General features: G+C 43.8%; 7 protein-coding genes across 10 annotated transcripts; 3 read left to right on the top strand and 4 right to left on the bottom strand.

Annotated features, from left to right (window-relative positions):
• Positions 1-11,336: 11,336 nt before the first annotated feature.
• Positions 11,337-13,029, top strand: LOC133962084 (nanos homolog 1-like). The gene has a single exon (XM_062397524.1). The coding sequence runs from the start codon at positions 11,436-11,438 to the stop codon at positions 12,120-12,122; it is 687 nt and encodes a 228-aa protein (XP_062253508.1). The 5' UTR covers positions 11,337-11,435; the 3' UTR covers positions 12,123-13,029.
• A 2,673-nt stretch (positions 13,030-15,702) lies between these two features.
• neff2 (neuronal intermediate filament family member 2) lies at positions 15,703-17,785 on the top strand. The gene is made up of 3 exons (XM_062397780.1): positions 15,703-16,832; positions 17,194-17,318; positions 17,600-17,785. The coding sequence occupies exons 1-3, from the start codon at positions 15,831-15,833 to the stop codon at positions 17,658-17,660; spliced, it is 1,188 nt and encodes a 395-aa protein (XP_062253764.1). The 5' UTR covers positions 15,703-15,830; the 3' UTR covers positions 17,661-17,785.
• A 2,425-nt stretch (positions 17,786-20,210) lies between these two features.
• On the top strand, positions 20,211-22,503 carry mrps26 (mitochondrial ribosomal protein S26). The gene is made up of 4 exons (XM_062397782.1): positions 20,211-20,583; positions 21,482-21,628; positions 21,730-21,853; positions 21,940-22,503. Exons 1-4 carry the CDS (start codon positions 20,363-20,365, stop codon positions 22,069-22,071), a joined length of 624 nt encoding a protein of 207 aa, XP_062253766.1. The 5' UTR covers positions 20,211-20,362; the 3' UTR covers positions 22,072-22,503.
• Positions 22,504-23,944: 1,441 nt separating this feature from the next.
• loxl3b (lysyl oxidase-like 3b) lies at positions 23,945-42,144 on the bottom strand. 2 transcript variants are annotated; one of them, XM_062396965.1, is made up of 15 exons: positions 41,947-42,144; positions 38,270-38,614; positions 37,525-37,688; positions 36,126-36,343; positions 32,002-32,209; positions 31,681-31,861; positions 29,373-29,527; positions 28,606-28,776; positions 27,841-27,996; positions 27,021-27,180; positions 26,315-26,558; positions 26,097-26,212; positions 25,775-25,911; positions 25,294-25,405; positions 23,945-25,196 (listed from the first exon to the last, which is right to left on the bottom strand). In XM_062396965.1, exons 2-15 carry the CDS (start codon positions 38,604-38,606, stop codon positions 25,123-25,125), a joined length of 2,433 nt encoding a protein of 810 aa, XP_062252949.1. In that variant the 5' UTR covers positions 38,607-38,614; positions 41,947-42,144; the 3' UTR covers positions 23,945-25,122. The 2 variants fall into 2 exon arrangements, with proteins under 2 accessions (XP_062252949.1, XP_062252947.1); XM_062396963.1 differs by lacking the exon at positions 27,841-27,996.
• An 813-nt stretch (positions 42,145-42,957) lies between these two features.
• Positions 42,958-48,617, bottom strand: pank2 (pantothenate kinase 2). 3 transcript variants are annotated; one of them, XM_062396966.1, is made up of 7 exons: positions 48,265-48,617; positions 47,424-47,776; positions 46,745-46,998; positions 45,391-45,567; positions 45,060-45,183; positions 44,503-44,628; positions 42,958-44,398 (listed from the first exon to the last, which is right to left on the bottom strand). In XM_062396966.1, exons 1-7 carry the CDS (start codon positions 48,476-48,478, stop codon positions 44,348-44,350), a joined length of 1,299 nt encoding a protein of 432 aa, XP_062252950.1. In that variant the 5' UTR covers positions 48,479-48,617; the 3' UTR covers positions 42,958-44,347. The 3 variants fall into 3 exon arrangements, with proteins under 3 accessions (XP_062252950.1, XP_062252951.1, XP_062252952.1); XM_062396967.1 differs by having other exon boundaries at positions 45,424-45,567; XM_062396968.1 differs by lacking the exon at positions 48,265-48,617 and having other exon boundaries at positions 46,745-46,877; positions 47,424-47,774.
• A 188-nt stretch (positions 48,618-48,805) lies between these two features.
• On the bottom strand, positions 48,806-56,169 carry mavs (mitochondrial antiviral signaling protein). The gene is made up of 5 exons (XM_062397512.1): positions 56,104-56,169; positions 53,953-54,075; positions 53,325-53,499; positions 52,180-53,045; positions 48,806-51,258 (listed from the first exon to the last, which is right to left on the bottom strand). Exons 2-5 carry the CDS (start codon positions 54,073-54,075, stop codon positions 50,545-50,547), a joined length of 1,878 nt encoding a protein of 625 aa, XP_062253496.1. The 5' UTR covers positions 56,104-56,169; the 3' UTR covers positions 48,806-50,544.
• Positions 56,170-63,278: 7,109 nt separating this feature from the next.
• On the bottom strand, positions 63,279-65,492 carry LOC133962204 (G-protein coupled receptor 151). The gene has a single exon (XM_062397696.1). The coding sequence runs from the start codon at positions 65,178-65,180 to the stop codon at positions 64,044-64,046; it is 1,137 nt and encodes a 378-aa protein (XP_062253680.1). The 5' UTR covers positions 65,181-65,492; the 3' UTR covers positions 63,279-64,043.
• Between the last annotated feature and the right edge of the window lie 4,212 nt (positions 65,493-69,704).

Genomic DNA, 69,704 nt, shown 5'->3' with positions numbered 1-69,704 from the left:
TCCCCCAAAGAGGAGAGAGTCAGGTGACCGGCGTGATGCTCCTTTGTCCTCAGAGGTTCAGGACGCTCGTCTCCGGAGGACACCGGGGATAATCACATGCTAATGTAACCGCGGGGCCAAATAATCAGGTTAATCACCCGAATGTGGAAATCAGTTCGCAGGAAGAAAACCTATCCATCCATCCTGCTCCGCTGCCATGAATATCACAACCCCCCCCCCCCCCCCCCCCCCCACACACACACACACACACACATCCCTGGTCCTGCTGCCAGTCAAACCCGACTGCAGCGTGTTGAATGAATTTGATTTCTGACAAGAAGAAGCGCCTCGGAGATCTAAATCAGCCCAACCCGTGACCTTGACCTTGGGAGATGCATCTCATTCATCCTGTTTCCGAGCTGTCAGGTGGAGGACACACACCGGGACGGGTCACATTACAGCGGGACACACTGAGGCAATGGAAATCCATTTCTTTTGGGCCCAGCGCCTCGCACACGAGTCGATCATCATTAACGTGCAAACACATAATTCGGAGCTGGAAAATAAAGCTTTGGAGTGAATGACAACTCAATACGGCTGATTTGCCATTTGGAAAATGCAGCATTGATTACAGCCGCTCACATTTTTCATCATAAACGGTCCAGACAAGCTTCCTTACACTGTAATTACAAGGCAACTTACAGCTGTGGCACTGAACAAATCACTTGTTTTTTCATTATTTTGAAACGCTAGCCCATGGTGTCATATTTTCCTTGTGGTGGCAAATTAAAACAAGTGGAGATTGTTTGTTTTTATTGCTGTTTGTCTGTTTGTTAGCAGAATTACACAGAAACCTCTGAACCAATGGTATTGAAACTTGGTGCAGGGCTGAGATAGAGGCCAATACATTTAATAGTGGATTTGATTCAGGGACTAAGAATATGAAATGATTGATTGATATTCCTATATATTTAGATATTTACATATTTACATATTTATATATGTATATTTTTCTGCTGTTTTTATAATATATATACAGTTTATATTTTTTTTGTACTATCCACTCCAGCAGGTCAAGATCACTTTACTACTGGACACTGACACAATCACATCATTGCATCCCATTCCTGTATCTGTAAACATGCTCTCCGTATGTGATGTATGTGATTTATGTGATTTACATATGTATGTCAGTGATGTGTTAAGTGTACAAGCTACTGGATGATCTGAATTTCCCACGGAATTAATAAAGTATCCATCTATCTATCTATGTATCTATCTAGAACATTTATCTAGATCTGATCTATGTGTTTATTCAATGGGGTGACACACTCTCTGAGTATCCCTCTAGTTTTTTCAGTTTATTTTGTAGATTTATAAATATATTTCATTATATTTCAAAGCATCTGTGGGGGATTCATCCTCTGGGAACCATGATCGTGCCATCCAGCCAATAGCTGCTGAGATCAGATCTGGACCAAAGCGGTGAAGCCACAGACTGACCGACAGACATCGGGATCCACGGAAGAATGTTGTAATGACCCGACAACAGATGACACAGAAAACAGAAAATAACTACATGTGACCTGCAACACAGGGTTCAGCCATTAGCTGAAAGCAGAGAGGACGCCATATGGACAACAGTGTTCCTGTTACCCAAGATACATCACTTCAACAGGATCTGGAGCGCTGCTGCCAGACTCTGATTCAAAGACACCAAACCTGCTTTTTAAACTTGTCTTTATCCTGGAAGAATACTGAGCACGTTCTCCAGAGACTTGAAATCCTCTTTGTGAGAAGCTCTTGGAGCAAATCATTTTTTTAAGGCCTATAAGGATCGGATTTCTTCAAAAGGGGGTTGATGTTCTGACGTTGTCGTATTTGTATTTTTGCTAAACATTTAAATAGGGTTACTGACTCTGAGAATCTAGTAATATATTTATTATTTATATAATATAAAATATCCCTCTATAGGGATCCACAGCTCATCAAGGGAACCAACATAGAACCAGATTTTTGCAATTTAAACGGAAATAAAAACCACACAGGTGAAAACAAACACACACACACACACAGATGAGGGTGAATCCAGCCTGTGACAGTTGAGCATGATAATGTGGACTCCCCTGATGATGTGTGTGTGTGGGTTTGGGTGTGTGTGTGTGTGTGTTTGTGTGTGTGTGTGTATGTGTGTGTGTGAAACCAGACTCCACTTTTGGCCCACAGTAATAAGATCGGCCTGTTTGGGCCTGTGAAGCTGAGCCTCACTCAGGGTGGCCCATCTGGCCGTCACCCAGGTTGTAGCGCCAGCCACCAGCTCCACGGTGCAGGGACCCATCTGTGGTCCTGTGTGGCATCGACCACTACACTGCCAGGCCTGTCCCACTGTGCACATGGGGTCCACTGGTCTGTGTGTGTTCTGCAGATGGGGCCGTGGGTCAACTCACGGCGGCTGAATCTCTATTGAGGTGTGACTTTGTGTGGATGTGTTGGACAAACACATGTGTAGCTTCGTTGTGTAGTGTCACCGTGTAGTGTCACCGCTCTCTATGTTGAGGTCTTGGTCGTTTTGATGATATGAGCTGGTCCATACTGTAACAAATAGGGATTTGGCCAACCTGGTTATGTGGTCTTTAATAAAGACTTTAGTCCGACTAATATTAGACTAAATTGTCTTTATATTTAGTTTATCCCAAAACTACAAAGTAAAACAAAGAGGAGGAGAAAAAAGGGGGAAATACAACAATTCATCAAATGGCAAAAAAATAAATAAAAAATTGTCCTTTGTCTTCCAATATACTTCTACAGCTGAGGGTGAATCCTGATCTGTCAGATTCTGTCTCAACAGAAAAAACCAACTTGCACAAGAACAGAATCGTGTTTTAACGGTGAACATATCGTAGAAGACACAAACCCAGATGTGTTTTTATCTGTCCCGCGCAGAGTCGAGATTCTGTGTAATCCAGTTGCAGGAAACTGAACTGCAGATGGGAGATTGTTGACATGACAGCAGCTGCACAGCTGAGAGATCACAGGAGACGGCCGAGCATGAGCTAATATGAGAAGTGTCACATCTGCCTCCGAGAGCCGAGAGCAGATTAACAGAAGACGAGAGCAGGAGTGTGATTGTTGAGGAAAAGGAGTTTGGAACATTTACAGCACATCAGAAGGTGAGCTGAGGTTTGACGATGAGAAGACGTCACAGAGCAGATTTCCACGTGAACAGCAGCTTTATTGAAACTATCAGAATGTAGAGCGAAACCAAAGATGGACGACGTGTCTCCACTTCCTCCCATCGTCCAGAAATGAAGCCAAAATATCCCGGATATGTCGAATGCTTTCATTTTGGGCCGATGACATCATTCAGAGTCTGTGCAGTAACCATCAAACACTTCACCGAGTCACAGAAACCATCTCTAACATGTACTTTGACAAGTTTTCTGTTTTGATGATTTGATTTTGTCCCATCTGCTAAAAGTGAGGAAGCGGGGTTTATGACCTTTACAGCAGCCAGCCACCAGAGGGCGTTTGAGATGCGCTGGCTTCACTTTTTGGGACCATTCTTCTGTACAGTGTATATCTGTGGCCTGGTTCAGGGGCTGCGTCTTTTGAGTTCAGGTCTGATGCTTAAACGCCTCTGAAGGATCCACCCTGTTGGACCCTGTGGTTCTCGGGGGACACATTTGTAAGCCTGGTTTCACCCCCCCCCCCCATCCCATCAATGTGGAGATGCTTTCTTGGGTCAGGTGTGAAGTGTCCACTTGTGATCAGATCACTGGTGACGCATGATAAATCCAGGTTGAATCAGGGCCTGAGAAAGTCAGCCAGCAGCTTTTCAAACTTTACGAATGATTGTTAACTGTAGCTGCCATTTGTTTTCAATATTTTGAGCAGTGGTTTCTTTTTTATCAAGGTTTTCGTGTGTCACTAATCTTTCACTTATTATTAAATCTGCCGCCCACCTGACCTACGGCACTGGGCCAATAGGACACCACAGGGTCCATGCCAGTCTCCACTGGCAAAAAGTTGAAGACAGGATAGCTGCTGCACTTCTTTTATCAACATGGCGCCTCTTGCAGTCTAAAACACCAGCAGATCAGTATAGGCAACTAAATGAAAATGTAGCCTCACATAACTATGCCACTAGACGAGCAATAGAAGGAAGGTTTAAACTCACATGAACAAATACCAAGTATCTTAAATTTTCTGTGGGATACAGAGCCATGAAGTCATGGAACCTACTACCAACAGAAATTACTAATATGAAAACGTAAATATATGTTCAAAAAGCAAATAATGAAACACTTGGGTATTGCATAGTTGTGACACTAGATGGTGAGGTACTGTACTTAAATGAGTAGTATTCTCTTACATGGTTTGCAGTTTTCGCTTCCATGGAGTTGTATATATCATTACAAATGTAATATTGCACAACCACTGAACTTATTTTTGATGTGATATTATATGATCAAAATTTTTATGTATATTAGTTTTTGATATCCATAATGTAACATATACTTATAATATAACGTATGTTTTAAATGTTTGATATCAGTATGTATGTCTTAAATGTGGACCCCACTAAAAGTAGCTCTGTCTTAGGGGAGAGCTAACGGGGATCCCTCTAAATAAACCACAATAAACAACAGGGGGGACAGTTGACCATTAGTTGGATGGTTACTTTTACCTTCAACATTCAACACTTCATTGCTCTATGTTACAAACCATAAAGAGCCATACCACTCCATTCATTTCAGCCACAAGAGCAATTAGAGCTCTGGCATTGCTAGCGTTATTGTGTTGCTCCTGCCCTCACGTAAACACACACATCGTATTGTTTTAACAGAGCTTACTGCTGCTGGGCTGCGATGCTACACGTCGACTTCAAACGCCGCCCAGTGCACTCGCCTGGCTGCCCAGTTTGAAAGCTGGACGTGGCGTCATGGGACAATGGCGGATCTCAGAAGCATTGTGGTAATCTGGCCCAATGGAATTTTCCCTGCATCATTAAAAAGGGATTGGTGTGTTCTCTGCGTTCATGGGAAGTGCCGTTAGTTAACCCAACAAAGGTCCAGTGGCTGCAGACCCCCAGAGATGAAGGGCATCGCAGGGGCTCAGCGAATCCACTTTTAATCCTCTCGGCCCCATTGTGCCGATACACTTTAAGCCCTTTGACCACTTCCCGCTCTAATCTCTGCAGATTTGGGCGAGTTAACAAGTTTCCTGATCTGTGGGCCCACAGCTTCCCTCGATATCCTTCTCCTGGTCGGCTCCCAGTGCTGCGGAGACGGGTTCAGACGCAGCAACTGGTTTCAGCCGAGGGGTTTGAGTCCGTTAACAAACAGAGGTAATACCTGTTATTCATAATGACATATTTAAACCAGCACTTAACAGAGTGGAAGGGATTTAATCTAGAGCTCTAACAAGAAGGGTGATTCTTCAATCCAAGATTTAAAGAAAGTGTCCGCGTCTTTTAAAAAATCGCTTTAGAAACACGAATACATAAAAACATATCTTTTCCACCAATATTAAGATGTTGCCCTTCTTTGCGTGATGGGTAACTTTTGATGAGATTAAAGTCGAGTTTAAATCTCAAAATTTGAGAGGCTGAAACTAGAGAATATTCGGCATTAAAATCTTTCAGAAGTCATGTTAATATATTAATTAATTTCTTTGACGGGTTACAAATAATGGTATCAGGTCATGGTTTGAATTAGCAACCAGTGAAATGATTTTAAAAGTGGATCTGAGCTTAAAATGAAAAATATTAAACCTTTTTAATATATTCCTGTTCAAGCTCACATATCCGTTTCATTCCCTCCACTTCCACCATGACGAGAGGTTGTGTGTGTGTGTCTGTGTGTCTGTGTGAGTGTGTGTGTGGACTTTTGGGCGCTTCCAGAGAGCTGGTGGTCGTGACAAAGCACTTGACGGGGCCGAAAGCCACTCCTTCATTTCAGCTTGACCTTGGTTTGTTTAGGGCTCCTCGTTGCAGCCGGTGACACTGACACGTGTCTGGAGGCTGGGTGGACATCAGGAGCTGGGGTCCGGGGGCAGCAGAGGATGTGTGTGTGTGTGCGTCTCTCTGTGTGTGTGTGTGTGTGTTTGTGTGCAGATGGACGGACCGTTGGGGATGCAGCCTCATATTCCCAGGAGAGGAGGCAGAGGTCAGGGATCAAAGGCTCAACTGACTCCCCACCCAGCTCTGTGTCTGGGGAGGAGCAGAGATCCAGCCTCTGCCCAGTCCGACCCCATTATGCAGCTGAAGAAATTAATGCAGCAGCGGGAATGGCAGGGGTCTCTGTGTGTGTGTGTGTGTGTATATGTGTGTCTGTGTGTGTGTGTGTGTACTTTCTACAGTTTCGAGGGACAATTTTGCTTAAGAACTATCATATTGGGACATTTTGACGTTGTGAGGACATTTTCTCTTGTTCCTCACAACGTTAAAGAACAATTTTTAAGGAGCACTTCTACATTGAGGTCACCATTAGTTAGGGTCAGTTGTAATTGTGAAGTTTAGAGTGAGGGGCTAGGAAATGCACTGTGTCAAGTGTCCTCACGACGAGAGAAGACAACACAACAGTGTGTGTCTGCGAGTGTGTATGTTTGCATGGAGGTGTTGTGTGTTTGTTTCTCTTGTGCCAGGCTGTTGCAGGTTGCACAATGTAGCAGTGCAGCTGGCACGTGGAACACACACACACACACACACACACACACACACACACACCAGAGAGTCGGGGAAGGTCTTTTAATTAAGGGATTTGTTAATTTTCTATTCAACTTGACAGTGATGAATGGGGGAGCGGCCTGGGACGCCTCTGGCTCCGATCACCAAACTCCGACAGACGAATCCACACGTGAAGAATTTGGAAACAGAATATCTGAATTTAATGAAGCTGGAGAAAATAGACCCAGCCCCTCTGCCGCAGTGTATGTGTGTGTGTGTGTGTGTGTGGGGGGGGGATAGAACTGAGACGTAAACACAGTTAAACAACGGCCCAATGTTTATTGGCTGGAGCGACTCTCAAGACTCTTAACTCTCCTTCTGCCCAGTTCTCTCTTATCATGGAGTCTCTGTAAGAACCTTTATGAAACATCAGCTGAATCCCTATAAGGTCAACCACAGGTTTTATTCCTTTGTGTTACAACTACAGGAATAAATCACGTAGTGACTCTGTCTCCTGCAAATTACCTTCCTACTAATTTGCAACAGGATAATCAACTGAAAGACATGTTTTTGCCACCGTCACCTGAATTGCGTTTACATTTAATAATCTTTATAATTTATGTCTAAGTCTGAATTTATACAGATATAAATCTATTTATAAGAAACTGTTAATTCAACCATTCGGGTTTTTCAGTTTTTTTTTTTTACATGCTTTGCTCATCGACTGTAACTAAAGTGAACCTGAATCCTCTTCATAGCCCCCTGGTGGCTGGCTGCAGTAATGGTCCTAAACCCTGCCTCCTCCATGTTAGTGGATGGGAGTTTGTCATGAAGTTGCACCATAGTCGTCTGTCTGGATGTTGGGAGTTCACCCAAAGATCATTGCTCTTTCAAAATGTATTAACCTGAATAATTTCTATTCCTCGACCAGGGGCCGGTTACAGACAACTGAGCGCGCTTGTCGATTTTGAATTATTAATATAACTAATAAATAAAGCCTTTAAATGTGCTTGAGAAATATGAATGTGTCAGGTTCCCTCTTATTAAACCATCATCATATGTTGTTAGCGTGTTGGTGAAGCTACAGTTGGCGTCTGTGCTTCTGCACATGTATGAAACCGACGTCCTCATGATCTTAAACAATCATTAACTTTGAGATTTAAATTAAAACTCTGTCTCTTTGTCTTTGACTGATTCATTTTTCTCTTTTGCGCTTAGTTTCCTTTATTAACTTTAGGCTGATGTGTCACTGTAACCACACTGAAACTCTTTCACGTGTTCGGTGTTTGTCTAATTATCATATTTGTGGTGTTTTTAAAAAGCTCTTTTCCTATTTGACTTGGTTTCTGAGTTTTAACGGTGAGTCTACTCCTGTTTTTATTGTGTAAAATCAGCCTCTGCCTTTATTTCAATGCCGGGAGCCTGAATCCACCGCCTCTAATGTAAAAGTGACTGTGTTTCATATTCACTATCAATACTTTCTTTGTTGCTGCCGGACACGTTTTGCATTGGGAGCCATACAGGCGCCCTGAAGCAACAGAGCCACATGTCCTATCGCCCCTTGTGCAATTTATCTATTGTGATGTGGCAGCCATTCATCTTTTAAATGCTCTCTCATGATTCCCTTTGTGCATGCAGAACTGGAGGTGACCTTGAAAACAGACCATGTGCTGTATTCTGATGATAATTTATTCTCACATGGAAGAAACTGTCTCGCTAACATGATTTTTCTTCAAGCTTTACGCCGTCTACACATGCGGGGGAAACTTTTTCTATTTTTCCTAGAAGAAGCAAATTTATTCTAGTTGTCAGGATTTATAGGGACATGCAAATTTTGGGACGCATCAGGCATCTTTTCTTTTGAATTTTAACATGATTTAAAGTCAAGTTGTGACAGATCTCTCACTTCACAATTTAAAGAGACTGTCTGCAAACGAACGACCGAGGAACCAACACGTTTCTCATAAAGCTGTGATACACTGGCGTGAATACAAACCTGAATCCAGAGGACAAAACCATGGATTCTGGGGATTTTTATATAAAATTCCCTGTAGCGCTGAATCACAGGCTCATTTTCAGACACTTGTTTAATATGTGGTCGACAGATATTGATTCATTTCATCAATGAAAACCAACACAATGGCAGCAAACTGGAGTTTCGCTCCAGTTTTTTAAAGAAGATAACAATTCTCTCAACTTTTACTGTCTTTTAATACTGGAGGTGAAAATATAGAAGCATAGCCAGTGTCTTTTTCTGGGGAGCCTGTCTTTCTAGGATTTGACTGACATACACAAACACACACACACACACAGGAACAAATACAGGAACACATGTGGCACACTCTGTTTTAATGCATATTAATGACGTTAAACGGCCGCTGTAGACAATGGAGCAGAGGAGGCTGGTGGTGAGCACAAAGCCCTGGGCTCAGGGGAAGCAGAACAGGTGCAGGGAGGACACGGCCGCTCCATGTGGAACCGCTCACTATAGGTTCATCAGTGCAGGAAGCATCGCTTTAAGTGCTCAGGCGCACCGTGCTGATTCTGTGTTTGTGCCAAAAGCTCGTTGTTATTGTGTAAAAAATGTGTTACCGTCAGCCAAACAAAGACAAAAGGCTTTTTACTTCTTTCTATGTCTGTGAATCTAGTTTCTGTAGATCGGAGCTGGGTCCTTTGTCTTGTCAGAAAATTCAACGTGTTGGGTCGACTAACAACTCGTTTGTTTATTGGTCACTGTGCCGATTGTAGCTTCGAACAATCCGAGACAGATTCTGAGCTCTAAGTGTCAATTGTAAGATTGTTTTTCTTTTTGTCCTAAAATAGAAACTTCCAGGATGTAAGAAATCATTTGTCACGCAAAAGCTAAATTAGATTCACATATCAACGACATGTTCACTGAGAAAGTCTTTTGTTGCCAAACAAACTCCTCTCCATACATGGCCGTGAGTATCTGCCCTGTGGGACTCCACGTTGAAGAGTTGTGGCAAAAAACCTTCAATCCTCACTTGGTTTTATTCTGAGACAGACATGAACATATACAAATCGAGCCTCTAGGACTCTTTTGTAAGTTTCCTCCGAATCTGGGGTAATAGGCAAATGTTTCCCAACCTCGAGCCGCGTCTGAATCAAAGCTGCGTCTCCTGCGATCCTTTGTCAGAGGTTACCACCAGTTCAACAACGTGACTCTGCTCTCAGATTGTGATGTTCGGATGACGTTTGCTGCAGATGTCTGGGTTCACAATGAAAAAGCAAAGATTGAAAGAAAGTCTGAGTAGCAAAAATAGTTTTGAGAATCGCACACAAAACTGGAGAGCTGCACAAGAACCATGAGAACACAGCGTTGTTATTAATATTCAGCTGTGAAAACAGTTTTATAATGTCCTCAAATCAGAGAGATAACCCAGATGAGGTCATTCAGGGTCATTTGAGCGGATCCCTGGACCAATAGTTGGCCCCAAACCAAACATCTAGGGTCACATGGGAAAAAAGCATGAACAATGGTGGAGACAAGAACTTCAACTTTAGGGCCACTTGAATTTACAGGAAGACAGGAACAATAAAAACAACATAAACTACATAGATGTGAACAGGACTCAGAACGTCACAGATTTGGGTTTTTCAAACTATAATAAAAAATACTATGTAAAATGTAAAAATATCGTAATAACCTGTTTTTCAGGAGGTAGAAACTGGAAGTCAAAGTCAAGGTGGTGGGAACAGACCTCACAACCTGTTTGCTGAGGTTTCTCCTGCTGGACCCAAACGGTTTACTGCTGATGTTCGCTGTTTTGGACCAAAAAAGCCAAAGTGTCTTCGCTCTGCTGACTGTTCTTTTTTTTTTTGTCCTTTGAAAGTCGTCCAACTTTGGACAGCATCACAGGAGTCTCACTTTAAACTGCTGCTGGAGGCAAACGCAGCATCTGGAAGCAAACAGCCACTCGGTGTCCAGACACTAAAACCTTTTCACACTTAATGCAAACTGAACTGTTGTTTTCTATCGAGAAGCAAAAAACACACTTTAGATTTAAACTGAAAAACCAAACCAAGAAAAAAAGGACAGAATAAAGAAAGAAATTATCATTGTAAGCAAAAATGTTTTTAACTGTTCTTTCTCAGACTTGTGATCTTCTACCTATTTTAATAATTTTATAGTTTTTTTTATCTTCTTTTACCTATTACCCCCCAAATACCTGCTATAATACATTGTGTATATATGTGTGTATATATATATATATATATATGTATATATATATATATTAATGTATTATGAACAGAGATTTTGAGTCTTGATATTTTCTAAATTTTTCATAATCTGGAATTTCCCAATTTGAAATCAATCAGGTCCATCCACCCATAAATGTATCCATCCATCCATACCATTATTATTTCTGTATTTATTGAAGTGTGATCTTCAAGGTGTTTTTAATAGTTTCTTACAGTGTGCCCTCCACACACAGCAGCTTGTTCCTGTTCTTCTAAAGCTGCTGCATTAGTAGAGTGTATCATTATCATTCCATTCCGGGAGGAGGAGGTTTCCCGGGCTGCTCCAGCTGCTCCCGGATCGGCTCTGCAGACCCTCCTGTGGGGCCGGAGAGATAATCAACTTGAACCAAACCACGCCTCCCTGCTTATTCCGGGGGAACTTACCCGCGCCTACATGTTGCCTGCTCCTCACACTGGAGCCAGCGAGAGAAGAGCGCACACTCCCTGCCCAGGTTGCCTCCCCACTTAGGAGCACATCGTCCCGAGCAGCTCTTCTCCTCTGCGGACGTTCGACCCTCTCGACAGGATGGATTTCTTGGATCACAGCTTCCTGGACGCGCGCTCTCCCTGTGATTACACTTTTAATTTCTGGAACGACTACCTCGGCCTGTCCACACTTGTGGCCCAGACTAAGATCAACAGTCCTGCCTTCAGCCCGAACTCCATCACCGAGTCTCTGAAGGCCACCCTTGGTCTGGAGGACGACGACTCCCCGGTTTGCTCGTGCGTAATTGCGCACGGCAGGGACAGCGACGCGCACTCGGACTGCTGCTGCTGCTGCGCGGCTCCGGGCTCCCCGCCGATCTCCATCTACGACCTGAAGGAGCGCATCTCTCTCCTCGGGCCGTACGAGCACCTCGCCGGGGACAGGGACAGAGACTCACCCCCCTACAGGGGAAGCTTCGCCGGCCTCGACCTGCTCTCCATGGAGCGGCGGCGCAAGCAGACTCCTCCGAGGGGGAAGCCGGAGCCGAAGGTGTGCGTCTTCTGTCGGAATAACGGCGCGCCGGAGGAGGTGTACGGCACCCACATCCTGAAGACGGCGGACGGCAGAGTGCTGTGCCCGATCCTCCGCGCGTACACCTGCCCCCTCTGCAGCGCCAACGGGGACAACGCGCACACCATCAAGTACTGCCCGCTGTCCAAGGAGCAGCCGGGCCAGCGAGTGGCGAGGGGCGGCAGGGTCGTGGGGAAACGGCTGAAAAGCTTCTGAACCAGGAGCTGGATGAAGTTTTAGAAGTTGCACAGTTTGAAATCACCAGTATGTGTGTGTGTGTGTCTGCGTGTGTGCGTGTGTCTGTGTGTGTGTGAGGCAGAAACTTTGCCCCCATTTCAATGCACAAGACAAGTCTGGAGAGAGATTTAAAGAGATTTTTATTGTTTGTGTTCCAGCTTCATTTGTCATGTTTTCATCCATCTGGTGACTTCATGGGCGCGTAGTTTACACATGGACGCATTGTGCGCAATACCCCCCCCCCCCTTCCTCTAAAGACCTGGTGATGAGAAATGAACCAAAGTACAGATCGACCTGTGAATGGCACCTTGATGCTGTAGCCAGAAGCTGCTGCGTTCCGATGCAAACCGCCCTGTGCGTTTTAAAGAACACATGGAAGTGCAGCAGCTGAGATGAATGTCCCACAGCTCACTGGGGCCTGCAGGTGGAAAGAGGCTGAGATGCATCACACAGTTCTCTAGCACATCTTTCTCTCTTAAGATAAACGTTTTCTACCAAAGGAATCCACTTTTGTATTTAGCTAAAGGTCATTTTCTGTGTGTTTTATAAGTTGGATGTCTTATATTCTTTAGCCTACGTGTGGTTGTTAGTATTTCGCAGATTTGAACTGAATGTAAACGACAGTGTGGGAGGTAAATCTGACCTGCAGTTCACCGTGATGCTCTTCAACCAGCTCCAGGCTCGACTGCATGTCACAAGTTCCACAACACGGAAGTTGCATCGATTGGTTTTTATCTCTGTGCATCTGAAATTCTTGTAAATGTTTAAAAAAAACAAAACTGTTTTAGCAATAAGACGCCTGACATTCCAAAGTCTTTATCTGTCAATAAAAATGTTTTATGTTCTTATTTTTACCTTATGTAGCACTGGCAAATATATTCACTGTAAATAATACACTTACAATAATACTTCTGAATAAACATGTAATTTGCATTTTTCTTCAAGTTGCCTGCGTGAGTGTTCCACAGATTTAAATGTTGACTCTTTGACTGTTTGATCAAAGCATTTTAACTTCACTCCAAAAACATACCTGCGATGCAACCACGCCACCTAGTGCTCAACACCGTCCACGACCCCCTTTACCATAAGGTATTATAAAGATTTACTTCACTGCAGTGTTTCCATTTTCTTCTCCTCTATAAGGAGAGGAATTGGCAATTTGCATTTGAAAATATAAAAAATATAATTTGCACCAGAGGAGGGATTGTGCAATATGCTGTTAATATAGCTCAATATTCAAATCATCCAGATGTGTTGAACCAGGCAGATGTGACACAGCTTTCCTTCTCAATGGCAGAAGCTCGAAGTCCCTGCACGATTGAACGTCTGTAATTTAGTTAGATTTTTAATACATGTTTATGTTAAGTCTCAAGTTCAAGTTTTATTGTCATACATCAGTTTGCACAGGATCGACAGTATGATGACAGGTGTGTGATGAGATGGACAGGTCGGCTCAGCTGTGCAATTAGAGCAATAATTCAATTTAGATAAGTCAAAGTAAAAAGAGCTTCATATAAAAAAAGTACATGTGATGATGGAAGTGTAAAACCTTGAAGTGAAGAATGCTGACCAAACAGACCATGATCTCAGAGTTTTTTGTGTCTGGGTGAGTTTTTCCTTTGAATGTAAAGAAATCAATGGGTTTTATTGACCTCTATTGGCAGCTGGTGAGAACTGCAACGACTGACTCCAGACCCTCCTCTTCAGATGGAGCAGTGGTTTTCTTACACAAGTGTCTGTAATTCTACCTGTGTGTACTTTTACCACTTCTGCTTTTTATGAAATCCTGTCTGTCTGTCTGTCTGTCTGTCTGTCTGTCTGTTCAGACTGTCTGTCTGTCTGTCTGTCTGTTCAGACTGTCTATCTGTCTGTCTATCTGTCTGTTCAGACTGTCTGTCTGTCGGTATGTCTGTCTGTCTCTCTCTCTGTCTGTCGCTCTGTCTGTCTGTCTGTCTTTCTGTCTGTTCAGACTGTCTGTCGGTCTGTCTGTCTGTCTGTCTGTTCAGACTGTCTGTCGGTCTGTCTGTCTGTCTGTCTGTTCAGACTGTCTGTCTGTCTTTTCAGTCTGTCTGTCTATCTGTCTGTCTGTCTGTTCAGACTGTCTGTCTGTCTTTTCAGTCTGTCTGTCTGTCTATCTGTCTGTCTATCTGTCTGTTCAGACTGTCTGTCTGTCGGTATGTCTGTCTGTCTCTCTCTCTGTCTGTCGCTCTGTCTGTCTGTCTGTCTTTCTGTCTGTTCAGACTGTCTGTCGGTCTGTCTGTCTGTCTGTCTGTTCAGACAGTCTGTCTGTCTGTCTGTCTGTCTGTTCAGACACACTAGCTGTCTGTCTGTCTGTCTGTCTGTCTGTCTGTCTGTTCAGACTGTCTGTCTGTCTGTCTGTCTGTCTGTCTGTCTGTCTGTCTGTCTGTCTGTTCAGACTGTCTGTCTGTCTGTCTGTCTGTCTGTCTGTTCAGACACACTAGCTGTCTGTGTGTCTGTCTGTCTGAACTCCAGATGATGTCATCGGCACAAAATGGCAGCGTTGGTATCTGGGATATTTTGGCTTCATTTTTGGATGTTGAGAGGAAGAGCAGAAACATCGTCCATCTTTATTTCCAGTTGATCGTGTTGAACAGTGACGCTGGGTGGAATCAGACGTGGTGTGCGTCCTCGAGCAGGAGCCGTTCCCTGAGCGGCCTCCTGGTCGAGGACCTGACGTCTCTGTGGATTTACAGAGACCCTCTGTGGTTTCTGTGTGTCAGCAGATACACAGCACACACTCCTCCTCGGCAGCGGCGTCTCCCCCCCACACTGTCAGCGTCAGGACGGCTCAAGAGCATCAGTGACTCATCAGTTTGGAGTAAAAATAGATCTAATAGATAGAGAGAAGAAGAGCATAATGTAAGACGCAGCAAACATAACTAACATCTATTAGGGAAAAACATTGAAGTGCATTCAGATTCAAATATGCTGTTTTTATTAAGAAAAACAAAAGTCCTCTGTGTCAGCTGGTTGGACTATGTGTTAATGTGGGATCTCTCATATCATTCAGATAAAGTAAAGGGCATCGACCGGCCACATCAATCTATTTAATTACCACACAACCTATGTAGTAATTCATTTTTAGTTTTTCGGAGCATTAAACCTTTAAGTGCCTCTCTGCTCAGGTCTCTGCCTCCCTCACTCTCCTCATGTGCACTATGCATTGATTCTGTCTGAGAGGACTGTGGCGAAGAATTCATTTTCATCAGGTGGTTTTCTCACTCGATGCAATTGGGTGTATTCATTGATGTGTCCGAGCAGTGACGGCATTAGATAGAGTGAAATGTGGATCCAGAAACACACAGTAACTGAATGATGCAAGAGAAATCCTGCTCTACCACACGGACTCTGCCTGCGCTGGATGAGAGTGAGTCTGAAAACCAACCTCCTCTGTCCTCACTGCAGCACTTTGCTATTGGCTCGGCGGATGCTGACAGCAGTGATGTCTCCCTGTGGTGGAGGGAGGCGGGCGGGGGGGTGCAGCCTCACTGTATATAAGCCCAGGATATGCAGCATCACTGAGCTGGTGCAGTGCAAATCGCTCGCTCACCCTCACTGATGGTGTGCAGAACAAGGGGGACATAAAAAAAAAAAAACCTTCCGAAACTTAAAACATCCACATTCTTTTCTTAAACAAACTAAAAAAACCACAACTAAAAATTCATCATGAGCTACGACTCCTACTCCTCCTACCGCCGCCCCTGGGACAGCTACAGAAGCGCCCGAACCACCAAGTCCTCCACGTCCTCCTCCTTCTACTCCTCCAGAGCTCCTCCGTCCGGGAAGAGGACCGTGAGGCTGGGCTCCGCTTCGCAGCCAGATGTGTCAGAGAGGATGAACCTGGCTCAGGCCAGCTCGCTCAACACAGAGCTGCTGGGTCTGCGCTCCCAGGAGAGGGAGCAGCTGGGGGACCTGAACGACCGCTTCGCCACCTACATCGAGAAGGTGAGGCACCTGGAGCAGCAGAACCGGGCCCTGCTGGCCGAGCTGGCCGGGCTGAGGAGGTGTCAGAACGACCCGTCCCGTCTGCAGGGGCTCTACGATGGGGAGGTGCGGAGTTTGAGGACCACGATAGACTCGGAGAACGGTGAGAAGATGCAGATGGAGGCGGAGAGGGACTACCTGCATGACGTGTATGAGCAGATGAAGGAGCGCTTTGAGGAGGAGGCGAGGCGGCGTATGGATGCTGAGGAGGCCCTGCAGACGGCCAAAGAGGAGGCGAGCAGGGCCATGCTCACCAACTGTGACACCGAGGCCACCGTGGTGTCTCTGTGTGATGAGATGGTGTTCCTGAAGAAGGTCTATGCAGAGGAGCAGGCAGCGCTGCAGGCCCAGCTGCAGATGGCTAACATCAGCGTGGACGTGGAGGTGTCCCGACCTGACCTGTCCACCGCCCTGCGAGACATCCGGACGCAGTACGAGCGGCTGGCGAACAAGAACATGCAGGCCGCCGAGGACTGGTACAAGAGCAAGTTTGCGAGCGTGGCAGAGATGGCCAGCAAGAACAACGAGGCCGTGCACGCCATCCGGGAGGAGACCATGGAGTACCGGAGACTCCTTCAGACCCGCTCCTCGGAGATAGAGTCGCTCCGGAACGTCATCGAATCCTTAAACAAACAGATGGAGGAGCTGGAGGAGACGCAGGCCAACGAGGTGTCCAAGTACCAGGTGAATGAGGGGAAGACGTGTTCTGACTGAGAAGTCTTCTGCTCCTCATGCTCACTCTCAGAGCCTCGGATAGAAGCACAGAGGAAAGTGGAAGGAACGACAGAGAGAGAAAACAGAGGAACTCTCGAAATAGATTTAGCTTCTTTTGCTTCAAGATGACATGTAAACGTCTTCCTGCGGCAGGTTCACCCCCCCCCCCCTTCACTGGCACTCTTTTCACAGCAGTGGAGAAAATCAGAAAGGCAACCAACAGGAGAGAGAAAAGACAGAAACAGACATTCAAACAAACCTACTGAGGAGTTGTAGTTTTATATTCGTGTGTGTAGCTTCCCACTGAATTTCTATCTTTTTGCATTCTCAGGTGAGGATAAGTGAGCTGGAGCAGGACATCACCGAGGCCAAGCAGGAGATGGGGCGCTACCTGAGGGACTATCAGGACCTGCTCAACGTGAAGATGGCGCTCGACATCGAAATAGCAGCGTACAGGTATGACATCACAGGACCGATTAAGTATTTCTCATCTTAAATTGTTTCGGGACACAATTTATTTCACAATAATTAAAGTTAACGAAAAAGTTGGCTTCTAGCAGTTGTCAGTGCACGTGCATGTGCTTTGGGGGCGTGGCCTTGACAAGAGGGCCGATGGGAAGGGGCGGGGTTTATCGGCTTGCCGGGATTACCAACCCTCGCTTTAATGTGATCGCTCTCTGTTTTAAAAGCCCAAACTTCAGTGGTGCAAATATGTGAAATCTGTTTTTCCTTTTCAGGAAACTTCTGGAGGGGGAAGAGATTCGCCTGGCCTACCCCTCCCACCACGCTCTAAACTAAATCCTAAATGCCACCAGCCTGGCATCAACCTGAATTCTTCATTCCCCTTCTTCTCTGCCCTGCCCATCACCCTCCTCCCTTGCTCATTTGTCTTGTGTTCATCCTTCTCTCACCCCCCCCCCCCCCCCCAAAATAGTTATTTCCTCACCAACCCAACAGCTCATCCTTCTCAAGACAGACGCGCCCTTGTGCTGAACAAGAGGTCCCACCAGAAGTCCCCCTTCTTCTACACACGTTCTGACACCGCACATCAAGACGGACGGCAAACTGTAAACTGCAGAGTGGCTGCGCTGCGTTGGTAACGTCGGACGGCAGCGTTGATCTGGCTGAGTCCCCCCCCCCCCCATCACACACGTTAAGATCCAAGCAGCAGAGTTAACGATTTGACCCCATTGACCCCTCGCTGTGCAAACACTTGACCAATTGTTTGTGAAGGAGGAAGAAAACTCCCCTTATCTCTGGATGCTTGGGTTTTAACTGTGTTTGAAGTGATGAAAGAATCCTGCTCAACCAGTCGATCATGCTTAGTCCTGCACCACTGGTTCGAAGTCATAGTCAGGGAACCAGTAACCTTAAAAAATTATTTTCACTTAATCTATTTTTGCTTTTTTGCGATTCTTCCTCTGCATTTACATTCACACAAACACTGCAAGCTTCGGTGAGTTTTTAAAATCTGGTTATCTCGATTTCTAGTTTCTTTTAACCCGTCTTCTCTTGCCCAGTCGTCCGGATGTGTAAATGCTTTGGAAGACTAAACAGTTACTGGTTTCTCCTTATAATCATGCAGTGTGTCTCTCAGCCTATCTGCATTAGCTTTTTTCGTTTTTCTTCTGTAAGCTAAGGCAAAGCAACGAAACTAAAAGAGAACTGCGGGAGCTCCTTGTTGTGTGTCTGCTGATCTGAGACCTGACGGTGCTTTAACATCTGTGACACCAAACAAACCCTGCAGCATTAAGCTCGATGTTCCTGTAACAGTTTGCAACAAGCTGAATAAACTCGTAACTGACCTGCAATCTGCTTGTAGACTTGTCATTTGAAACGTCTCGGGATATTCACTAGACATTATTTGTATTACAACTGATATTTAGAAATGCATATGTGCTAATCTGAGATAAGACACAGGCATCAGCTGCAGCCTCATTTTAGATTTGATGAATAAATATTAACTGTGTGTGCACTGCTAAGTTAAAAAAAAAAGTGTGTTTGACCAAAGCAGATCAGGACGTTACAGTTTAATTTTAACACTAATGATCTCACAGCCTAATTAATCAGCCCAGGTGTATTTTCTGCAAACCTATCAGTCCAACTCCAGGTGTAATTATGAGGCTCTTTTTGCCACATCATTCAAATTAGCAGTATATTTTATTATTTAATCACCAGTATGAAAAGTTAGAGGGATGTGTCACTGGAATATAGGAATTATCTGCATAATAACAAATAGCAACAGTAAATATTTAGATGTTTTTTTAGACTGATTTGTTTTTCCCTCGTAAACCTCAATAATAAACGTAAGTCTCATTTTACTTGCTTGAACGTCTCCTTACCCACAGTTCTCAATGTCACAGTAACAACCCACAGCAGCACTGCACCATTTCCCATCATTCCCTGGTTCTGGCGAGTGGGCTGCAGCTGTAATGTGGAGGTAGGATCATCAGTCACCGGGCTGACACCAGGCGTCCCACTCGAATGAAGGTGCATGGAATTCTTCCTCTGTGCGACAGGACACCAGAGTTTATCTGAAGCTGATTAAACAGGACTTCAGGAGTCGAGTCAAATCTGTTTACAGCCAAATCCATGTCTCACTACTGCAAGACACAAAGAAGACATTTTATAATAAAAAACTGGGTTAGGGTTAATGTGTCGCTGAGATCCACCGGAGTACTTTCATGGTTTTCTGCCTGTTTGAGGTCATTTTGAGTAATTTTGTGGTTGTTGTTTCATTGCAGTCATTTTTGAATCGATGCAGGATCTTCTCTTGTGGCCGTTTTGTGTTTTAACAGTCTCTTTCAAAATCTTACTACGATCATTTAAGGTGTTCTTGTTGTCATTGTGCACATGGGTCATTTACACCGTGTTTTAAACCTAAAGGTCGGCTGTTAACCTCCGGCCTGGAGACACATTCATGCACAAGCATCACACCTGTATGCTCTCGCCCAAGGGTCACGTGACGATAACAGCGAATCTCGGATGAAAACAGGACTAGTGATGTTACAGGAACTAGTCGTGCTATGGCGTGAACGTGGCTCCAGCGGAGGATCTCAGAGGATCTGCTTTCGGACACTCGGCCGACACCACCGAAGCAGAATGGAGGCATTTCATGTTTTTTTCTGTGGTTTTCTTTAGAGTTTGAAGAAGTGGTCACCCTTTACTTCAATTGTTCTGTATTTGGCTCCAACGCTGTTTACCCCTGAAACTCCTAAAATGTTTTGTGGATTCAAAAAACGTCACATAATGACTGAATTTTCATGTTTTGGGTGAACTATTCCTTTAAACCCACGTTGTGATACACCGCCTCACCTGCAGGGGGCAGTAACCTGGAGACAACGCCTCCCTTCGCTGATCACTTCCTCCGGGCAGAGGTGAACAACATGGCCGCCTCTACACAGTACCTAACATTTCTGTGTCAATGTTAAAACGTTTCAAATCAACCGGAGACGATTAGCGCGATTTACTAACCCGCTCCCGCTCATCGCTGCGTCACCATGTTCCCGGTTCTCGGCGGCAGGACCGTCCAGGTGAGCCGGCTCCTCGCGCCCAGGGGAGCCGTGCTCGTGGCGGCCGTCCGCGGCCGAAAGTCCCGCAACGACCCGGTGGCCAAGTCCAAAGTGGGCCGCGTGAAGGTGCCTCCGCCGGTGGACCCGCTGGAGATGGTGGTGATGAAGGAGCGGTTCTCCGAGTACCAGCTGATCATGAGGGCGCTGCGGTGAGTGACCGACCCGCGGACACGGAGTCTGCAACTAATTCACTTCAGTCATTAGGCTTTTAACATGTTTTAACCTTTTTAGTTTGAATCACCCCCTTGTTGGTTTGTGATGGACTCTACTGTGACCCTGGGTGTCTGTGAAGGCCCCTGTTACATGGAGTCTACTTTTATAACTTTTATTATTAGGTCAATGTCATCCTAAGAATAACATCTACACCACAACTCCATCGTCTTCAGCTTATTTACTTTATTTTGTGTCCTTGCTGTTATCTTAGAATACACGTGTGCTCGTGTTCTGTCTTATTCCCAAAAAATGGTGACTTTGCAGGTGTTTTGAGTTCTGTGCAGTTACTTTGCTTAATTGTGGCGTCAATTTAAATCTATTGATATTTATTTAAAGTAATATATGGCTTGTTTTATTATATCTCTTTGTTGTTTTGCGTATCTCCGGTGTTTTGCGTCTGTTTTGGTGTTTTTGCGTCTCCATTGTTTTGCATCTCTTTGTGATAATTCATTGTAAATCTTGTGGTTTGTGTTTGTAGTGATTGAACTGAGCCACGTTCTAACAAGAATTATTCATGTAAAATTACATGTTAGTAGGAATCTCTTTATGTCATAATGTTATGTACTTCCGACACAGTATACTATTTCAATCTTATTTTATTGTATAGTGTGTAATTACTTGAGCATTGTTAGAAGAGAGCCTGAGATTCAAGCATTTCACTGCCAGCGACTGCTTAATGTTATTGTTGTGCATTTGACAAATACAAAAATCTTGAATCTTAAAATCTTGAATCTTGAAGTAACTTTAGGCCAAATTATTTCACTATTGTGACTCTCTTGTAAAAACCCACCAGATAACATGGTGTTGTGGTAAATTGTCCTCTGTGTTCGTCAGTCTGGAGTTTAAGGAGGAGATGCTGCGAAAGAAGTACGAGGAGGAGACGGGCTCTCGGGCGGAGGAGAGGGCGAGGCAGGAGGCGGAGGAGCATGGCGCCCTCATGGCCTGGAACAACCAGGAGAACCTCCGGTTGCTCAACATCAGGTGAGATATGAGATGATAAAGAATATAAACCCAGTTTAAACTCATGGAGCTATTCTCCAAAAACAATGTGGATCCTTCAGCTCGTCGTCTGTATCTTCCAGAGTCTTGAGGATCCAGAAGGAAAAGGAGGAAGCTGAGCTGAAGAAGTTCGAAGCTGCCGTGAAGCAGGAACAGGAGCACCAAGAATTCGTCAAAGCAAAGGAGAGGGAGGTTCTGCAGTTGCAGGTAAAACGTCTTTTAGATCTGCTTTGCTTTTTTGTCTGTCCAAACCTCAGGGGACCTTGCGATCTCACACTTTCATTGTTTTACAGGAGGATGCAAAGAACTTCATCAACTTGGAGAACTTGGATCAGCGAATCGAAGAAGCTCTGGATAATCCAAAGAACTACAACTTTGCCGTTGACAAAGCAGGCCGAGTTGTTAAACAGACGGTGCTGCAGTGAAGCAACAGACCAACCTGTCTCAGAAGAAAACGACAGACGGACGCCTGCTCTGACTAATTTTCAGTCTACTCCACCTGGAAGTGAATTTTTTCGAGACAAGAGGACTGTAAAAATCAAACAGTCGGGCTGAGAAAGCTGTTGGACCTGTTAACTCAGTATTGCAGAATCTTTCATCAGCAGGTATCTGCATTAGATTGTGATTTAAAGTAGTTATGTTTGACGGACAGGTGTCACGTCATCAGAAAAGTAGAGGTTGAAGTCAATTTAGCTTCTGACAGAAGGAGACGATCACTTCAACCTCACTGCCTTTACTTTCCACACGTCTGTTTTATAACCTTTATCTGAGTCGTGTACCTTCACCGGAACATGTTTGTTTCATCATTACTGTCTGTTCATGATATATAATGTATACATAAAGTAAATTCATGTCTATTGGGGTTTCCACTCAATGTTTTTTATCAGTACAGGATAAAGATTAATCCCTTGTCTCTTCTCCTCATCTGAAAGTCATTAAGAACTTCTGACGTCACAATCCCTTCCTCTATTGTTGCACTTTGAGCCGCCGGCCTCTAGGTGGCGCCCTGTGCGTCTCTCCGTGTGGTGTTGACAGTGGGAGGGGCATTAAGCAGCTCATGTGGGTCAACGTGCTGCTGCAGCGGTGTAATCCTCCTGTGAGGCTCCAGGTTGATGAGATGATGGTGCTCAGCGGTGAAGAGGCTGAAATAACCTGCAGCAGCTTCAGTGAGAAGAGGGCAGGGATCAGCGCGGCGGTAAACAAGGAGCCGCCGGCTTCACCATGCAACTCGCACATCCTCACACTGAACTGTGAAGAGTCAGATGAAGAGTTTGTGAAAGTTTAACCCCCCCCCCCCCCCCCACTGACTGACGGAGGGAGGAAGGAATAACACAAAACACTGATTTGTTCTTGTTTGAACAACGTTCTGTGAATCTCCTTTAAACTCCTTTAACAAACTTTCCTCTTCATCACTTTAATACATGTTAACTGGTGGTGTAGAGAAGAGATGAAGCAATTAGTCCATTAACTGAGTCCTTTTGACACTGTTCTATAATTAATTAATTTCTATAAGGAAGAATCACTTATTTTAAGGTTTTCTTAGAAAATAGGTATTTTATTGGTTTTAAATAGATATTTGAGATGTGTTTTTCATTATTTGCTGATACTTGGTGAGGAATTCATATTAAAATAAATAATATATACATATAAAAGAATGCATTTAGTTTTATGAATGCTGTAAAGTGGCGTTGGTGACCCAAAAACCACTAATGAAATTAAAAATGTATTTAATTGTTATAATAAGGCTAAACGAATCAGGGTGATACAGAAAAATTCTAATTACTTAAAAGCCGAAGCGTAGTTGTTTGTGTACAGACTGGTGCTTGACAACACTGCTGCTCTACACGGACGTGACCTGCTGACAAGCCGTGCACACGGTTAATGTGATTGCTGACCGGGGTTAATGGGATTGTTCGGCCGTGGCACTGACGAGTGGGATTAGAGATGGATTGAGATGAACTCCCAGCTCAGAACTGGCAGCAGCTCTCACTGGTTCTTCCAGTATTTAACTGTTCTTATTATTTCAGTCATTACTGTGACGTCTTCAGGATGAACTGTAAATCGTTTAGTTTCTCCACCAGACGTTTGAATGAATTCCCAAAGAAAGTGAGTTTAAATTCACTTGTAGCCTCAGTAAGATGAATCGTTTTAGAACATAGGACTCGATGGAGAATATAATTTCAATTTTAGGATATATTAAATATATATTAGGCCAAAAAAGGATCAATATTGGGCTTTAATAGAAAATCATATTCTTGCCAATACTTACAACAAATAAGTCTCTGAGCCACAGAACCGTTATTGTTCCTCTCCTTTTTATTCGGGTGTGATTACATCAACAAACAAACAGAAACTCTTCGGAGGGGAACTTGTTTTGTGTTCAGTAACGTCTCGACTCTAAACGACTACGATTATTTGTTTATTTGTTTATTTAGAAGGATTATAAAATACACACGGACTAATAAACCTGTTCCAAAGCAAACTGACAATAACGAACAAGCACCTCGATATTGGTAATAAATACATTCATAAAATAACAGGTTTGACATGATTTCTTCATGTTAATGATCCAGGTCAAAGTTGCAGGTTTTAGGTGAAAGAAAGTTCTTCACCATTTCCCATTATCCCCAGTGAGTCGGTTCCTAGTCGTGCCTCAGATCTTTGCTTCACATCGGGCGTTAGCCTTGGCGGAGGTTTGTGCTCTCTGAGGGCCCTTCTAGGTGCTTAGAGGAGGTTCTGTTTATACACCTGTATGTTTGTTTGTTGGTCTGCAGGATTACACAAAAACTACACAACTGATTTCCATGAAATGTTTTGGAGGGGTAAGGCAGGACCCAGGAGGGAACCCTTCTAATTATGGCTTTGATCGGGGACAAAAGGGCAAATCCAGGAATTCATCATCACCTTCTTCAATATTTTGAGTCCTTTTATAGGATTTTCTCAGGAGGTAATTCATGGATTATTGTGAGAATAATCCGACGTGTTCTGGGGACTGATATCTATGAGTGTTCGGTGTTAGTAAAGATCTGGATTCGATGGATTTAAACCTGGTTTCATGATGGGAAACTCCACAGAGTCCCATTCCAGTTTCCTTTAAACACAATGAAATGATCACACTTCAGCTGAATCTGAACCCGCTCGTTCTGAGTCAAATAAATCTGGTTATTAAAAAAATATGACAAAAATACAACCTCATTCATAAAACATTCAAAAGACGGACTTTACAACTGGCCGTGTGAAATCTGACTCCATCTCGTTTGCTCACATTAGACTGAGAAAAGAAAAAAGTCCACCTCAACATTAGCACTTGAACATTCAAGTATAAAAACACATTCACAAGAGGAAAATACTGCAAATACTGCATATTACAAATATTCTGAGACATACGAGACACCTGAAAATGAAGAATCTGTGTCTTTTGTTTTGGGGCTGGTGAGGTGTGACTTTATTTATTTATCCTCATATTGTGGTTGTTTTTAAGAGATCTGGTTATTCAGCTGTCCCGGGTATTTGTCGAACCTCCTCTCGGCCTCTTCGCTGAACGCGTCGCCTGCACAGAACAAAAACCACGAATCAGCCGAAGCCACGTTTTTATTACCTTAGCATCCGACCGTGTTTTGTGTGTTTGTGTGTTTGTGACTGTTTACCAATGTGGCAGTTGTGGAGCCAGATGCGTTGGCCGTCGTATTTGCAGTTGCATTTCATGGCGTTGTTGGTGAAGTCGCTCTCGGCCACTTCTTGATCCGGGTTGATCACAACCTGAGCAGGTTAGGAGAAAAGTGTATTTGACGTGTTTTACACAGACACAGAGAAGGAGGGATTTATGACCTATACATCATCCAACCACCAGGGGACAACATATATATTTGGCTTCACTTCACAGTCATGGTGTCATCCACTTTTTTATCAAAGTCTATGGGAAGAACTAATTCCCCTATGAAGCAAGTTTTATAAAATCTGTAGAGACTTAATTAAAAGATGTCACTTGAGTCAAGGGGCATTGTGGGAAATGTAGGCTCCAGGTTTTGATATAGAAGAAGAATTCGAGGAATTAAAAAGACGATATCTCTGATTCTGCTGCATTTCTGTGACCAGTGGTCGCTGCACTCTGACCCCCCCCGCGCTCACCTGCAGGATGTAGTTTCCAGGTTTGACGTCTGTGATGTCGATCCACTGGCAGTCGATGTCGTGTCGGTACAAATCCCAGCAGCCCACAGTGATGCCCTGATCGCCAAAGTTAGCGCACTCGTATCTTTTAGAAACACCTGAGATAAAAAATATCCTTCATCAATATTGAAGACATTTTAAAGATGATGCTATTTTTCTGTGTTTTTTCTGTACACCTGCTAAATCTTTAAAGTTAACATCAAATTGAAGCTGTTGTGTTGTTTTAAAGATGTAAGTCCTCTGAAGGCAGCAGGCAGATGAGACTCTGAAGCATCTCACTCACTGTCCTGACAGTCCGTGTCCTCCAGACAGAAGCTGGCTTTGTGTCCCTCGGCCACTTTGGTCCCGTTGGAGTTCAGCAGATCGTAGTGGGTGAAAATGTTCATGCTGTGGTAGTGCCTGTGAATCACAGAGAGAAAATGGAAACAAGTTCATTTAAGTCGAAACCCTCCTCCAGAGATGGTTCCAGCAGCTTATCTTCTTGACCGATGAGGACCCTACCCGTGGCAGGCGTGCCAGATCCACGAGTGGCGCCCGGCCTTGGGCTTGAAGTCGGCCCGGCCGATGTTGTGGATCTGGGAGGAGAAGCGGAGCAGCCGCCGGTGTCCGTACGGCCAGTTGGCCTTGGCTGCAGACTTCGACAGGCAGTCCTCCTCGGCGGCGCAGTAGAGCATGTGCAGGGGCCGGTCCTCGATGTAGACCGACTGCTGGACCACGGGGGCGTTCAGGACCAGGTCAGAGGCCGCTGGACACAGGGGGGGCGATAGTGTCAGGGTTTCTGCAGAACTTTAGAGGAACTCAACTATAACTTTGTTTGGATTTCAGGTTGTTGGGGATTTTATTTTATATTTACTTTGCTCGTAAAAGTCAATAATTTGTCTTTAAGGAATTCAAAAATGTCAACAATGAAAATTACAAACTTTTAATTAAGGTATTTGACTTGATGCTTGTGTCTCCTACATTGTCCTACGCTTCAGGGATATGCGGCTGTAAAGACTGTAAAATAATAAATAATAAATGCACACAAACTGAACTGTTTAATTATTTTCTCACATAAGGCTGCATGGTCTCTAAAGCTTCAAGATGTTCTCTATAAAAAAATACATAAAATAATACATCTTATTGTTGTTGTGCTGTAAAATCACATGTTTCATAAAAAATAAAATAAAGAAATAAAGAGTGTTGTTGTTTTGTGTCTTTAACTCACTCTCCGAGCAGATGACCCCGGCTGCGAACTTGGCGGCTGCTTTCTGGCAGCTGACGGTTTTGTGATGCTGACACTGACTCAGCGACATCTCGCTCCCCGAGCACTTCACGCCGCTCATCAGCATGTCCGTCACGTTACTGCTGTCCCAGTACCAGGTCTCCTTTGATCGGGTTCAACCACGAGAAGCAGAGACCAGTCATTCACAAACTGAGGTCACTTTAAAACAAACTTGTGTTGCTTTGGACTTTTGTAATATTATTTCACATTAAGGATTTTGTTGTCTGAAATGTTAAATATCCTCTTTGGCTCCATAAATTGTGTTTAAAAACGAGGGTGCGTCTCAGAGGCTTTTTCAATCCTGTAAAGAATTTCCATATTTCTGTGAAGAACTAAAAGATTGTATATTTTGTGTCTATCAAATATCATGTCAATCGTTTTACATGTGGAGGTAAATGTGGAAGTTGTGTTGCATGTGCTTCATTGTTTAAATTCTCTTAAAGATGGAAATAGTTTGGAATCATTTTTATGATTTTCACAGCCATGTGAGGTCAAAAGGTTAAATAACAACTTTTTCCAAAATTGCACATTAAATCCATAAGATATTTTGATTATTTCAAATAAGCTTTATATTTTCTTACTTGATCAAGTTGCAAAAGATAATTTTGTAAGAGTGATTGACAAAGATTCTGCTTAATTTCTTAATTTTCGTCAGTCGCCATGAATTCCTTTTTAAACTGCATAATGCATCTACAGAGATTTAACCCGTGAACATCATATTTCTCATCGTGGAACACATCTCTACATCTCTGGTCCTACTTACGGTGATGGCATGCATGGAGTAGCCGAGCCCTAGCTGCCTGCAAACCACCATGGCTTCCCTCGTGGTCCAGCCTGTGCTGCACACTGTGCCCCACCTGGACCCAACCTGAACCTCCACCCGGCCCTCATAACTGCTGCGGCCGCCCACTATCCGGACCTGCAGAGACGTCCTGCTGGGAGTCAGTGGGGGGGGGGGGCACACTTCCTGTCCCGCCTCTGAACTGTCTGAGCTAAACACCGGCTGCGTGCACACTCGGGTCCTCGCCCAGCGGAGAGCACGTCGTTAAAGCAGCGGTTGGGTTAAAGGTTTACAGGCGAGGGCAAAGTGAGCTCAGCTCCCGGATGAGGTCACCGCTCGGTTTTAGTGGCGAGTGGCTTTGAGCGGGATTAGAAACTTCATGTGTGGCTGCTGGGCCCACGTGGGACAAACCAGAACTGGGTTCGGTTCTTTCATTCAGGGAAAGAAGCGTCTGCTCCATATGGAAACTATGATGCACTGTCACATGTTGCATGAATGTTCCAGGTATGTTCTGGACATGCACAACACCAATCAGCCTTATAGCTAAGTTTATGGGATGAATTTGAATTATTTTACCAGCCTCTATATACAAATATGTGAGAAATGGGTGATAAGTTTGAACATGCAGCTCATTGATTGACAGGAAGTGGTTTTCTGTAATGGACTGATGGGATCCACTGGTTGTCAATGACAGTATATCATCATATTTGCATATGTCAAGTTGCCCTGGTGCTGTTAGAGACCTACTTGCAGGCCCTGGTTAGCGTAGCCCAGGCCCAGCTGCCTGCACGCCACCGAGGCCTCCCTGGTGCTCCAGCTCTCTCCGCAGATCAGACCCCAGCTCCGCGTCCCGTTGGAGTCCGAGCTCAGGACCTCCACACGGCCCTCGTAGCGGGTCCGTCCCCCCGTGAGCCGGATCTGTGGTTGGCCAAGGAGTGTTAGGAACCACAGAGCGGGGGGGATACACAAGAGCTGGGCTCTGTGTGTATCCACAGGAGACATGGACCAGTATAATCTGGCTCAAAACAAACTGTGCAACCAGATTATGCTTGTGAAGGGAATTCACTGTCAGAAAAAAGTGAATGTTTGCAGAAAAATTCAAGGACTGTTTGAATTTTTCAAACAATACATTTTGGTTTCACCCGGTTTCAAGCAATTCCACGAATCCAATATGTACAAATGTTAAACTTGAAACTTAAGAACGAGAAGAAAATGAGCTTTCAGTTTTTTGTGACAGCAGTGAACAGGTAATCGTTAAAATGTGAGATTTCTGTGATTAGCTCTAAATCTCATGTTAGGAAAAACATGGTTTAGATAAGAAAAGGTTAAAATGATGATACAGCACAATAAAACAATATCAAATGAGATATTATTCAAGTTCTTTCTGCTACAGTTAACTTATTCAGCACAATTTTATCAAATGTAATATAAAAACTGTATAATAATTGTTTAAAAAATGTAAATAACATTGTTTAAGTGACAGTTTTCGATGTGTGTGAAGGTTCAGCCCTGACCGAGTTCTCCAGGCCCATGTAGGGGATGTTGCAGCGCACGCCGGCGTCCTCCATGTGTTTGCAGTCGTCGGATGAGATGTTTTTAAAGGGGCAGTTCCAGATGGACTTCTCCTGGCCGAGGCACTTCACCTCATTCATGTAGATCGGACCAATCCCTGGACAGATGTACGGTTGAAGACAGTTAATCCAATGTCCCAGTTGAAATCTCCCCTGATTGAACTTGGCTTTTACACTTTCTGTAAAGTGACTCTTGAAACCAACACCCGGCTTTAAGTTGAGGTGTGTTACCTCTAACTTTTCCTCTGGAAACTCCCTGAACGCACCATGAGCTGATTGTTTGATGTAATTTTCTATGAAAGGAATTCCTTCAGCGACGCATGTTTCCGACTCCTGTGACGTTCAGGAACATTTCTTGAACTAAATCATCCAGGTAGTGGTTTGACATCCCTGTGAGACACGGAGCTGGTCTGCTGCTGACTCAAAGACATTCTGTGACCAGGGACAGATTCTCAGCCAACTTCCTCTGAGGTGGAAATCCTAATGTACACACACGCACACGCACACACACACACACACATACACACAAGCAGACAGCCCCACCCTGCTGCTCTTCAAAAGACTTGCTTGTTTCTGCACTGGTGGAATCTGAGGATGGTTAAATACCTGAATACCAATTACACCTCCATGTTCTTGAATCACTGAGACACGCACACACTCACACACATACACACACACACACACACACACACACATACACACACCCTAATTCTTATAATAACATTTTCATCAAGATCCTTTTAAATATTTCCTGTGAAATCAGTGAAAATGTAGAAAAACACCTCAAATCTGGATCCAGATCTGGATATAGATTTACTGGTTTCTTCCTTCCACCAGCTTTCTTTACAATCTATCCAGTTTCTTTCTTTTCTTATTAACAAACAAACAAACCAGCTTCCGAGGTCATGAATATGAAAAAGTGTGAGTTTAGAGTAGAAGTGACGATTTGAGCCGAGGGGTGTGTCTGATGAATTACAGCTGAAATCACCCTTTACGTTGTTTATGATGTTAAAGACAGATGGGAGTCGATGGATTCTCTTGCCTGGCACGTGGGAGTCTCTGAGTCTCATAGTAAAGAGCCGTTAAGTGAATGAACTGCAGCAGAGTGACGCCCTGAATGAATGGAAATGACAGACTGAGATTTTTGTGTTGGTGGAGTAACTGTGTTGTTTCCAGTCCCGCAGCCAAAACAGCCTGAAAACCAAAAACCCATCTGCAAATATCTCACAATAATCGGCCTTTAGAACTTTTCCCTGAGTCCTGGCTCACGTTTGCAGTTTGGGGGTCAGAAAGAAAAAAAACCTCTTCTCACAGTTTTCTGTCTTTCATTCACAGCATTCCTCCGCTTATTGAAAAAGCTCCTAATGAGGAAAATATGTCGGAATGTGGAGTTGTTGAGGATCAGAGAGAGATCGGTTCCCTGGGGAGGAGAAGAGACGACCTGAGAGATGACCTGAGAGACCCAGAGGTGACGACTGAGGACCTCTGTGAAGACACGTATACAGTCGTCCCTCAACTCAAACAGCCTCAGGGGAAATATAGATAAATGCAACTTTTGTGCGGATGCAGTAATAAGGACTTTGCTTGAGATAAGATTGAAATATTTCCTGAGTTTAACTCTTATGATTTCACAAGGGTCAGAACGCACATTGCACTAAATGTATATTTTGGTTCAGTCATCTAATCCATAGATATAAAGATGGACTTCACGTTTCCCCCCTTTCTCCAGTTGTACAAAATCCCAGACATGATCTTGATCTTCATTTTAAACCAGAGTCTTGTAAAGTGGAGCCAGGGCATCAAGGTCCCGCCCATACATGTGCTCGACCAATCGTGGATCAGTCTCACCTGTCGATCATGATGTTTCATGCTGTTTTTATAACATCAAATATCGAATTAAAACCAAACTTGCTCGAAAAATTCACACTTGAACAAACACACGAGTGATAAGAACGACAAAAAAGACGGAAACCATCTTAGAGAAACTTTTTAAGTTTACTTTTGAGTTCGGTCTAAGTCCTCTCCACTACCATGGAGGAGTGGGGTTTATGACCTGTACTGCTGCCAGCCACAAGGGGGCAGTCAAGATGATTTGGCTTCACTTTTGGGGGCCATGTCGTCCAAAATGAGAATCGTCTTAAAAAACCTAACAGTACTTTATACAGACTGACTTGTATTATGTAATGTCTCTTGATTATCGTAATTTTATCATTCAACTACAGATCAAGTGGTTGCTAGTTGTATTCCTGACCTTGTCCCATGCGGGCTCCGGTCAGAGCCTCCTTGGCGCTCCCGAAGCCGAGCTCCCTGCACACCACGCTCGCCGACAGCAGGTTCCAGCGGTCGTCGCACACGCTCCCCCACTCGCTGTCCTTCAACACCTCCACGCGGCCCTCGCCCAGCCGGGCTCCTCCCTTCAGCCTCACGTTGCTCTGCAAAACCAAACGCACGTAAAAATAAGAAGTTTTGTGCTGCTGTGCTCAACGTGGAATGATCTCGTGTTTTGATTATTTACAATCAGGGTTCAACCTAAAGGGCAAAGGGTTAAAGTTAAAAAGAAAAACGACTTTACCGAAAGTTTAAGTTTCTTTTTCAAGTTTGTGTTTTGCGTGAACAGCGGCCCCGGCATGCAGCTGACGACCGCCGCCATGCCGCCGGCGCAGGGAGACGTGGCGTTGGGCTTGCTGAACTCCAGGGGGCAGGCTGCCAGGTGGACCTCAGTGCCCGTGCACGCCACCGAGTGGAGGTGGAAGTGGTTCTTCTGACGCTCCAGATACAACCTGCAGGGAGAAGACACAACTGTGATACTGAGTGAATGAATGAATCCCTTAGTTATGTTCAAGTCCGTGAAATTTGAAGGCCTCACAATGTACTCACAAGAAACACAAACATATTTTAAAATGAATGAACACGTGAACGAATTAATGAAACCAAAGATACACACTCCTCTTGGTCTACAAAGAAAAACAGACTTGCATCCCAAACAAAGGCCATACCAACACGCACACAAACACACACACACACACACACACACACACACACACACACACACACACACACACAGTTAAGTATTAGCTACATACAAACTATCCCAGATGCTAAATTATAAAACCCCATTCTTTTTCCTGGAAACCAAAAAGTAAAAACTTGTCCAGTAAAATAAGACATCAAAAGAAATAGATTTGACTCGGGAACCCGATTCAGTTAATGTTATTTTGTGGATAATAAATGTATTTTCTTTCTTGCTTAGAGTTAGATGAGAGCATCTCTAATATAAATTAACATTTCTATCACATTACTTCAGTCAGGGATATTGTTAAACTAACTTTTATGCAGAAGATGTTAGTTTCGGGCAGCAGGGTAACTTCTGCTTCTTTTCAGTCGTTAAGCTAACTTCATACGAACTTCACAGAACTTACTCTGCACAGGGAAAGTAATAAAATCTAAGTTTTCCCTGAATTTCATAGAGAAATTGAGACTCGACTCTGAACATTCTACCAGCTCCTGCAGCCACATGTGCTCGGCAGGTGTCGCCACCGGAGGGGATGGATGCGGTTTTTGATAATTAGACATTTTTACTGCTGCTAATCCGTTTGTCGTCAGTTTGATTGTGTGTTGTCTGTGAGCAGCGTGTGTTTGGGTTCCGTTCACACAGCTTGAATCCACTGGTTTCACCTCAGTTTACCTTTTGCCAGGGCTGCTCTGTTTAGACTTAGGGTTAGCTTTAGCTGTGGGTGTCTGCCTGCAAGGTAAACACGGGTTAGACGGCACAGTCGGGGGGGGGGGGGGCAGGCCACACACAGAATCTGAGCAACAAAGGTCACATGATGCACAGTTTAAAACCTGAGGTCACGCTGTTCGTAAGGATGCGTCTCCTTCAACTTGGTCGTTGTTAAATGAAATAGTTGTTTTTAGTTAAAGTTGCACGTTTGTTGAAAGTGACACATCCTTTTTAAACACACGAGTAAAAAATCACATTATTAAAAACTTTGACATTCAATGTTTCTATTGTACAAAGACATAAACACTGCGTGGCCGGAGGTATGTGGACACACTCGTCTAAATACTCAGATTGTTTACAAAGATGGACGACATGACAACTCCCCAGAAGTGAAGCCAAATCCTCTTGATTGCCCCCTGGTGGGTGGGTGCAGTATCCTCATCTCCTCCATGTTATTAGATGGGACAAGTATGTTCAGGTGTTCATGTTTCTGAGGACTTGTTTCATGAGGAGGTTGTCGTGGAGGAACTTGTCCCTCACGTCCAAACCTTCAGGATGAATTGAAAAATGGGTCAAATGAGATTAAGTGTCCACAAACCTTCAACCATAAAGTGTGTGACAGGTTAGAAAGTGACACGTGACATGTTTGTTAGTGGAAACTGGTTTCTGCTTTTTGTTTGTTCTTCAACTTCATGAGCACAAGGCCAAAATAAGAATCCTAGTTTTTTCCTTAATCAAAAACTTAAAATACTAATTCACTCTGGTCCATATCTGAATCAGTTAGAATATGCAAATGATCATTATCTTGTTTTAATACATCAGAATGCAGATTTTCATTGTGGTTCACACACAGAAACCAAGCTAGTGGTTGAGCACTGAATGAATTTATTCAGATTCCTGCTTCATTATTGATGTGCCGTGATAAACATCAAAACTCTAAAACGTGTAAAGGATCCACTTCCTGACACTTTCAGTCCAGGTGGGAAGCTCCACCCGCCTGGCACTCTGAGGCGGCCAAAACAAACACTGTGAATTATTTTTACCGACACAGGTCTTGTTCTTGTTGAGGTTTACGAGGCCAACGACTCTTTCAGTTGAAGAACCCAGGATTAAAAGTAACCTGCAGAAAGCGAACAATGCTTAGGAATGGGAATCCAGATGTTGTGTTAGAGTAAAAGTCTTTGACATGGTGCAGATTGAAAACCACTCATCCCTTCAAACTAATTTGTCTTTGGTAATTTATATATTTTGTATTATTTCAAATGGTCTGTGCAGTAGATCTGGGAGCTGGAGGTGAGAGTTTGTACAATCTGAACCACGGCACAGAAGAAATTCGAAAGACAAACCAGACATGAACAGAAATTGAACCCTCAACACAAGACGACCTTCGGTTACAGCAGGATCGAATCAAATCATACGACTCATTCACATGCTGCACACTGTGGTAACACAATATCAGAGAGAGGGGGAGGAGTCCACTACAGAGACGCGGGAGCTAAACGGTTATTTTCTACTCGGACAGGAAACCCACTGTCAGAGGACGCTGGGTTCTCCCGTGACTCAGTACCTTCCACCGGCCGAGACATTAACCTTTGACCTGGAGGCCTTCTCAGCTGCCTGCTTTTTCAGAAGTCTGCAACAGTGAGACAGCCAAATTCCATCATACAGGAGAGAGACTGCATGCAAACACACACACACACACACACAAAAGCACACACTTATACTGGCTGCACACACACATGCACACACACTCACTTCTTTAAGCGGTGGAGGGTCAGTGGTGAATAACATTTTTGACATTCCACAGGTTTTCAGTAGATTCTGTGTCAGACTCTATGTCACTGCCGTATGATCACAATTACACAACTATTCCAGCTATTCTGAACATTTTCAATATGTTGAGAAAATGTGTTTCCTCTCATATTTTTGCAAATTTTTGGGCTGGAACTAATCTTTATTTTTACTTTTCATCTTTGAGAATTTGCTTCTGGTTTTTTCGAGTGACAAATATTTTAACTTGTTTTTTTAGTAAATTTTTTATACTATTTTTGTAACATTAAACAAATCAAATGATAAATGATTCATCAATCATATAAAGGGCAGCTTAAAATCTGAAAACCGAGGTCTTGTCTTCAAATATCGTTCATTTTACAACCAAAAATCCAAAATGATAAAAAAGAGTAGAGAAGAGTAACCCTCAAATTTGAAAAGTTGGAACCAGCTTAATATTTAACTTTATTTCACCAATGAAAAATGTTTGAGTGCCTCTTTACGAACAGAGCCCTGCAGAGTACAAACCATAAACACGTTCATACTGCTCCTTCTCTGCAGGAGGTTGATAATCACTCCTCAAATTCACAAACAGAAGCACAGAACATACAAATATTTGACCCGACCGGGACTCAAACAATAAATCTTTACTTTCTCCCCGTCGATCCAAAGTGAAAACAAAAACAGAGCAGAGGCTCGTCCAAACATTTCGACTTCCTGTGTGCTCTGCTGTAGAGCTGCAGCTCCGGCAGACAGAGGAGAGAGAGACCACACACACCATCACTGTCGTGTCCACTGGGAACATCAGGTCCAACAGAGTTCACTCTCTGTGGTTCGGTCAAATTGTTTCTTTTCAGACGAGAACGACAACTGAGTCTCTAACATCTCAGCCTGAGTGGACAAGAAAATGGCTCCTGCTTTCCTCAGAGGCCTATTATTGATTATTGTTGTGAGTAAAAAACTTTCTAAAACTTTAAAAAGCTGAAATAGTGAAAAAAGAAGGATCTATAGTTCAGGAATTTCCTCTTTCACAAAGCCGCTGTGTGTGGTGTTACTTGAGTGTTCCACTAGAGGGCGCACCATAGAGCTCATGCATTCTTTAAATACAACACACGGCGACAGTGAGTAACACACGAAACACAAGTTTGCTGTGAACCTTCTGCTCAGTTGTCACCTCAACCTCACAATTCCACGGACTCACTCACTTGTAGAAGTTCTTGTTGACCTTCCTCTCGTGGGGGAATCCCAGCATGCCGCAGACCACCCGGGTGTTTTTGATCGTCCATCCCAGGTCACAGATCTGGGCCCAGCCGTCTTTGTGTTTCACCTCCACCACACCCTCTGTGGTCGGCACCTTCTTTTTGGCCGTGGCGACGACGGGCCGGAGTCGAACCTCCTCCACTTTGTTCTCGTCCACCTGGCTCTGTGGGGGGGGGACACTTATTATGAATAAGATAATTTAAGATAATCATTACATTTTCCATTCAATTTTATTTGTTCATCGCCAAATCATAATAAACATCATCTCAAGATCTCATATCGAGGTAAATGGATTGAGAACTATAATTCCTATAATTCCAATTCCAAATCATTATTTACAGAAAGTCATCTGTTTGTTTTTCTTGACGAACACACAAACACACTCTCAAACGTGCACATTTCTTAACACAACACCTCTGAATGAGAGGAACAGACACAGTGAGTCATTTCAGGTCCAACCCTCAGAACACTGACTCACTCTCATTGTGATTTATTAAGGAGAAGAAGACAAAGAGTCCTGGCTGCACAGATCGAAGTCTGGATCCACATCTGGGCCAGAAAGTCTCTAGTCTCTTATGAACCTTTCTTACATCACATGCTGCTACACAGCACTGACACATCATCCAGTCATTCGTCTGGGCAGACGACTCTCCAGTCCGACCTTGTTCACCTCGTCAAAGCGGGGGAGTCATAAATCTGAGAAGGCCTCTGAGTTCAGGACGAGTCATTAAAGCAATTTACAGGAAGAGAAAAGATATGATGAAGGGACACAGGATTAAACTGGGAAACTGTTTATTCTATTTCTAACTGCCTTTAAGATTTGCCTCATTAAAGAGATCAGTTTGCTAAATTATTCTGATTCCCATGTGTACGAGTTCTCTGGTTGTGAGTCAGATTTACACAATCTCTCTCTCACAGTCAATCCTGAGGACTTTCTGCTGAGTTTACTCTCAGGTTGGATGGAGGCTATCGGCAGAAAGTCCGGAGCCTCTCCCTGTCTGACACACACTCTGGAGAAGGTGTCAGGAGGTTCTCCGGAGTTCAGTGCACGTCAGACGGATGCTGCTCTGCTCCCTGTGCCTGTTGAGAGGCAGATGCTTGGAAGAGGTTCAGCCACATGGTGCAGAGCAGAGTTTATGAGCTCCACGTGTGAGGCAGCTTCACATGGAGCCTTTAAAATGTTTAAATGTCATCCATGTGGGTTGAAACCCGCAGGCGTCTACAGACCGTGGAGCAGCGAGACCGTTAACGTGAGAAGTTAATTGGTTTCTAACTGTGTTTTAATGAACTCTACACACAAAAAATAAAACAAAAACTCTCGTTAAATTTATTTCAGTGACTTACGTCGATGACATTCGAGTCCAGGAAGCCGGGAATCCTCTCGTCCTTGCACACGATCCCGGCGTCCTCGTCGTGGGTGCAGTCGCTGTTGCCCCAGCCGCGAGACTTGCAGTGCTCGATGCTCTTCTCCCCCCCGCTGCACTGCACGTTGTCCAGCCAGATTTTCCCTGTACAGGCAGCAGACTGTCAGGCCTGTGGAAAAGTCCTCAGGACACTCGGCTGCTTGTTACTCTGCTGCAGCGGAATTCTGAGTCTGAATGAGGTGAGGTTTGGATTCATGCTTAACAGGCACGAGGGTTTCTAGATTTAAAGTTATAGCGGGATATTTATGATGTTATTTAGGTTTTGAAGGAGAGTTTAAATCTCTCGAATACACTGAAACTTCTTAAGCCTATTCTAAACTTTATAAAGAATAGTTCTCATTAATGTGTTGCACCAGCAGGTTCCTGTCCAGTTCATCCCAGGTGGACAGGGTTCAGGTCTGGACGCTGTGCTGCTTGTCCATCATGTTTTTATCGTTATCTTCCTGAAACACGAATCCTCTGTCTCCCTCTGTCACCCCCCCCCCCCCCCCCCGTCTGATTCTGACCTATGCTCAAATCAGGGTCACTGTGGTAATAATACATCATGTGGAGCATAAATCTCAATAGGAACTGGTTCTGTTCATAAACGTTTGTCTTTTATCGTCTATCCTCTGAATCCCTGAGTGAATATTCACGTCTCAGGAAGCGTCTGTGTGGATTTGTACCTTGGCCCTTGCCGTACTTGGCGCTGTGTGTCCATCCGGTGGCGGACACGAAGCCCAGCTGGCGGCAGAGCACGTTGGCGTTGGTTATGGAGAAGTCGTCGTCACAGATGGATCCCCACTCCCCCTTGTAGAAGAGCTCCACGCGGCCCTCGTTGTGTTTTCGGGGGTACCCAGTGAGTCGGACCTTCAGCCGCTCTGTCTGAGGCGGGGGGGTCCGAGATGGGGTCGCCGCCGTCGTGGTTGCGGTAGACGGCGTCGTCTGGGTCACGCAGCTCGGTAACATCAGCCCCAACAGGAGGACGAGTGCAAACTGGTGTCCCCGTCTGGACTTCTCCATGACTTCAGCTGGAGAAAAGACAGAAGACCAGTCTGAGGTCACAGCTTCAAATGAAGAGCCTGGACCCATCACATTTTATGAGAGGTCAATATCTGTGTTTTTAATTTGCACAGGAAGAATAAACTTTACAGAATATATTGCAGAACTAAAGTCAGCTCATTGGACTTCCTGTTAAAAACTTCTTGTGGAGATGAACTGGTGATATGGATCTTTAGAGTCATTTAAAGCAACGAGGGAATTCTTTCTCTTTTATTATCAAAACACGTCGCTCGACATTTAAACTTTATTCTCTCCACTTTATTAATAAATCTGACCTCAAGTTTGACCTCAATCATTAATATTGAAACATGTTTTCAACATTAATGATCATTCTAAGATTTGACATTTGACTAAATCTCAACATTCAGGATTTATTTGAAACTTTTTTTGCTTTTCATTTTGACATTTTGACTCAATTCTATATTCCCAGACCCGACACATCATTGTTATCATTTATATTCATCATTCCTAAAAACAAACCTCTGATTTATTGTGGATTAGAAAAATGTGATGTTGTTCCTGTGGATGTGGATTCTGACCACAGACAGAACATTACTCACGATGTACAGAGGATCATCATACTTCAAACTGATTCATTTTCTCAGAGAGGAGCTGAGAACAAGCTGACGGACGGAGGGAGGATTCATGTGAGAGGAGAGTCGCTTCAGCACTTTGAATCAAACCATCTGCTCAGTGTTTACTCGACTCTGAAGAAGAACAGGGATTCAAACGACCGTGTTTCTATTGATGAGATCAACAGCAGCTTGTCTGCAGCTTCCTGTTTGTCACCATCCTTCATATTTCAATACAACGAGCTGCCTCTTCTCTCGGAAACCTTCCCGTACGACTCGAGGAAACCAACATAGGCCTGCTATTGATAACCTGACAGCGACACTCCTTAGCTTTCAGCCAGGTGGGGGGGAGGTGTCCCTCCAGAGACACACATACAGTAGTGTGAAGTGTGTTTGTGCAGGAACCACAAGCTGCAGGCAGCTTTTCCAAATCATGTCAGAGACTGAGTCCAGTGAATGGACGGCCCCACACGTTCCCACTGCTCAGTCTGAGGGGAGGAGCCTCCACGTCTGACCTGAGGCCACGTGGTCCCACACACGTCTTTTATTTCTTATACTTTACAAGATTAAGTAATCACATTAACGTAGTGAACATCTGCTGTTCCTGTTCCCGGTTACACAAAGTCTACAAACCTTTCACTCATTTAACATTCTCACCCTAAATATATTCTACTGCCAGTCTCTGCAAGGATTAAACTGGTTCTAGTCTTCCCATGGTACTGGTTCCCACCCTGTTGGAGATTTCTGTTCATTTGATCACGTTTAGCTTCTCTAAAAAATAACTAATCTTTACAGAAACTCTGAAAAAGCAGAAATGAAATATCCCTTCAGCCGCTCACTCTTAAAATATGCATTCAATTAATAAGGTCATGGACGATGGGTAATTACCTCGAGGCCCTTTTTGTTTGGTGGTTAAACTGGACACATGACATCACCAGGGGTTTTCTAATGTCTGCTAGGATCCAGGCAGGGAGACGATGGATGAAGATGTAAAAACACAGACACGTACCATCAGTGTTTACAATAAATCAATAAATGTTAACCTGGGATATGAGGGGACTTTACCAGCTTTTGCAGAAGGCCAGATTTAACATTTCACTGTCAACAGATGAAAAGTTCACCTGCTGTCTTCACCCTTTTACTGCTTTCCTTCCCAGACAAGACTATTATATCATTACCCACACTTAAGGCGGTACTTTTGGATTAGCCGTAAACAGTTTAGCCAGATCTTGTGGCTGTGTGTTTTTCCCCATCCGACTTAATTGCAGCAGCGTTTCAATGTTTCCAGAACTCTGGGAATAAAATCCTTTTAGGTCCCATTATTTATGAACTAGCAGTGATTCTGCAACTTTTGTTACAAGGATTCCTCCATCACACTATGAAGGATTTCAACCCAGACCAACCCGACCTTGTGTCTCTTACACTCTTCAAACAGCCCCCCCCCCCTCATGCAGCTGGGACCCTCCATTCCAATGTGCTCATGGATCAGGTCACGTGAAAGGCTCCAGTCAACCAGGCTGCAGCTCCCCTCACTTCCACCCACAGAGCAGTCCGTCACAAAATCTTTTCCTGAGACGCTGAATGTACACACTCCCACCAGATCACACACACTCAATCCAGCTGCTAATCACTACCAGAGGTCTGTGGCTCAGCCGACTGGGAGAAACCACTGGTGAAAGCTGCTGGAGCTACAGAGGAGGACTCTCCTTCCTCCTCACGGGAGTTTGGTGAAACTTTGGACGTAACGGATGAAGGAGAAAATCGGATTAAACGTGAACGCAGAATGATTCAGCTCCAGGCAGAGGTTCCAGAGGAAGAGAGAAAAGTGAATCTGGCTGAAGTGAAAGCACAGAGCTGCTGGTTGAGTTGTGGGGAAGTAGAGTGGGTTTGTTGGGTCTCTGCTTCACTCTCGATGGGAACAAACCACTGGGATTTAATGTTTTCCAGACTCAGATTCCTGATAAGCTTTTAATTAAAACCACTTCTCTGTCGTTCTTCGGTTGCTCCTCTTCCCGTGCGACACTTTTTCTTTTCAGATTTTGATGTGGCCTAGAAAAACCACTTACTGCCTGGAAAACATCTGCACAGCATCTGGACCCAAATCCATTGATTAACATCTGTAACTGCACGTTGGAGAACCGTTGTGGCTAAATCATTATAGTCGATCAACACAGACTTGAAGTCATTGATTCTTTTGTTGGTCATAAATCATCTGAATATCTTTTGGGCAAAAGATCAGACAAAAGAAAAACATTTTAAGAAAATAACATTTAAAGCCCTGAACACCATCGAAGGGACTTTCACAACCTGGCAACCCAAACTGATCTATAAAACTCTGACAAATAATATGATATATCTATTAATAAATACAATACTCATTTAAGCTTATTTAGAAAGTTGCACCATTTAAATGAGTCTCAGCAGATGTTCCACTAATATTTTCAACACTTCAGACTCTGTTTATTTATCAGGTTTTCCTGTTATTACATTCCTCACATATTTGAATGTTGCTGCATCCGGAAACTTTGACTCTTTCACACGTTTGGAAATGATAAGCTTGAAGAAAAGGAGACTTTACAGGGACGTTACAGCACAATGCTGCTTAACAAAGTTAAGATATTCCTTTTTTTAAATGTGGCTTTGTAAGTTTCTTGCAACAAAGTCCTGAGATTTAATGTAGAAGTACAACGAAAAAGTGTAAAACTCAAACAGGAGCTGATCAGCTTTACCTTATATTTCCAGTGTGAGGAGGTTACAGTGGTTCCAGTGGAGAGAGAGGAGCTGACTCTCAAACGTTCACAAACTGGAAAACCCCCGAAAGACAGAAGGAGAAAAAAGGAGGATAACAATCCTGACACTTTTGTTATTTCATCTCCTCGATCCCACACTGGTCCAGTTCGCGGTGCAGCGGTGCAGCCAGTAGCCAATCACTCCTTCCAGTGTTGCTGTCTGTAAATTGCCAGCTGTACAGCCCTCGGTGAGGAGGAGGAGGCTGCAGCAGGGGGCTGGATCTATTCCTTGGAAAGACACTGACCCTTTCATGCAAGGTTTTGTAACAGACAATTGCATAAGGCCCCAAAAAAACTTCAGCCCACGTTCTGGACCCAGTGGCGTCTGCCAGAGATTCACAACTGCTTCTGAATGAGTTTATTTATCAAAGGATTTGGTCTTTCAGAGTGAGAGCAGATACATTGTTGAGGGATTTGTGATGTTGTCACTCAAATCGCAACAAGAGGAGCTGAAGCTGGAGCTTAAGAAATCTATTAAGAAAACATCAGAGTACAATGTGCGACCGGAGAAGATCAGAGCACAAGCAGGGGCTACTTGAGTGCAAGTATATTAAAGTATTGATATTACTTTGAATATCAAAAACCATTTATAATTCTTTCTTCTAAATTTTTCCTATTGTCACTATTGTCATTATTTTATTTTCTAAATATTTCCACTACAGTCAACGTGAAGGTGGTTTGGTCTTTGCTCAATAAATATTTTTTTATCTGTAGATGAATCCATAATGAAAATGATGAAGTATCAAGCAGTAAAATACTGCTCATACTTCATAAGAACATCTATCAGATTTATCATAGCTCAGAAAATATTTGATCTTTAAAGTACTTTTCTGAATATGCACATTTACTTTGATAATGCGGTGTGACATTAGTGTTTTTAGGTGAAGGATGCGAATACTTGTTTCATCTTTGCATATTTAACGACATTAGAAACACGAGAAGACACAAGGATATGAAAAGCTCAAATTTAATAGAACCTTCAAAAACAAATTTAAAATCTGAGACAAAAAGTTTTCTTTGCAACGTATAAACAGAAAAAGAGGGAAACCTTGACAACGATAAATCAGTGTCTGGCGTTAACATCACATTTCCCAACAAATGAAAAACAGGCACTTTCTTTCAAATGAGCTGTGCACGAGTTGCACTGAACAAAGTTTCATTCTGCTCCCTGTGATCCATCGTGAACCGATGACTGAGTGACCGGTGACATTAAAGTGGACTCAACTTCGTTATGTGCCACTTCAAAATCTGGAAGATCGATTGACAAAATTGACAAAACCAACAATAAATTCAAAAACAGAATAAGTGATATAGGTCCTGAACAATCCACACACACACCGAACTGGTTTGGACACGCAGGGTTTTTAAATCTCCATCAGAGGAATGCATCGAGTTTCTGGATTAAAATAATGTTTTTCCTGAATCTGGGGAATATTCAGTGACTAATTTTAAATCATAATGAAGTCAATAATGCAGATTTATGACTTCTCAGTGGCTCAAGTGAACTTCAGCAGATCCACATGTGTGGATTGAGTCACACTGATAATCACAGTAACTGAAGTGAATGGCAGAACCGGTTATTTTGATTTTAGAATTGAACAAAGACAATTCTTCAAATCATTCAAGTAGTTACGAAGAAGCAATTAATGTGTTTCTTAAATATGAAGATTTCCTGGTTGTCTTTGTCATAGATAAGAGTAAACTTCTTTTAGGTGTAAGAACAAAAACAAACATTTTAAATGAAGTCATCTTTGGTTCTTTGGTTATTTTGTTCACTACTTCTGGTCATTTTATAAACAATTTTTTTTATATAAATAAAGTACTGAAGATAAATCAATGATGAGCATTATTCATGCTTTTCTAGTGTAAAGACGTTGATTATCTTTGCATCGTAACACCCACACACATTATAACCCAATGACAGTAGTTAGAATGGGGTCAAATAGCCCTAAGAAGCACTGGCAGACGTGTGACCCGGGGCCTGATACCCACTGACAGGTAACTGACGTCCAGACACAACACTACATAATGACCAACATTATTTCAGGCAGTTGTGGTGAGTTTCCTTGAGATTTCTGCAACAACAACAACATACTGACCTAACTTAGCTGCAGGCAACCGTGACCAGGGTAAGAAAACTGTTCACAACAGCAGAGGCTTGTCCAAATGTAGACGTCATAGTCACCAGTTTAATTTGTGAGAACGTGACAGGACAGCTGGTCAGCCACAACCGAAATGTTGCTGCTGATATCTCACCGGGGAAGTGATTCTGAACGACCTAAAGTGCTATCGGTCTTTGCAGCAGATTGACAAGTGCTTCTTTGGATGTGGTTCGGACGGATTAGGATGGATGCAGAAGCTCCAACAGGGCTCCAACTGCTCCGAAGTAACCCTGAAAACAAAAACAAGGAAAGTAGTAAGAAGTCATTGAGTGAATCACAGCGAGGAACCAGAGTTCTGGTGTCCAAAGGGGAAACGGGAAGGAGAGCTGCTCACCTCGTGGCGCAGGAAGAGAGCTTTGAGCTGGCCCTTGGACCAGTAGTCCATAGCGTAGGCCAGTAACTTCATGGAGAGGGTGTTCACTCTGAGGAAGTTCCCAACAAACACCACTCTCTCAATGTTCTAAAGAGAGAATGGGAGTAAGAATTATCAGCGTGATAGGAACATTTATAATCTGTTTATAACCCGACAACAGATTAATTTAAAACCTGCAATTTAGCTTAAATTAAAAAACACATCTCATCCGATATTGCGGCCTTTTTAGATTTTCCCTCTGCCTCCTGCTCAGGGCTCTGAAGGACTTGTTGATGACGCAGGTGACTTCCTCCGCGCCTTCATAGCCCTGTACAATGCTGCTTGATCAAGACGTCACAAGGCAGCACCGTAAAGAGGCTGAACGCAGAGAGGAACTTCAAATCCTGTTATAACAGCAATGTCCACATGAAACCCAAATTCTGACTCGGATACAAACACCAAACAAACAAGAGACCGTGCACGTGACACCACAATAACCTTCGTAGCAGATTTATAGAATATTAAGCTACGGGACTAACCTCATTGAGGGCACACATCCTGGTGATGGAGCCGATGTTATTGGTGATGGAGACCAGCGTTGCTCTGGCCAGATCCGCTTTGGACACCGACTCCCTCTTCTCTTTGGACATCATGTTTCCAAAACTATCAAACCAGAACAGGAGACATACAAGATGAACAGGAAGTCTAGAAATGTATCAAGGGCTTTCCCCAAAAAGCAGCAAACTGAAATCGAGGCCTCTCGTTTTCCCTCTGGAAAACTAAGCAGAGTAAATTTAGCTCAGTCCTGGATCCTGGCTTCATTAAGGCTGGGACAGTGTGAATAAAAAAATGCGCTGCTGGAAACCACACCTTGAGGCTACAGCCCAGCCTGGCAGTCCAAACCTCTCATAGTCTCCTCCATAGATGTCCCGAACCAGCTTGTCCACACGGGTACTCTCCCCCTGAGAAGCCATTTCCAGGGCTTCCTCGAAAGAGGAGCACTCGGTCAGCAGGCAGCACAGGCCCAGGAAGGTCCCACCGCCGAGGCTGTAGACACACACAGACGATACATGAACTATTAAAACTGCTGAATCCATCAAACTTAAAAAACAACTTCTCATTTGGAGTTTAAGAGTCGGGGACAAAGACGCAAGTTCTACTCAATTCAAATGTGCATGTGTTGTTAATCCTTCAGCGAGCTAAAGACAAAAGGTCCATTGTGTCAAGGGAAGTCGAAACCGTCCAGACAGAGAAACCACACGTGAAATCAAACCGGTGGAGAAAGCAGACAAGCTGCGGAATTCAAAATCTAGACGAACAAAGGACCATTTTTTCTTGGACTCCCGAGCAAACAGTTGGTGAAGGAAGTGGTTTTGTAGCTGACAGCAAAGAAAAATGCTGCTACTTTTCACACCAAGGCACCAGGGAGACTCGGAGGGCAGATGTCGCCAAACAGGCCACACCCACTTCACCCTCCGGCAAATCCCCAGGTCCCTTCAGCCTGATGTGTGTGTGTGTGTGTGTGTGTGTGTGTGTGTGTGTGTGTGTGTGTGTGTGTGTGTGTGTGTGTGTGTGTGTGTGTGTGTGTGTGTGTGTGTGTGTGTGTGTGTGTGTGTGTGTGTGTGCTTGTCTAGTGTCCGGTTGCACTTTCATGCCTCTGCTCTGGTTCTCTGCTCACAACTGGGGCCAGTGGCAAACAGTGCAATCTAAAACATCCTCAATTCACTGTATAATATAACCTCTGTAGTATTTTACTTTTCTTCCTGTGAAAACTGCTTTTTCATTAGAAAACACTTTCTACTTTCTGCTTTTTGTCATTAGTGATCTTTGATGATATCTGATATCTTCTACTTTCAGTTTCTATTTTCGGTTTCAGCTGTTTCCCCCAGGATTTGACCAACTTGCCCATTTCAGCAGATATGGATCAACGTTATTATCCATTCAGTCATTTCTTTGGACATCTGGCACATTTATGTACAATAATCCCTGTTTCTAGCTCTCCCTGTGACATTTTTACTTCTGAACACTTCTAAAACTTCCTTTCTTTAAGGAACTTCTATTGAATTTAAACAATTGAATTACTTTCAAGTGGATTCTAACCCTGCGAGAGCATTTTCACGTTGCTGTGAACCTCTGAACTCAACAGCCATTGGATGAATGCCTTCTTTCCCATGAACCGATATGAAATGTAAAATGACAGACAATCTCCATCCCTGATAATCACCTGGTCCCTGTGACTCGTTTGTAGTTGTTCTCCGAGTAGACGGCCAGGATGCTGACCCCGGACCCGATGTTGACCAGCAGCAGTGGATACGGGTTCTCCAGTGTGTAGGGCTTCTGGACGCAGTGATCTGGGTCTGTGGGGTTTTCAAAGTAGTAGCACTCAGAGGGGCCGCTGGACACCACCGAGTCGATGTACAACACCCCTCGAATTAAACAGTCCAGCTCATCCAGCTTGTGAAGCTGCAGGTCCGCCATCTTTTTTTTGTAATGTTGACATAAAGAGAGAACATGGATAACATCACAGAGGGGATGTGGTCAGGAGAACACAGAGGAAGGAAACTGGGGGGAGGAGAGCGATGTAAAAACAGGAACTGTTATCACAATTCTGTAAGAGTGAGGCTCACTAAAAAGAAAAAGATATCATGTCTAAGCCCATGTGATTAAAATGTATACATCAGCTAATACTGCCTCTTTTCTTTCATTAAATGCAGAGGGGATTGTACATCCCTCAGTATGATCTAAATTTTCTTAACTTAGAAATATGAGCCTCAGAGAAGTCCTGAAATCCACTATTAGCATTGTTTCATCTGTTACTGTAGGTTTCAGGTGTAAATGTGTTGTGTCTGCCCCCTGCTGCCCGTCCCTCCATCCTCACTTGAACCAGAATCATCGAAACCCACCGTGCGGAAATCGGACTCGAACTTGTACGCCCCCCCTCCGGTGGCGCACAGCGTGGTGTGGAGGCTGGAGAAGTGCTTGCTGCGGCCCATCTGCAGGAAGGCCGGCAGGTCGTGCGTGGGGAAGCGGATGAAGTGCAGGTTGCCCGTCCTGCCGCACAGCGTGAGGTCCTGCAGCTCCAGGTGCACGTCCCTGATGCCCGTCTTCCCGTAGGCCGTGTTGGACGTGAGGTAGCGCCGGATGCTCTTCAGATTCTCCACCTCCTCCTGCTCCTCCTCCGCCGTGATGTCTTTGGGCTCGAAGTACACCAGCTTCACCAGAGTGCCACCGATGTCCATCCCAAACCAGGGAAATGCTGCAATAATGAGATATAATACGTTCAACGATTATATTTCACATATTCACCATCATTTAGTCTCAATATAAATCATATTAAATCTCATCTCTGTGATTTAAGATGATGTCTACACGCTCGTGTTGTGATTGGGTAGAGACAGTGGGGAGACGTGGAGGTGATGGCCATCATTCACACAACAGCAGCATCAGTACAGTGTGTACCACGAACGCCATCTTGTTGCAATGTAGGTCCTGGCTATGCCCTGACACCCCAGCTCCCTCTATTACACTGTAATGACAATGCTAACATCTGTTTCACACCGCTATAGCCTGACCCGAGCCCATTATACGGTCCTTATCTGATTCATAATAAATAAATCATATCGGTATTTGCATAATTTTCTTTTCAAGTCTATAATTTCACCGAGGTCCTCTCATGTCTACACGAAACGGTGCCCTCCCCAGCAGATACACGGAGCCCGCGGCTGCAGCGACGGGAACACCTACGCGGCCTTGTTTTCTTCACCGAGTCGCTCCGAAGCCTCGCGGTCGAGTTGGAGGCCCTGCGGTCGGGGGCGGCTCCGCCGGCGGCCGCGGCGGCGGAGCTGCCAGGCTCTTCCCGGAGGTCACCGGGCATCTCTGCGCTGGAGCGCGGCTGCTTCTTGGGCGTCTCGTCCTCGTCGACGGTCGCGTCTTCCCGCTGGAGGCCGTTGTGCGCCATTCGGAGGAGCGGTAGGCTACATGAACGCCGGCAAACGTGGTAAATTAAAGCCCATTAGAGTCGATGATTTGCGGGTAAACACGGAGCTAATTAGCCAAAGTGGCTCCAACGTCACAGCGGCAGAGGGAAGCTGGCAGGAGGCGGGGCTAACCGCTGATTGAGAGGAGCCGCGGCCAATCACAGCGAGAGCCAGTCAGTCAACGAAGGGTGTTCAACGTCACATTTTCCTTTAAAGATTTAAAACGTCATCTACAGCTGATTATAGAAGATTATTCATCTCTACGTGTGTTATGGCTTTTAAAGATATTCCCTTTTATTCAACACATTCACTGCTTGTGTCTGAGAGTCGAGGAACAACACAGAACATGGCTCAAGAAATACACAACAATATGACAATAAAGAACAAGAACTAAGACAACTTCGCTTTTTTATCTTCTAATAATCTCTATAACTGAAACATTTAAATTGTCATAATCTGGAATAGTCTTGTCATAGTTGATTTAATTCTCTGCTGCAGGTTTTGTTTTAAAATATGTAAGTTTGTTCTCTGTTCTCTGTTCAACCTTCATAGATTTCACCCTTTTCTGAGAGACAATTCATTTTATACTTTGCACAGAGTCAACATTAACTTGTGTTTCTCAGAAAGGAAATCAACATGCACATTCAATAAGGGAATGTCTCTATTTTTTATATTTTCAGGTTTATTGCCGTGATTGCAGAAGTGTACAGCCAGAAACAGTTCAAATACATTTTGATTAAACTCAATCTGACCTCACAATTTACATGTGATATTTGCATAATACCAACATTTAATTTCATCTACATCTCTGCAGATCAAAAAAACATCTAAACATTTGCAAACCCTTTAGATTAAGCTTCTTTTTTTCTTATATTTCTTCTATCCATGGTTTTTTTTACAATAAACTCTCAACTCATAGAACATGACACAAACATGTTTCTATTCAAGGGAGAAAAACAAAATGTCATCTCAAACATTTACAGCTGATGATATCACAACACAGGTTGCTGTCTAGACCAGTGGCTGCTAAAGGGCCTGCCATGCATGCAGCAAGATATAAGATGTAATGTAGTACATTATATATAACATTTGAAAACATTAACACTAAATAATAATGATAAGTGCTTCACAAAATACATTAGTCGAAAAATATCCATTTCACAACCCAATTATACATTAAACCACTAACACAAATATTTTGCTGTCTCAGACAGAAACTGGGGTACAGTGCCAAGACTGAAAAAGTGTCATAGTTTTAAAGAGAGTTTGGAAACCACTGGTCGAGACTATGAACTGGATAAATATGCAAAATATGTGATGAATGAATATGTGATGCATGATTACTAAGTGTTTGGCTGAATGACTCTTTGGGTGCTGAATATCTGAGACATCACGAGCGCCTTGGAATGTTATCAATTCATCATTATTAATTCTTAAAATATATACTTTTCATATAATGTTTATATATATATATCTTTATATGTACAAATAAATACAAACAGTGCACAAGCCTTCCTTTCATCCCATGTCCCACTGATCAGCAGGAACAATGTGTGTGATGATGGTATTCTTTCATCCACAGTCCACACTCAGTAAAACCTCAGTGTTTGATGCACTAATCATCACTGGAGGACAAACAACAGCCTTTTCTTCAAAGTGCTTATCAGACAAATGAACATACAAACATTTCTGTCATTAATACACACCCTCAGACTACAAACCAAATATCTATGCACTATCTATACCACTTATTCTTTGAGAGTCATTGGGGCACTGGGGAGAGAACCGATCCCAGCTGACACTGGGGGACAGGCAGGTTGCCAGCGTATCACACATGCCCACAAATACAGGCAATTGAGAGTCTCCAACTAAGCTCACTGCAATATGCTTGTATTTAAACTGACTAGAAGCTATTATTACCATAGATAATTATGAAACAGCTGCCTCACGCCATCTAGGTCCAGTGACTACAATAAGGCACCATACCCTTAAGATCCTCTTGTACTTAAAGCCTAATCTTCTCCCTTTAAAAAGGTATTAAAGCCTCTTAATTCTTAAACTTCCACGCCATCAGCAGTGCAAAGGCGCCCACTCCTGCCGCAGTCAGAATGTACTTCCTATTAGATGGCGAGGTGCGAGGGGCCAACTCCTCCTCTGAGCCAGGCAGTGTTTTGGGCTCTGGTGTGACCACAGCAGGCTCAGGGGGGGAGTAGCTCTTATCAGAGGTGGGGTTCTCATCAGTGGTGGTGGACGGTGGGGATGGAGTGATCTCTTTAGCTGCTTCTCCATTGATGAGGTGAGCTTGCGGTGCTGGGACTTGACCATCTAGGTTGAGGATGGACGGCTCCTCAGAGACGTGCACCACATTCACCTGCACCTCCTGACTTTCCAGACTCACACACAGAGATTCGTAGTGGTTCTCCCCCGGTTCATCATGGTTAAATGCAACGCCGTTCTCCTGGCATGGCAGCCCGGAGACAGTGGTGGTGGAGGCGATAGCAGAGCATGCAGAAACTGTAACATCATCCTGGGCAGCATCGCTTATTTCCAGACGCTCACTTTCCCCAGAGTACGGCTCCTCTGGTGGGTTGTGTGCAGGGAGAGTAGGACTGTTGTGACTCTCTGGCTGGAAGCTGATGAGGGGGTCAGGCTTGCTCATACACAACGTGTCGTCACCAAACATGGAGGCGTCCATCCCGTCGGCGCCAGGCAAGGGGGAGGCTGTCGGTGCTGTTTCTATCTGTGGGCTGCTTTCAACAACCTGCAGGGGACATTGATGTAACATCTCATTTTTATCAAGAGGTTGAGGATTTGTTATATATTCTGTGCCTGTATATATGAAGGAAGGCCGATGAAACAATAGAAACAACTTTGAATAGGAATAAAACAATCTAAGACCATGTTCTGATCGATTTTAATCCCGTGTGGGAAGAAAACTCTGCCTTCTGAATAAGACATTCACAGCTACACACAGGAGTATTGGCACAGTGTTGACAACAGCTGCTATGGTGCAAAAATGTAATATGTGCACACACCATCCTGGTATATCACTACCTCTTTATTCTGCTGTTTCCCCTCACAGTGTTTGTGACCAAGCATCAAATAGTTAACTACTCATCACAAATTAAATGAAAGTTGAAAGCTTTACAACAACAGGGGATACTGCAGGGCTGTGTGTAGAGGAGGTGTTTACAGTAAATATCTTTTGTTATTAAGTTATACAGGGGAAACAAACAATAATAGTAATGAAATTGAAATCGAAAAATTCACCTTAAAAGAAGACTTATAATACTAATACTTCTTTAAGTACGGTACAGTTTTGTTGGTGCTGGTATTGTTTAGTGGTTTCTGTTGTTCCATACGGGACTTTCCCAGTAAAACAATGGATTAACTTTAAGGTTAATAACAGCGACGTCAATGGGAGAGAAGCAGGAAACAGCAATTATAGTAGAATTACAATACAGCAGAATGTGTTGCAAGGGCAAGACTTTTCACTATGTTGGTCATGTACTGAATATTTTAGGAAATGATAAAGAAGTCTTTATATCATTATAATAAAGTGAGTAGTAGCAACTGACAGTGTGCGGCAGCTTCCCATTTTAAATGAATAACAGTATATAACATAAATCATCTTTATATTGTTCATTATAATGTAGATTGAAAATCATAATGTAATATTCACCTGTGTAATCGGAGGATCAGACGTCTCTTCAGGTTTTATATCCTCAGGGGGGGTGGTGTCCTGTACTGGATGCTTCTCTGGGGTCAGTATGGGGAAAGAGGATCCGTCGGTTACGTCTGAGTTTGCCTGAGTTGGACTCTGTGGTGGACTGGCCTCTGAGGCTGCTGTTGTTCGGAGAGGATCAGGATCAGTGTCCGTCTCACAGGGAGACAAGGGAGGCGTCTCCACAGAGCTGACTAAAGCCACACTCACTTGATCAGGAATCACAACGTTATCACCAGAGATATCCATGATGTCTGACTCAGAGCATTCCTCTGGCTCCTGGTTAGAATTAACTTCCTCCGGCGCTGTGCTGGCCACTTCTGTGGTTGTTGCCTGGAGAGGATCCGGAGTCACCTCAGAGTCGACATCAGCCTCACCCTCTCGTGCGCTCAGTTGATCGGGAACCACGCACTCCTCATTAGAGATATCCTGGATGTCTGATTCAGAGTTTTCCTCTGGCTCCCGGTGAGCAGTAACCTCTCCTGGTGGTGTGCTGTCTGGAGTGTGTGGGGTCATAGGGGAGGGAGGAGGTGTTGTCGGAGGGGGTACCACTTCAATCTGAGTAGCCTGTGGAGGCTCAGGGACAGGCTCGGGTGGTGGAACAGCCTCTGGTAAGCTGGCCTGCTCGGCGGCTGAGCTCTGGGCTTCTGGTTGCAGCGGGGCCGAGGCCTGAGCAGCTGGCTCTGGAGGAGCCGATGCTTCAGCCGGCGGAGCAGCAGCAGCCGCACTGCCTCCGCTCTCTGGAATGGGCAGATGAGTGGCAGATGGTGCTGGATGGACGTGTGCCCTGATTACAGTTGATGAAGGGGAGCTGGGGTTGGAATCTAGGGCAAAGCAAACAATGTGTTTCATTTAAACCAATTATGTTCGCAAAGGACTAAAGCTCAGTGATATCCTGAAATCCGAAACGTTGAGCTCTGACACTCAGACAGATGCTACAGACAATTGTGTTTTGACAAATGAAATAAAGAACGCACTTTTCTACAGTTTGTTAGACTGTGGTTTAAACGGCAAACCAATCAAACTCATTAAATCAATTTCTTATATCACATAATCAATACACATAATAAAAAGGAAAAGATTGAATGAATCAGCTGACTTACTGCCTCTCAGAGCGTCGTACTCAGCTCGGATCTCCGCTGCTATCGTCGTCTGCTCACACGCTTCAAGTGCTTCGATGAACTGCTCGGGCCAGTTCTCTCTCCTCCTCAGACAGTCCAGGAGCAGCACCATGCCATCATAGTTCCCATTAGTCTCTCTTTTTGCTTCTATGTTTTCCTATAATTACATTTACAAAAAAAAACACAAACACCACATCAGAGCAGTAATGACTAACTGCTGACTTTCAAGTTTTAAATACACAGGTTTTTTTTTAAGCAGTTGTTATTTAATCCAAATGTCTATATTCTGTTAAACAATAATTTGATGGGATGCTAAATTCGACTTGTCACTTGTACCAACTTTTGGAAATGTGACTTTGATTTATGCAAAGCTCATGGGTGATATCTCGTTTTTAGACAACATTTGACATACTAAAAAAATTGGAACCATAATTGTAATAATAATGATAATAATACATATTAATACTGTATATATTGTGCTTCTGCTAATGCTGAAAGACACTTTACACATTTAAAAGTCCTTTAGAAAACAAGTACAAATGCATTTCAACATTATTTAAACAACCTTAAATCCTAATCCTTACACGTCCTTATTCCTGATGAAACCTACCCTGTCGTGAGTGGTCAAGCACGGCAGATGGACGACTACTTCTCTCACTTTCACCTTGCTCACAATGGCGGGCATTCTCCGCCGCAGATATCCATTGTAGAGTTTGTCACTGGCAAACGACATCTGTGAAGAAAAACACAGCGATACTGAAGATCTCAAAAAAGTTTTTGTGGTTTTGCAAAAAGGGGTATTTCAAAACACTGTTCATTTACATGCATCAGTCGGAAAGGCCCCTTGTTCAAACTCTCTATGCTTCTCCTTCAATTTACGAGATGTGAAAGTAGCTGTAAAACACAATGAGGAAACCGGATCTTTGTGGTCTGCAATAAACGCAGATAAACCGAGGAGATTTTTAATCTAGTGACTATGAAAATGAAACAGAAAGTGAAAGTAAAGATCAGTACAATTCTATTGTTTCATTTGAATTTCAGTTGAAAGTAGGGCTGTGACTCTTTGCTCAGGCAAATCCCTTTTCTTTACTCTTTTTTTTAAGGGGAGAGAAACACTCCTACTTTTCAAGGTTGCAGCTGAACAGGCTTGGACTTGTCACTGATTAATCACCTCCACCTCCACCTTTAATATCTGAGCCTTAAACGACCACACGTTCCTGTGGCTGTGAAGGAATTCTTAATTTTCTGTTAGGCAGTGTTTCCACCATTCACTTACAAGGACTAAAAAGCAACAGTTCATTGTCTGTCTCAAGGACACTCGGGAAGACGAGAAGAAAAAGCTGTTGAACAAACCAAGGACATAAAGATATGAAGGACCTAAAGAGGCATAACACAGGTGTCTTTCAGCTCCGAGACAGACGGTCTTCCTTTGGGAAAGTATTGCATGACAATATATAATTTGACACTTGACAATCCTTATTCAGACATATGTTAAGTTCCCATGTTTGCTGTGGAAGCAACAAATCAAGCTCAACAATTTTCAACTAGTCCCTCTCCTTAAGATCGTCTGGAACTCCTCAAACTTGGTAGTTAACCAGTTCACCAGAAGACTTCCATCCCAGTTGCCTCTCTGGGTCAATGAGAAAGCATGGGCCTACTTCCTTTGTATTGTATACACCTTAAAACCTTCACTTTGTTTGTACCCAAACAGTCTGGGTAAGTAATCTGATGTCAGGTTCAGTCACGTGAAACGTTTTCACACCGGCGGTTTCAGCAGCCACCGTCTGACTGAATGGAATAAATGTCAGAGGCTGTAGCCAGAGAGCAAAGTCTTCCTCACGGTATCATTAGCCCACAGAGGCCATGGTCTACCTGACACACGCATTGTCCGTAAGGCAGAGGCTTCGCAGTGTGTCCTGGCTTCTGCAGGAATGGGAAAGTGTATTATTGTCAAGCCTGCATCTGAGTGTAAAGCGATGAGAGACGGCAGATTAACAAGACAAGAGAGGAGGCGTGAGAGGAGGGAGGGAGGCAAATACACAACTTGACACAAGGGCACAGTACACGCAGCCGAGCCAAAGGAATGACCTCTAAAACAGGCCAGACAGGACGGTCCCAGTCCCAGTGTCCTTGGCTCTCAAAACGTGTTGGCTCAATTTCACGCATTAACTTAATATCTAATAATAATCCCTTCAATCTTATATTTAGCCAGTCCTGAAGAAAAGCTCAGTAAGTCCACCAGACATTTATACATGTGCGTAATACCACGAGGAAAGTTTTCATGCATATTAATGAGTGACACGACATGGAGAGGATTATAAATAGCAGGCTACAAATAACCATAGAGGCTAATAGTGTCATAGTGGCTGTAAATACTTCTATAATTGATACTTGTTTCTAAGATAAATAAACTGACTTAAAAAGGTTGGAAAGCTCAAATAACACAACAGGGAACCTAACCTGCCTATAAATAATTCAAATATAAGTGAAAAATAGTAAGTGAGGCTGCAATAACACACAAGAGACCAACAACTGCCTGTAGTCAATAGAACCTGCTGTGAAAATCACCAGTAATATGGATTATGAGCTAAAAGTTGTGTGCAAGCTAGTTCTACATATTAATAAATACGACACGCGTTAGCTAAAGTCCACGCTGTTTCTTGACTCCGCTGCCGAACAACCACTCGTGTGTTCGGTCACAACGTGGAAGATAAGTCACGATGAACTCAGAGAAGGTTTGTTTGTGGTCGTGAAACTTTACCTTCCGTGTTTCTCTGCCTCCGCAGGTCGTGACGTCCTCACAGCTGCTGCTCCTGCTCCGACTGGAACCTGCTCTCACATCTGCGCCCGAGAAGCAGCTCCGTTCCGACCTCCTATTGGACCCCGCCGCTGTCACTCATAGCTCCGACCAATGGGAACCACGCTAGGGCCCCGCGGAGTGGGGGCGGGGCTCTCTGTTAATCCCGACCCTAGCGGTGACCTCTTCCTCCGATGTGATGGATGACACCGGAATTAGATTTAGGTTTACATCTGTCTCTAATCCCTGATCCTAATCCCAGGGAGAGAGAAATAACCAGAGGGAGAGAGAGAGAGGGAGGGAGAAGGGTGGGAGAGAGAAAGAGAGAGGGGGAGACTGAGGGAGGGGGGGAGAGAGAGAGAGGGGAAAGAGAGGGGGGGAGAGAGGGTGAGGGAGAGGGAAATAACCAGAGGGAAAGAGAGAGGGAGGGAGAGAGTGGGGGAGGGAGGGAGAGGGGGAGAGAGAGAGAGGGGGGGGAGGGGGGAGAGAAAGGGGGAGAAGACAGAGAGTGGGGGGAGAGAGAGAGAGAGAGAGGGAGAGGGAGAGGTGGTAGAGCGGGAGGGAGAGAGAGAGGGAGAGAGGGTGAGAGAGAGAGAGAGAGAGAGAGAGAGCCAGAGGGAGAAGGTGGTTCAAGAGGGAGAGAGTAGGAAGAGGGAGAGGGAGAGCGAGAGAGAGTTGGGGGGTGAGAAAAGAGAGGGGGGAGAGAGAGAGAGAGAGAGAGAGAGAGAGAGAGAGAGAGAGAAGGGAGAAGGGGGTAGAGAGACAGAGATGGGAGGGAGAGTTATGGGGATGAGAGAGAAAGGGAGGGAAACATAGATAAAGAGAGAGGGATGGAGAGAGAGGGAATGAGAGAGAGGACTAGCTCATCTTTGCATAGAAAATATATAACCATATTACTGGTACATCCAATGAGTTCATATACAGTCTATGAACAACCTGTTTATATATAGTATTTTTATATATGTATATGTATTTATATATGTGCAACCTGTGCAGGTCACCAGAGTCACGTCCAGAGTGTCAATCAACCAAAACTCAGCTCAGTCAACCTGCAGGGGAAAAAGCTAACATACATGTAACATGTAAACAGAAAGGCCACAGACAAGGATTCAAACCCACGGAGCGGGTTCCCCCTGGTGCAGGGATATACTAATATTAAAGAGTGAAGGTTAAAAGTTGTTCCTGCAGTGTCGTCATTTTGATGTTTTATAAATGTTTGTTTTAATGTTCTCCGTGTGAGTGTCATGCAGGTGTTGTGTTATTTGAACATGTGACCCTCGTCACTGTCATATATCTTTAAAGCTTGATAGCTGAAGAGTTTCCACACTAGATAAGATGGAGTTTAATGATCCCTGCGGGGAAATTAAAGAGTGTAAACGGATCAAATATAGCTGAGTCAGCTGAGTCAGCATTCTCCCAATATGTGCTGAATAATAAAAAAACATGACAGATACACAGTTTTGGATTATAAGGAAGACACAGTCTTAAAGCAGTTACATGACCGAATCCAAATCCAATCCTGGCCGGGGCTCATTTTAAACCACAAGATGGCGCCACTCACTCACACACTGGATCAGGCGGCGTCCGCTGTACAAAATAAAAGTATGAAATATACATTTAAAACGTGAATCTTACCCTCACCTACTTGTTCCAAGTGAAGTGAGCACGACTCTGCATTAAGAGGAGACGTGTCTTTACATGACAGGGATCTCATTAAATGGAGATTATTTGTTTACCAGCAGCGAGTTACCAACATGAACAGGATCCCAGTGAATTGCTCGAGGATTATGATGGGAGGGATAATGGCATTGGACAGGATGTGGTTTCATTATACTGCAGTTCTTTTAAACTGGGATTAAAGACTTTCTGCTGGGATGCTCAGGTAAACACTTTATCGTTTATTGAATCATATTTGTTGTGTGATCTTCCTGAATTAAAACGTCTCTTTCTCTCATAGATCTCATGACATTTTTAAGACATCACCACCTTCCAGGGAGTTAAAGAGACAAACTGTCCTAAACAATTGCAAGGATTCAGGTATTTTGAAGCTTTATGGGACTAAAGATCAAAGTGCTTTCACCTCGGCTCCAAACTGTCTGCTTGGTGGACGTCATTGTCCCTCCTGTAAGGATGCTTGATGAATCAGGACGTTTCATCCTGTTTTAAAGCATTAAATGACAAATTAAAACCAAACTTACAATAAAAATGTATACTTGTACTTGCGTCTGTGTGATAAGAACAACTTAAAGTGACGAAATCATTCTTTGAGAAAAATGTAATCGACGTGTACTTTGACTTTTTAGCTTAGATGAGGTGCGATTTCTTTTTACATACTGCTGCCAGCCACCGGGGGGCGGTCAAGAGGCTTTGGAGAATCTATGTGCGAAACTAACAAATCACAGCTATGTTCAAACGAATGAAGAGAGTCAGAGCCCAGAGATATGTTTCTAAGAAAATGTCCAATTTGACCTGTGTTGATTATCCTCTAATAGTATTTTCTCTGATAGTGATGAAAAACACCTGAACCTGCAGCTGTAGACCTGAGCAGACTAGATGGAGCCGGGTTTACTTCTTTACTTCAAACAAAACTAAAATCTAAATGCAGAAACTAAAAAAATCTGACAATGGATGTTGAACTAAACCGTCTTTATGCGATAAACCCCCCCGCTGCCACTTTCTCACTGCAGCTCAGAACAGAGTCTGAAACCCCTCAGTGAATCCTGTTTGACTGAAACCTTTCACATCTTGCAGGGCAACCACTCGTGAGCAGGAAGGAGGACGCTCAGAGCCCGAGGCAGCAGCAACAGCCCATCATGGTTGAGTGGGGAGAAAAAACACCATGTGCATCTCGATAAAAGAGCAGGACCGGACTCTTTTCAGAGCCCTTTAGCTTTGCAACCACTGAGCACTCATGTAAGAAAAATAAATTCCCTGCAAGGTCTTGTGTGGGGGCCACAGAAATGTTCTATCTCAGGCTTTAGTGGATTGGTTTTGTGTTGTTGACGTCCTCCTCCGTCCTCGGCGACAGGAGCTGGAGCTGGCAGGGTTCATTTTAAAACCACCTCAGCCATCAACTCACACCTTGTTCTTCCCTCTCTCACCTCCTGCTAATGGACGCGGACTTTCGCAGCCGCTCACGAGCTGTCAGAGTTCAGAGCGGCTAAAGTTCGTCAGTTCAGTCTTTAGCTGAGAGACGGTTAAGCAACGTATGTAAACGCTCCCTGGCTGCGTGAATGATGGATGAGACGGCTTTCATTGACATGTCTGACTGTGGTGGAGGGAGCTCTTCCTCTTCTGTGGAGCAGACGTGGAAGTGGGACAGAGTTTATCAGCCTCAGGGCAGCCGGGGCACTTTTATGCCAGAATTATGTTTATGTGACCTAGTGAAGCAGAATGTGTGAAGCATCACGGCTCCATTGAACAACACCGCAGAACAGACTTTGTTAGTACACACGGTTATCATGGATGTTACCACAACACAACTATGAGAACATGATGATAGTTCCATCATTTAGACAAAAGATCAAAAGGAGAAAGAAAGAAACCAGAGTAGCATCATCGATAACATCAATAATCAAATCCTGACATTTTTTCCAAGATTTAGAAAAAGAAAAGAATTCAAATTAAACAATCATTCCCGTCTGTCATCAGCAGTGCTCCAGAGCAATTCTGCTTTCATTTCATTTCAAATAATAAAGATTTTCATAATAAGACACATTACAGAGGGAAACTGTGATTCATGCTCAGCCTCTCTTACTGTAATTCGGCCTCCTCAGAAGCAGCTTGAAGCTTTGTAGGCAAACATGGAGCTCTGTTCTCTGCTGTTTTACGTTCTTTGAACCTCCCTGAAGCATCCAGGTCAACACAGGAGAGAAAAGACTCAGATCTTTTATGAGACAGTCGAGGTGTTTCTCTTTCAAACTCAGCCTCAGCTCTGCTGCGAGGAGACGGCTGACTTGTCACAAATCGCTCTGGGTGATGGAAATCTGTCTCGACCTCGAGCTCACCCTGTGTCGACTGTTCTGAAAGTGTGAATGATCCGGGTCCTGGATGGTCACACACCATCGGGGTCAAAGGTCACATATCTACTCCGGCTTTAACCTAGAAGTGCAATCAACTGTGGTCAATGACAATAAAGACTCTATCTATCTATCTAGCTCTCTATCTATCTCTCTATCTATCTATCTATCTTTCTATCTATATATCGATCTATCTATCTATCTATCTATCTATCTATCTATCTATCTATCTGTATATCTATCTATCTGTCTATCTATCTATCTATCTGTATATCTATCTATCTGTCTATCTATCTATCTATCTATCTATCTATCTATCTATCTATCTATCTATCTATCTATCTATCTATCTATCTATCTATCTATCTATCTATCTATCTATCTATCTATCTATCTATCTATCTATCTATCTATCTATCTATCTATCTATCTATCTATCTATCTTATCTATCTATCTATCTATCTATATACCTATCTATCTATCTATCTATCTATCTATCTATCTATCTATCTATCTATCTATCTATCTATCTATCTATCTATCTATCTACCTACCTATCTATCTATCCATCTATCTATCTATCTATCTATCTATCTATCTATCTATCTATCTATCTATCTATCTATCTATCTATCTATCTATCTATCTTATCTATCTATCTATCTATCTATATACCTATCTATCTATCTATCTATCTATCTATCTATCTATCTATCTATCTATCTATCTAAGAATCCAGTTGCATCTCCAGAATAAACCAATGACCAGTTTAAGAATCTCTATCTTTCTCCTGCAGGTCTCTGAGCTGCGACTGAGCTCATCTTGAATTCTACATTTCTCCTGCCCGTCTATAGAGCTGTAAACGGTCTGGTTATTATTAGCCGGATTCAGACACACGTCCTTTTGACACAGTCCTTTCAAGGATTAAGTCAAAAGCTGGCGAAGCTGCTTTTTACCCCTGCAGCTGCTGGAATTGACAGATGACATGAGACATCTTTTTCTTTAAGCCTTTGGGTTTTATTTTGATTATATCTTATTTTTTGTGGGTATTTGACTGTCAGCGTTACTCGTCTCATCTTTATGAACTACTACTCTTGTGCTTTTTCATATGAAGCTATATCTGCTGTGTATGACTGTTCATCTCTTCTCTTCTCCTCTCTTCTCTTCTCATCTCATCTCATCTCATCTCATCTCATCTCATCTCATCTCTTATCATTTCATCTCATTTCATCTCTTCTCCTCTCCTCTCCTCTCTTCTCATTTCATCTCATCTCATCTTTTCTCATTTCATCTCTTCTCCTCTCTTCTCATCTCATCTCATCTCATCTCATCTCATCTCATCTCATCTCATCTCATCTCATCTCTTCTCTTCTCTTCTCTTCTCATCTCATCTCATCTTTTCTCATTTCCTCTCTTCTCATTTCATCTCATTTCCCCTCTTCTCCTCTCATCTCATCTCATCTCATCTCTTCTTTTCTCATTTCATCTCTTCTCCTCTCTTCTCTTCTCTTCTCATTTCATCTCATCTCTTCTCTTCTCTTCTCTTCTCTTCTCATTTCATCTCATCTCTTCTCTTCTCTTCTCTTCTCTTCTCTTCTCATTTCATCTCATCTCATCTCATCTCTTCTCTTCTCATTTCATCTCATCTCTTCTCTTCTCTTCTCTTCTCTTCTCATTTCATCTCATCTCATCTCATCTCATCTCTTCTCTTCTCATTTCATCTCTTCTCCTCTCTTCTCATCTCATCTCATCTCATCTCATCTCATCTCATCTCATCTCATCTCATCTCTTCTCTTCTCATTTCATCTCATCTTATCTCATCTCTTTTTTATCTAATCCCTCTTCTCATCTATTCTAATCTTCTTTCATCTCATCTCATCTCATCTCATCTCATATCATGAAGTTTAACAGCGGCCTGTGGCCTAGTGGTTAGAGTAGTGGCTCTCCAACAAGAAGGTTGCTGGTTCTACAGTTAATCTTTTCTTTGCGTCGCTCAGCGTCGTTGACTTCCTGTTTGTTCTCTGAAAGGTCATCAGCACGTTGTCGACAGCAGGACGCCGCCTCTATCTTTAATTAATTGGGAGAGAACATGGAGGGCAGAAAATTTGTGATAATTAATTTGATGGATTTGCCAAGTGAATGGTCTGAATGAGGCTGCGTCACATTCCTCTATAATGAAGAACTCTAGAAACACAGTCAATGAAAATCCAAGCTACTCAAGGGCAGACGTTTGCAAACATGGTTTATTGTCAATGAATAAATTATGTGCCGGAGCACAATCGCACTGAAGAGCTTCGGAGGCTTGTGTTTTTTCCTCTTCAACCTGTAACCTTTCTTTTCTCTAAAATGTCAAATCTGCCGGGGCGTCTGAGCCACGGGCGGCCGCTGCTTTACTGGGAAACACACAGAAGACTGAACGCTGGTTTCTTTTCACGACCACTGAAAGGTTAGACTGCAAACGCAGGTCATGTGACATGGTGGTGGCGGTGGCGGCGTTGGAGGCGGTGATGCGTCCGACCATCTGCTCAGACACGGCTGTTTCTGATCCGAGAAATATTATCACTGTTTTTTTATGTATCTACCAAAACGCCTTTCATAATTTTCCCTGTTTAAAATTTGAATAAGCTGCTTTAGTTATTCTTAAGGATACAAAATGATCAAACGTTATAATAATGACTCAGAGAGGTTTCATTACTGTACTTTTATGTTTGTAGGAAAGCTTTACCTTCTTTTAACCTTTAATTGAATCCATTTGACATATGATAGATTGTTTATAACTTTAAATCACATTATATCATAAATAACACAACCATTATATGTGCACAAATATGGAATATGAATACAAAGACATTAAATGACAATGTTATAAAAGGCAGATATTTATAAAGTAGTAATTACAAAATAAGTATTTAATTGGAAAAACACCCAAGAATGCGATCACATCTGTTAACAACTACATTACCGTCAGTTATAAATAATTTATAGTTGTGAGGTACTTTAGCCCTTTAGCAGCTGCATCATTAAAGTAATGTAATGCATCAATAATTAAAATCTAATTATATGATATATACCACTCTGGAATGGCCCAGGCGGCAATATGAGTACTTCTACTCTTAGTGCTTAAAGTATTTTTTCATGTTAATGCTTTTGTAGTTTTACGTGTGAATAATGTAAAGAAGGATTTCATGTAAACTAAGTAAACTAAAGTAAACACCATGCACCTGAAGTGACTCTGCATGGTGACGTGCTTTATTCAAACTGCAGGAGAATGGAGTGAGAAATATTGACCTGATTTTACCCCGTGACTTCCTGAGTGAGCTGCTTTCCACTGAAATATGATGATTGACTTGACCTGAAATGTGCAGCTGGATTAGTCGTGAATTTAATACAGTGAAACGATGTCTGTGTTTCACGTCGTCTGTCATATCACAGCCTCCTGAATTACATGGAGAGATTTGATTTGTTCATGATTTATCCCTGATTAAGGTAGTGTTTTCATAGCTTTTGAAAAAACTATAAGAACAGAGCAGACCTTAATGGAGAATGGTTTAATATCCACATTACGCATCACACATACACAATCACAACAAACCCTCTGATCCTCGAGTGTTCTGGATATTTACATTTGACTCATCTCTGTACAAACCTCTAATAAAGGTGATCTACGACAGTGCAAATATTCAAAGTAGATTCTCTACAGTAGAAACATCTGTTACATCAAAACATGAGAGTGTACAAGTTCATTTTACATCTAATCAACCTCACGACAGCAAACAGGCCACTACAGCCTTTCAACGAGGGTCTGCACTGTAGGTCAACAAACTAGAAACCGGCTGAGAAGTTGAGGTCTTCTAACAAAAGACACTTTCACGTCTGACTCTCTACTACAGCATCTTCTCCTCTCTCTCCCACGGGACCGGGTCCTGCTCCTCCTCGACGTGCGTATTCCTGCGCCCCGTCCAGAAGTGCTCCACGTCCGGGAAGGTCTTGTCCTGCTCGCCGGGGACCGCGTTGGCGACGGCGTTGGCTCCCGACTCCGCTCCGTTCCCCTCCGTTTTTGGACACCTGTTGATCCTGGGGATGTTCCTGGAGCTTCTGCAGGTGGCGACGAACCAGATGGTGACCAATCCTTCGCGCACATCGTCGTACATGGTCATTAAGATCACCGGAGAGAAGGAGCTGCATGCGTAAAGGAGCACTTGCGCAAAGATGATAAAACCCACAGGAGGTTTGTTGTAGCCCAGCCTCGTCCAGGTGAACGTCCCCCACTCCGGCAGCAGCATGAGCCCGAGTGCGCCGCTCAGACACAGTAAAACCAGGGTGACCTTGCTCTGCTGCCGCGGGCTGGGTGCGTGGTTCACCGCAGCGTGCAGAGTTTTGGTGTAGTAGGCAAGCGTAAAGATGACCGGCACCAAAAAGGTCACCGTTGGATAAATCTTATAGAACAAACTCATGAAGTCAGACGCGCACGCTGGCGTTACGGTGACACAGATGGTGTCGCGGCCATACGGCTGCAAAGACGCAAAGAGCATCTGCGGAATCGGAACCATCATGGCCACGATCCAGATACACGCCAGGGCTCCGTGGATCCACGTCGGTCCGTGCGGGGGCCCCGTGGCGGCGCAGGGGACCAGCGTGTGCTTGGCTCTGGTGGAGACCGCGAGGATCAAAGTTTTGGCGACCACGCACGAGTGCTGGAACCAGTCGGTGGTGCTGCACACGAAGCTCCCCAGGGTCCAGGTCTGCTTGTAGTAGGTGACGGCGCGCACCGGGGCGCACAGCAGCAGGATCACCAAGTCCGTGGAGGCCAAGGAGGCGAGGAGCGCCTTCACCTCTGAGCCTCTTCCGTTCCTGAAGTCTCGGATGAAAATCAGCAGCACGAGCAGATTCCCAACAGCCCCGGACACACAGATCCCGATCAGCAGGACCGGCACGGCTGTTCTGGTGTCCTCCCCCTGCAGAAGTTGCACTCCTCCAACGAAATCAAACGAGGAGACGTTTGCTGCTCGATTAGAATCCATGTCTGAAAAGTTCCAACTCCTCGAAGTGAAAAAATGTTTGGGATAAAATCAAATGAAAAAGTCTGTTGTCTATCTTTGTTCCACTTTGTGTGTTTTTTCTTCTGTAAAGTCCCGGAGATGGAGACACGACGGAGGAGCTGTCCAGCGCGTCTCGGTGCTGAAGCGCATCTAATGGGGTCGCGAGCGTTTCAGCAAGTGTGTGCGCAGACCGGCAGGTAGGCTATTTCAAGTGCTGCCATTTAGCATCGTCAACCACTCACGTCATGTTGTCAGAGAGCACGGCTCCGGGCTGAAGCCAGCCCAAATGTGAGCGCAGCGGGACGTGATTTACATTCAGCAGCTCAGAGGGAATCAGGGGCGGCTGCTGCGTCGAGTCAGAGGGGACCGGAGTTTACTGACGCTTCTTTTCTTTTAGTCATCTCTTTAGATCCCAAAACGATGACTTCAATATGGAAAAACCAGCAACAGATGGCGCGTGGTGCCGCCATAAGCAATGTTTAAATAATAATCACACCACAAGAACTGGAGTATGGCTGGAAGGCATGCAACTGCTCAATGGGGACAGAAACCAATTACTTTGATTATTATGATTCTTTATTTCATCCTCATCTGTTTATACTACTTATACTACTTAAAAAATGATTAGTATGGTTGTAATTGATGCCAACATTTCCCCCAGATTTGCAATCTTACAGACATTTTTAAAAACATGTTGAATTTTGTGTATCCTTCACACAACATCCATTATGGTCAAACTTAGTATCTAAGGTACAGCACAGTACTTTTATAGTGTATTCAAGTTTAAAAAGTGTTTTGAAATATATTCAAAGTGAGTAAGTGTCTTAATTCACTGCCTGCAGATGACCAGAAGCACATCATAGCTACTTGAGTAGGTTTATATAACTGGAGTCTGTTTATGGACTTTTCCGTACCCTTCTTTGTGCATCTGCAACAATTATGTTTCCCTGTTTATCGTTATTCTACTTGAGACTTTATTTGAAAGTAAAACCAAACAGTGAGCATTTATAAATGAGATAATGAGATAAGATGCAGTTTACAGCTGATTTATTAACAGTAAGTAGAGATGTAAGCTGATCTGATCGAGCCTGATCCTCTTGATGTCATCAGGATCATGCATATGATAGTATTTATTCACCGTCAATTAAACCATTAGTTACAATTTATAAACGTTATAAAATTCACCTCATTAGAAGGAAACACCTGAAGTAAATGTGTTGTAGCATGGACCATGTATTGGTGTATCACATGTTTATTTAACATGTTCTGTATTTTGGAAATAACATATTGGGCCACAAATAAACTTGAATTAACCATATTGTGTTTTATTTTACTGGGCGTATTCAAAAACCAGTTAATTTATTCAGATATGAACAAACAAAACAAGACTTAATTTCACGCCACTTATCCGGCTGAAGCCGTGATCCTGATGCCAGAGAGCCGACTGCACCGCGGAGCGAACAGTGTTTACTCGACTTGAAGAGCATCCGGATGGTGAAGGGGAGGAAGGGGAGGGGGGGGGGGTGGAGGGGGCGGTGATGGTGATAATGCAAATGTTGTCACCTCCTCCAAGAGGGTTGGTTGCTAGGAGACCGGTAGCACCATCGCAGTATGGGGTTGGGGAGACGTGAGGCGTCATGGAGGAGCGAGAGATACGGATGGAGAGAGTGGGTTTAAAGTGACTCTGGAGCTCCAGATCTAATGAATGAGGAGCCGCGACCTCGGTGTGATTTCAGAGGTAGAGAAAGACTCCGGTGGTATTTAGAGGGATGAAAGCACGAGCGGGGGGGCTGCCCTCGCAGTGTGCAGCAATCAGGGATAATTGATGTGTCGTGGACTGTGCACGGCTAAGAATACGAGCAGTTCCCTCTGATTCCCCTACAGGAGAACCACCAGAGCAACATGATTAAAAACAATATAAACCTGCAGTTCCTGTCATAGATGTACTTTTGACTTATAAGGTTCTAAGCGGAAGAGACCTGCATGTTGCATCATGATATATCAAAAAGTACAAACTGTAAACGATAATCAGCTGGGAGGTGAACTGCTTCATAGGCTGAGGGGAAAGTCATAATAAGTGTCGGGCGGTTGAAAGTCCGGCCTGATGATGGTGCTGTTCAAAGGTTTGATCAAAGTCTGTAGGGTTGATCCTCTGGGGACCACAAATGTCTGGTTAACATTCTATCACAATCCAAACAATATGGCTTGTAGTAAATTGATCAATAGATGAGGGAATCTAAATGAATCCTTCAATGCACAATGTTGCTGTTGTTGTAAGTTTGGTTCCAGTCACTTAAGAGAAGTTTACCTGTAGTGAGGTCATAAATGTGTCAGACTCTTATCAACAGGATTTATTGTGCCGAGCATAGAACTTAATTCTAAAAAGATGAGGACAACACTTCCTTGGAATCAACAAAACTTCATGTTTGAGCAGCTAACATGGCTGTGAACTATTAGTCCTTATATGGATGAATGGAATGAGTAGCTGTGCATTGAGAAACTCTTCAAATCATGTGAGGGGGAGCCAACGTGACTTGGAGAAGGTCTTCTCCTCCGGAGGTGTTTTCATTCTGTCTATCACAAGCTCTGTTTACCTCTAAAAGCTGCTTCGATGATCTGTTATCTTCTTCCACCAGTCATCTTGAACCTGAACTGTTTCTCAGCCGGGGTTTTCTGAGGATGAAGGAGTCTGAAGTCCTCGGGGCTCTTTCATCCCAGACCAGCTGAGACACAAGATCTAATGTCCGTATGGTTTTCTTTTTTCCTCCCTGCCTCCACCGGCCACTCCGGTCTACGCTGCATTGTATGAGAGTTAGATCCCCCCCCCCCAAGGCTTCTGCCGAGCCAGCGACACACAGAGTAGCAGTAAAGAAAGACGGAGAGAAGGGTCAGAGGAGGTTTTAGTACCGAAACAAAAAACCCAAAGACTAACTGAGCTCCAGTAATGTTCCCTCTGGAGACGTCCCGGAGTAGAAACAAAGCAGAAGTGGTTTTTCCACCACGGGGACGTCTGGCCTTACAAGCCGAGCTTGCCAGGACAAATGTCCGTCTCCCGATCCCTTGATGTGGAAAAGCTTTTTGCAGAATCAAAGAGAAAAGCAAACGCTGCTGTTTTGTAATAAGCGTCATTCACAGGGATCAAAGTTGAGAACAGGGGACGAGGTTTCCTCAGGTGACCGCCGGCATGAGTCACCGGCTCCTCCATATTGATGTTAGTTCTCACAAGTGGAGAAGCGATTAGCAATCGGCTGTTGATGTGGCGACCCGGCCTTCACATGGAGAGTGACTCCTTTCAAGTCCCCCCCTGCCCCCTGCCCCCCCATCCCCCTGCCCCCGCCCCCCCCGCCCGCCAAATGGAGAGTGACTGCCGCTCCTGTAGTTGACGAGATTGACAGTTGCCAGGACAACCTGTGGATGGAGGGCACTTGACTCCGAGACAGTCGAGATGGATTTCACCTCCTCCACGGTTTTAATTTCCCTGCGTGTGTGAATGAACGTGTTGTCGGTTTGTGACGAGCTGCAGGGAAACGTTAATATCTTCATCACTGTGTGTGTTCATTTGATTCAGGCATCACGCAAAGGGAGAAATGAGTCCCTTCAGCTAAAGGGCAGACTCCCCCGCCTGCAGAATAGCAAATAATTAATGTCAGGCCTTTTTTTCTCCGCCTTATACAGTGTGAGTGTGTGTGTGTGTGTGTGTGTGTGTGTTTGTGTGTGTGTGTGTGGGAGGGGGAGCTGGTTAATACGAAGGCTTTATATTTTCCCTCTCTAATCACAAAAACAAAGACATAAACAAAGACAGGTGAATGGGAATGTGGTATCAACACTTATAGATTATAGGTTATGGGTTTAGTGGATATCGTTCCAGCTTTGTAATGATTACTGGTGTAACGCTGCGTTTTTTTAGCAGATGAATGTGAGCTCTGTGGTGCAGCCCGCTGTGCCCCCCTGCCGCCTGCTGTCACCACTGATCCAGGCTTGGACAGTGACGTCTTAATACACGTCACATTTAATAAAAGCTTTTTGAGCAGCAAACACAAGGAATCCAGTTATTTTTCCAAAAATATCCAGAGCAATGTGACAAACTTCACAGACACAGACGACAGATGAGGCTATTTTGATATTTTATTCTTGTTGTGTTTTGCTTTCAATTGACATTTATTTATTTTCTTCAGTTGCTCTTCTGAATAATATTTTACACGTAAAGATTATGACATCAGTCGTGTGATATGTGATGGGTTTAAATAACCTCAGATATTTGGAACAGTTCAATTAATTGAATGAGTTAAACTCCCCTTCATAATTAAACAATAAGAACAAGTTTAAATCTATATTACAGGTGTAAGTCGAACTAGACGTTAAAATATTGTTGTAATAGTCAAATAAGAAAATAAATAACAACATAACACAGACAAAACAGTGACTTTTTCGTATTTTTACATCATGGTACAGAAGTAAAGTCATTAGAGCGACATTAATGAAAAATAATACAACACTGAGAAAGGA

Source organism: Platichthys flesus, chromosome 10 (assembly GCF_949316205.1).
Source record: "Platichthys flesus chromosome 10, fPlaFle2.1, whole genome shotgun sequence".
NCBI lineage: Eukaryota > Metazoa > Chordata > Actinopteri > Pleuronectiformes > Pleuronectidae > Platichthys > Platichthys flesus.
The sequence above is the reverse complement of the archived record's forward strand: the minus strand, read 5'-3'. Positions and strand labels throughout refer to the sequence as shown.

Coding starts and splice junctions, on each gene's coding strand:
- LOC133962084 (XM_062397524.1), top strand. CDS start 11,436: ATGGATTTCTTGGATCACAGCTTCCTGGACGCGCGCTCTCCCTGTGAT.
- neff2 (XM_062397780.1), top strand. CDS start 15,831: ATGAGCTACGACTCCTACTCCTCCTACCGCCGCCCCTGGGACAGCTAC. Junction 16,833..17,193: donor ACGAGGTGTCCAAGTACCAG/GTGAATGAGGGG, acceptor TTGCATTCTCAG/GTGAGGATAAGTGAGCTGGA. Junction 17,319..17,599: donor ATCGAAATAGCAGCGTACAG/GTATGACATCAC, acceptor TTTCCTTTTCAG/GAAACTTCTGGAGGGGGAAG.
- mrps26 (XM_062397782.1), top strand. CDS start 20,363: ATGTTCCCGGTTCTCGGCGGCAGGACCGTCCAGGTGAGCCGGCTCCTC. Junction 20,584..21,481: donor CTGATCATGAGGGCGCTGCG/GTGAGTGACCGA, acceptor TGTGTTCGTCAG/TCTGGAGTTTAAGGAGGAGA. Junction 21,629..21,729: donor CTCCGGTTGCTCAACATCAG/GTGAGATATGAG, acceptor TGTATCTTCCAG/AGTCTTGAGGATCCAGAAGG.
- loxl3b (XM_062396965.1), bottom strand. CDS start 38,606: ATGGAGAAGTCCAGACGGGGACACCAGTTTGCACTCGTCCTCCTGTTG. Junction 29,528..31,680: donor CGGAGCCCGCATGGGACAAG/GTCAGGAATACA, acceptor ACATCTGTCCAG/GGATTGGTCCGATCTACATG. Junction 25,912..26,096: donor GGACACGGACTGTCAGGACA/GTGAGTGAGATG, acceptor TTTTTATCTCAG/GTGTTTCTAAAAGATACGAG.
- pank2 (XM_062396966.1), bottom strand. CDS start 48,478: ATGGCGCACAACGGCCTCCAGCGGGAAGACGCGACCGTCGACGAGGAC. Junction 45,184..45,390: donor GGCTGGGCTGTAGCCTCAAG/GTGTGGTTTCCA, acceptor CTGGTTTGATAG/TTTTGGAAACATGATGTCCA. Junction 44,629..45,059: donor GGATGTGTGCCCTCAATGAG/GTTAGTCCCGTA, acceptor TTCTCTCTTTAG/AACATTGAGAGAGTGGTGTT.
- mavs (XM_062397512.1), bottom strand. CDS start 54,075: ATGTCGTTTGCCAGTGACAAACTCTACAATGGATATCTGCGGCGGAGA. Junction 53,500..53,952: donor GCTTGACCACTCACGACAGG/GTAGGTTTCATC, acceptor ATGTAATTATAG/GAAAACATAGAAGCAAAAAG. Junction 51,259..52,179: donor CTGATCCTCCGATTACACAG/GTGAATATTACA, acceptor TGTCCCCTGCAG/GTTGTTGAAAGCAGCCCACA.
- LOC133962204 (XM_062397696.1), bottom strand. CDS start 65,180: ATGGATTCTAATCGAGCAGCAAACGTCTCCTCGTTTGATTTCGTTGGA.